Raw genomic sequence first — 68,809 nt, forward strand, 5'->3', positions numbered from 1 at the left:
AATTCAGGAAACATAAGAGACATAGCTTTGATCCCTAGGTAAGGGAGATCCCCTGGAGAAGGAAATGGCAACCCACTCCATTATTCTTCCCTGGAGAATCCCATGGACAGAGGAGCCTGGTAGGCTACAGTCCATAGGGTAACAAATCACAGATACTCACGCATGTGATGTTATATGGTTTCAAATTTGCTATTTTTCAACAACCCCAGAGGTGAACAAGTCTGACTCATCTGCATAAGAAACACTGCAATCAATTTCTGCCTGGTTATATTGAGAGAAACTTCTTTGATCAGAGTCTATGAGATGGAGTCAGTCAATGCTGAAGAATGAGAGTAGTCAATACACAGGAACAGAGCTCAGTGCAAATCACATTCTACCTGATTATCTGAGTACTGCCTCTGAATAGTAAATATGTTATCTGAATAAATAAAATCTCTTATACTGAGAGAACTTATTGTGTTCAGAGTCAAGTCTGAGCTAATAGTCCATCTCAATCCCATATCAACTCCATTAATTTAAGGAAGTAGCAGAATTTTCAGAGCTTTTGTGAAATCATCCCTAAAACAGTGTCTCCTGATAATTATGAGGGCAATACATTAGAATACAAATGCACTTCTTGCCTTCTTAAAAAAGATGACCATCGATTTTTACATTACATTCTACTATTAATAGCACTAGGATCCATGCTGTGCTGTGCTCAGTCATGTCCAATTCTTTGTGACCCCATGGATGGTAACCTGCCAGACTCCGCTGTCCATGAAAGTTCCCAGGCAAGAATACTGGAGGTGCTGCCATTTCCTTCTCCAGGGGATCTTCCTAACCCAGGATTTGAACTCGTGTCTTTTGTGTCTCCTGTATTGCAGATGGGTTCTTTACCACTAAGCCACCTGGGAAGCCCAAATAGTGTATGTTAAGTGACTTTCATTCAAAGTTAATCACGTATAAAGAGGACAACAATTATTAATAAATGTGAAAAAAATTAGGTATATGCCATGCATAATGAAAAGGCCATTAAGAATCTGTATGTTCTCCATACAGTTCCATCTGATCCTTTGAATGAAGGGGTGGAGGAGACTAATTTCTTCCTAATTTCTGAGGCCCCATCCTTCCTACACTATGGCTGCTCCTTTCAGAATGGCTGACAGTCTGTCAAGTCTCTCTATTGCCTGACCCCCTCCTTCCTTCTTCTTTCTGCTTTATAAATCTCTTCTAGATTCAAACAAAAAGGCCCAGTTATCTCAATTTTTAGCATAGACAAGCCTTGCTCATTGGAAAGTCCATTCCTAGTCTAACATGTAATAGTCTGTGATCAAAATCCAAATAAACAGTAGAGTTTTCAAGTCCTTGCTGTTTTCTGCTAAATATGATTTAACCCATATTCTTGTTCAATTCCCAGAGCAATCACACTGAAGCCAACAACTCTAGTAACAGTAGAGGGCAGTTAACACCAGACTCAAACATACTGACAGGGATGAAGCAATGCACACAAATTTTTCACAACTGACACATTAAAAAAAAAATCACCACAGTATACAGCCATAACAAAACTCTCCTCAAATTATGAGTGACATATTCTGTGGACCAAACTGTGTCTCCTCATAAGTCATATACAGAAGCCCTACCTCCCAATATGATGGTCGTTGAAGATGGGACCTTTGATAATTAATTAGGTTTACTTGATGCCATAAGGGTGATGTCTGTATGACAGAATTAGTGACCTCATGAGAAGAGAACTCAGAAAGGTTAAAGTAAAAATTTAATAATTGCTACTACATTTTAGTCAAAAATTCACAGTAGAATACATGATTAGAAACAAAAAGACTATAGAATTGGAAGAGGTAAAAGATGGAAACCATACAGGCTAATGAAAATAAGATGCTATCACAGAAAATAGTATTATTTTACCAAAGAGACATTTTATACAAATCTCATGGTTTAAACAAATTACAAATCTAGAAAAAAGACACAAAATTGAAAAGAAAGGAAGAAAAGAAGCAGAGAAACATTAAAGAAAATCATCTGAATCTGAAGTGGTAGAGAGAAAAACAAGGGGAAAAAAATGTAGATCTAGAGCAACCAGAAAACAAAAATGATAAAATGACCGTACTAAGTCCTGATTTGTCAATTTTCACTGTAAATAAAAGTGGATTGAATTCAATCAAGAGACACAGCCTGGCTGGATGGACTAAAGGACAGAATTATATATTACTGACAGGAGACTTAGCTCTAAAGACAGAAGTTGGCTAACATGAAGGGCTGGAAGATGATACTCCAAAGAAATGGCAGTCTAAAGAAACCAGCTTTTATTACACACACATCAGACAAAATAGACAAAACTAAAAAAGGTAACAAGAGCAAAAGATAGACATTATATATAGGGGAAAATTCATCATTGTAACTTGAGTTATTAATACCTAATGTGGGAGCACCAAAATATATAAAGGAATTATTAAAAGACCTAAAGAGAAAAATAATATCACCACATAATAATAGGGGTCTTTATTACTTATAGCAATGGATATGTCACATAGAGAATCACAAAGACAGGAAACAATGGCTTTAAATAAAACTTTTGACCAGATGGATTTACTAGGTGTGAGCAAATTATGTTCTCCAAAAGTAGCAGAACACACTCTCAAGTGTGTTCTGCTCAAGTGCATGAGCAATTTTCTCAAGAATAGAACATAATTTGAGATGCAAAATAAGGCTCCATAATTTTATGAAGACTTAAAACAATCATATCAAGCATCCTTTCTCACCATAATCATATGAAATCAGAAATAAAAATAACCTACAAGAAAACTGGAAAAAATACTTGGAGACCAAACTACATGCTATTGAACAGCTAATCTATTAATGAAGAAGTCAAAAGAAAAATTTCAAAGATATCTGAAGATAAGTGATGCTGAAAATATAAATTATAAAAGTCTATGTGATGCAGCAGAAATAGTACTAAAACGGAAGTTTACCACAACACAGGTCCACTTCAGGAACAAGAAAGTATAAAAGATCAACAAAAAGACAATATAAAAGGTCAAAAAAACTGAGAATAGATACTTTTAAAAGATAAACAAAATTAACAAACCATTACTTAGACTCACTAAGAAAGAAAGAAGGCTTAGATAAATGAAATCAGAAAGAAAAGAGATGAAATTATAGTTGACACCACAGAAATACTATAAAAAGCTATATGCCAACAAATTGAACAGCCTAGAAGAAATGAATCCATTTTTAGAATCATTCGATGTTTTAAGACTGAATCATGAAGAAATAGAAAATCTGATTAGACTGATCACTAGAAGAGATAGAAATGTTAAAAATCCACCCTCCCCAGCAGAAGTTCAGGACCAGAGAACTTCACAGCTGAATTCTATCAAAACATTCAGTCAATTTAATAGCTATCTTTCTCAAGTTCTTCGAAAATATTGAAGAGGAGAAAATGGTTTCTAAATTATTTTATTATTGCCAATATTTCCCTGAAATCAAACTATTAATAGAAAAGAGCACTAAAATAAAGAAAAATTAAAAGCCAAACACTCTGATGAATTTGAATGGAAAATCCTCAAAACAAAATACTATCAAACTAAACGATATGTTGAAAATGTCATATATCATGATCAAAAGGAGCCTCCTGCCTGCCTTCCCACCATATCCTTCTAGATTATCACAGAGCATGGATCTGAGCCCCCTGGGTTATATAGCAGCTTCCCTCTCACTATCTAATTTACTCACGGTAGTGTATATGTCAGTGGCGGTGGTGGTTTAGTTGCTAACTCATGTCTGGCTCTTGCATCCTTATGGACTGTAGCCCATCAGTCGCCTCTGTCCATAGAATTCTCCAAGCAAGAATACTGGATGGGAAGCCATTCCCTTCTCCAGGGGATCCCCCTGACCCAGGGATCAAACCTGGGTTTCCTGCCTTGTCGGTGTCTCTATTCCTACCCCTCAAATAGGTTCATCAGTACCATTTCTCCAGATTCAGAAAATAACACAACACTGTAAAGCAATGATTTTTTAATTGAAAATGAAATAATTAAAAATAAATAAGAGAGGAACACAAAAAATTTAAAAAGAAGAGAATAGAAGAGAGAGAAACCAGGAAATGCTGGTCAACAGTGGCAACGTCTAACACAGGCGTAGAGACAATCTGCTCTCTTTCCACCAGAGTACATCCTGAGAAGAATGAATCTTCTAAACATGATGTGACACTCTGCTCTACCACCCATTCAGTCAGTATTCTTCTTCCTATGAAACTGAATGTGTGACGATTTAATAGTCTCTATCTCTTACTTACTGATTAACCTATGTGTGTGTGCATGTTCAGTCAATTCAGTTGCGTCCAACTCTTTGTGACCCTATGGACTGTAGCCCACCAGATTCCTTTCTCCATGAGGTTCTCCAGGCAAGAATACTGGAGTGAGTTGCCATTCCCTCCTTCAGGGGATCATCCCAACCGAGGGATTGTACCCTTGTCTCCTGTGTCTCCTGCATCTCTGGTGGATTCTTGACTCACTGAGCCACCTGGGAAGCCTCCTTCAGTTTCTAACAGGAAAAGAGGAAATACTATGTCAAAAGTTTATTAAGCTTGATTTAAACGTGAGATGCTATACCTGGCACAGAGAGAACATGATGCCAAAATTATGCTTTTCATCCAAATCTGAAATAATTAAAATACTTATTAGGGTAGAAATATTATAGAAACAAAAGAGACTAAATATGGAACAGTAGAGACCAGTGAAGACTGAGCAATGGAAGAGAGTTTCTCCTGTACAAAATAGGCAGAAATGTTGCTGTTCCAGCCAATTCTTATGTTAATGTGTTTTTAAACAAAACTACATATGTAAAATTTTAGGCTATTAAGAATAATAATGATATGATTATTTGAGTAAATTTCTAGCATATGCTAACATTCCTATTCTTGCAGAAATACTAGGAATGGGAATGCTGGGGTATTTGCTATGTGTAAGGTTAACTTTTAAAACAAATTTCAAACAGCCCTCACTAATGGCCATACAATTTTTTTTTCATTTATTTTTATTAGTTGGAGGCTAATTACTTTACAATATTGTAGTGGTTTTTGTCATACATTGACATGAATCAGCCATGGATTTACATGTATTCCCCATCCCGATCCCCCCTCCCACCTCCCTCTCTACCCGATCCCTCAGGGTCTTCCCAGTGTACCAGATGGCCTTACAATTTTACACCCTCATCAGCAGTGTATGAGAGTTTTGGATGTTCCTCATTATCACCAGTGATTGACAATGTCAATCTTTAAATCTGCATTTATAGTAGTTGATGAGTAATTATATCTGATCATAATTTTAATTTGTATCCTAAAAGATGCTGTGATTCTTTACGTGTGCTTTATGTGCTATATGTATCTTTTTGTGTGTTTAGGTGAAGTAACATAAAAATCTCTGTAACATATTTTTAGAAATATTGCCAAATATTTCTTAATGTATTAATATTTCTGAGTCTGTATGTATTTTACCTAGTTTTCTATCTGATAATGATTATAACTTTACACACTACTGTCTTCTGTGCTGCTGCTATCATCTCATGAAGGGCAAAAATTTTAAGAGTTACTAAAAAGACTTATTTTTAATGAGTTTTCTAATTGTTGTGAATGTTTTTGCATTTCCTAATAAAAAAATTGACTGGCTACTATTTTGCAAATATTTCCTCCAAGTAGTTGGTTTTAACTTAATCTAATAGTTTGTTAACAGATATTTTTTTATTTTCATGAAGCCTAATTTATCTCTTTATACTCTTAGATTATGCTTTTTGGTCCTTTCTAGGAAATATTTGGCTAATATGATAACAAAAGTGTTCTTATGTTTAGCTTTATGATCCATTTTCAGTTATTTCATTATCATTTGTTAAAAACAAAGCTATTTTTTTTAAAAAATGGCTATCCTGTTGTTTAAATATTATTTGTATAAAAGACTATTCTCCATTGTATTATCTCAACATTGCTTTTGAGAATCAATTTATTTTTTATGTAGCAATTAATACTGACCTCATATTCTGTATGCTTCTTGGCAGTTTAGCAGATTTTGGAGATAGAAGTCATTCAGTAACTTATATTATTAAAATAAGAGATGGACAGAAAAGAGTTCTTAGGTCTTACTCTGCTAATGACCTAGTTTGCAAGACTGATGTTTGCTTCATAATGAATACATATCTGTAATTGTGGTAAACAAATTAAAAATGATGACATTAACATTAAACAATATTTAATAACCTTTCTAAAATAGATGAACAAGGAAAAGAGAAGGGAAAAGGAAAGAAAGAAAGAGAAAAAAAAAAAACCAACAAGCATAAGGATTAATTTAGGTATGAAGGTATTTCTAAATGTTAAAATAAAGAAAAAGTAAATTCATCCTTCCGGGAGCAAAATTAACTGGGGACAGTTTTTCAAATATATTAACATGAACTGAAATCTGAATAAGATATGCTAGCCTTCTATAACGGAGAAGGCAATGGCACCCCACTCCAGTGCTCTTGCCTGGAAAATACCATGGATGGAGGAGTCTGGTGGGCTGCAGTCCATGGGGTCACAAAGAGTCAGACATGACTGAGCGACATCACTTTCACTTTTCACTTTCAGTTTTCACTTTCATGCATTGAAGAAGGAAATGGCAACCCACTCCAGTGTTCTTGCCTGGAGAATCCCAGGGACAGGGGAGCCTGGTGGGCTGCCCTCTATGGGGTCACATAGAGTCGGACACGACTGAAGGGACTTAGCAGTAGCAGCAGTAGCAGCCTTTTATAATGGGAACAGAGTGAAGAAAATGAAAAAAAAAAAAAAAAAATTTGTGTTGGAGTATTGTTCTAGTAGATGATATATTGAAGGTAACTGATTTATTTTAAGTAGGTGAAATTGCCATCATATTTGTATAATTTGAGTGTGAAGACTCAGGTAAGAACTTGGGGGAACATCAAAATTTATACTCAATTAATAGGGAACAGGTGAAAAACGAAATGATAAATCAGAAAATAAAAGGTAGGCTGAAGAGATGTATAGATGTCAGTTGGACCTCTGAATCAATTCTATTCAACATGAATCAATATAATGCTTTCATTCTCCACAGGAGAATTTCTGAAAGGAAAATTTAGGATCATTTCCTTTTCATCATATCTCTTAGTCACCCTGAAATCCATTGGAAATAACCTCCTTCAGCCCACAGAAAAGGTTTGTCCTAAATCTGCCAACATGTCTAAGCTACATTAAGTATATCTAAAATGTAGTTACATATAAGAAAATCTAAAAACTGGGTAAAATGTCAAAGAGAAAGGTATCATGTGCCTAAAACTTTCTTGGAATTTATTTGAGCTCATGATGAAAGACATCCTAATTTGTCTCCTTATTTCCCCAAATTTGAAAATATATTTTCTTAATTAAAAGCACATGGAATGATAACTTCATATATCTGTCACACGTAATACCTTCTTTATGAAGGAAGAGAGGAGGAAAAGAGGGAAAATTGTAAAGTGAGGGATGGAAAAAAATTATTCATGTGTACAATTTAGTCAGAACTCTCTCTAGTAGGATTTAGAAATGTCAACCACTATTGGTCACACTAAGAAATAAACAAACAAACAAAAAACAAATATTGAATATACAAAAATAGTCTCAATAAAATACAAATCAAAGGAGTGAGACTGCAGGAAATGAGAAGTGCATAATAAAATAGCATATGGATACAGATTTTTCCTCTCAAAATGCCTCATTGCAAGAAAGTGTCACAAGTTATTTATTCAAGGAGAAATCATTGGCAAAGAAATGTCTATATTTAAGTAGAGCTTGGAATTTTTTTTTTTTTTTTTTTGCAAATTAGGAGATCAGAAAAACAACTGAGATATAAAAAGAACACAGGTATATATAAATATCTCTTATTCATTTTATGCAAGAGAAAAATAGAAGAGCAGGGATGTGTCTGTAAATTGTAATAATAATTTCAGGGATACTAGGTGTGGATGAACCCAAGAGGACATAACTATAATTTGCTGGGTCCCTTGTGGTTTAACTGATGGTTAATAAACCCCTCATTTTATGTTTATAAATCCTCCTCCACACATTCATTAATGATGGGCAGCAGCTTTTTTATTCAATTCAAGCTAAATAAATTGATGTTATGCCTCCAAATAATACAGATTTTGCCCTTGCTTTTATTAGAAAATGAACACAGATATATGATCTAAGACAGACTTACAAAAGATGGAGAATGTCTGTTATAGAGACCAGAGGAAAGCAGGAAAGGCTGTCCCAGAGATGTTTCCCCATTGCAGATGACCCCATACAAAATGGATTTGTGCTCCTGACATTGAATGAGTGTTGTTACAGAGAGTCCAAATAGAATGAAGAGGAACTGAAAACACGTAACACAAACAAGAAGAGGCAGTATGTTATAAGAGTTGAGTGATGTTAATATAAAGATCTGACAATGCCTTTCTGATAATCTAGTAACAGCAGAACCAGCATGCAACAATTAGCAAGTAAGTCTCACTATTCCCAAGTTTACTTCCATAGTGTTTCATTGCCAGATTTTTTCAATAATAATCACTCAAGTCCATCAAACCTGTACTCAATTATGTATTTTCCACCTGACATTCCACTGTCTGTACTTATCAGATCAAGCTCAAATATTGCTCCTACCTCTTAAAACCTCAGAAAGTGTGGTTGTTTTTAAAGGATTTCTATTTTAATTCTTATTATGTTTTAGAAAGAAAAACGCTTATTACTAGAGTCAGTAGGTGGATTGATCATAAAATTAGTCATTGAGGAGCAAACCAGTGGATATCCAACTGCCTCTTTTAGTGATTAGTCTCTCATAGCTAACTGTCAACTGATACAGGCTACAGAATGAAAATGACCTATTGATTCTTTCCTTTGTGGTTTAGCAACAGGAACCACAGCTGCTTCCTCTGTTACTGCCCTGTTTGTTGACATTCAGTGCAGGGTTAGTTGATCATGAGTTTACTCATATGAAGCAATATTATCGGAGAGTCTAAAAAATAAAAATAAAAAAACCTAACCTTATTTTCACAGAATTGCAAATATCTCTCTCATGTATGGTTTGAGGATTTCTTGCTTCAAAATATGCAATGTATGCAATGCAAAATATGCAATAGGAAATGCTTTTGATCAGATAACAGCTTTCATAGAATGGATAAGCTCCAAAGTTTTCACAAAAAATCAATGAATTGAGTAATGATTACTCTTTTTTTAACTTGCTGTAAATTTGTCTTCCTAAATATTTCTGAAATTCCAAGGTCAGCTCTCTCTCTTCTCTGTATAGTTCTATATTTGAATTCTTTTAAGGAATACATCTTTCCACCAGTTCATTTTCTAATAATTTCTTAAGCCTCAGCTCAGAAAAAAATGACTCAAGTGTTTCAGACTTTCTGTTTTTCACGAAAAATTAATGAGCCTAAATTACTCAAATCTCATGCTAATGATAGCTCTGAGAAGTTTAAAGCCAAGAATCAGTCAGTTCAGTCGCTCAGTCATGTCCGACTCTTTGTGACCCCATGGACAGCAGCAGGCCAGGCTTCCCTATCCATTACAAACTCCCGGAGTTTACTCAAATGCATGTCCATTGAGTCGGTGATAACATCTTTCTAAGAAAATTTAGGTTAGTTCAAATTAGCAACATCAATATGCTAAAAGCTAGGTCTTTTACACATTTCTTTTTTTTTTTTTTTTTTTTTACACATTTCTACATCTGAAAAAATGTTTTAAATCTCAGATACTCATAATGGAAGGAGACAGTTAATGAATCATCCAATACTTAAGAACTTTGGTTTACTACTCGAAGAAAGTCTTATATTGTGATTTCCGATTGTTTCCATTATTGTTTTTGCCCTGTCCCTTACAACCTAGAGCTTTCTCTCGAGTAATACTAAGACCTGCACAGATAAGTAAATTGTAGAAAGCAGCAGCTGATCCCAGATAACTTCTAAGGATCATGTCAAACAGTCGTATCTTCAAACTGTTAATCCAACTTTTAGCTGTAATTCTGGCCATGAGTCATTTTCTGATATTTCCTTGTGAATCTATATTTTGAAAATTTTAATCACATCTATTTTTGTCTACTTTTTTCTGAAATACTGGTATAAAAATAATGTAAAATCAATAATACCAATGACAACAACACAAAACCTATATGATGCAAACTAAATTTTGTAAACATGGAATTAGTGGTATAAGAAAGATAGCACAAAAGAGATTTATAAAAATAAATTAGGTCTATTCACAGAGAAATTTTTTTTAGGAAGCAAAATTATCATAGGACTTAAATAGAGCACATCCTTCAAAAGGCATTTTAGTACATTAACCCAAATTTGAGTTTTACCCAAATTTGAAGGTTTAAGTTGTAGAATTAAAAACATAGACAAATAAATTCCAATGTTTAAAAAACATCTACAGCAAGTATTATAGGACAGTAAATTTGTCTTATTTACACTTGTATGATAATACCTGAGACTTCTTAAAACGTCAATAAAAATGGCATTGTACAATGAACAATTTAAATATTTCCCTATTTTTTATCAATTGTATTCAAGATCAATTAATCAGATCGATTAATCTGAAGGCTTTAAGATAACATATAATGTTATCTTACAGAAAATCAGCATTATAGAGAGTTTAATCCAATATTATCAATGTAAACAAAGATGATGCCTTGAATGAATGGATATATCATCTTAAACTATGAGCTAAAATCAAACCTGTCACGGGAGAAACTGGCTTCCAAGAATATACTTCAGATCTTTCTTTACTCTTTGCTATTCCTCTGCCCATATACCTTCATGTTCTCCCAGGATGCTGCACTGGTAGAGATCATGTTTAAATTGTCTTCAGTCAAGACTTTAACACTGAGGACTCAGAAGAGTTTTTGAGAAGAACCAAGTAGACAGGGAGGGACATCTCGTCTCTAATTTTGGACAGATGCACAGTTCAAGAAAGAAATAAACCAAGGAATTCTTTTACTATGATAAAGCAAACAGAGCACGCTATTAAAGATATGGAGGTAGAAGAAATTGTGGAAGGACATCTTGTTGAATAATGCGGAAATAAATTTTTTCTCAGAAATAAATTTGACCCATAAAATATTTGTCTTTCAAAAGCTCTGTAAATATAAATTATGAACCAAAACATAACAAAAATACAGTGAGAGAAGGAATACAAAACTTGTTAATGGATAATCAGAGATATGTTAAAGATATATGACTAAATAAAAACTAAATCAAACTATATACTGTCTACAAGAGAGTCAATGGATTTAAGAATTATGAACACATAGAGGCTGAAAGTAAATGCACAAAGGAAATTTCATGACAGTGGCAAACAAAAGGCAGGAGTGGGGATGCTTTTATCAGACAAAATAAGCTTTTAGCTAAAATTGTCAGCAGAAGTTCTCTGTCTGTCCAGTGGATAGGACTTGGCACTTTCACTGCCTTTGGCCAGGGATTTCGTCCCAGGGATTAGTTCCCAACTAAGCACTTCCCAGGTGGCTCAGTGGTAAAGAATCTCCAGCCAATGCAGAAGACACAGGAGATGTGGGTTTGATCTCTGGGTTGGGAAGATCTGCACAGGAGGAAATGGCAACCCGGCTCCAGTATTCTTGCTTGGAAAATTCCAAGGACAGAAGAGCCTGCAGTCTAAAGTCCATGGGGTTAGTCTATAGTCCACAGACTATATTCCACCGGGTAGCAAAGAGTCAGACAAGACTGAGCAACTAAGCATGCATGCGGAGAATTAAGATCTTGTAAGCTGCACAGCATGGCAAAAAAAAAAAGAAAGAAAGTCACTTAAAAGCAAAGACATCATGTAATATTAAAAGGGAGAATTCACTATGAAAATACATTATAAATACTAGAAACCCCAAATATGTGAAGCAAGCATTGATATAACTAACGGGAGATATACACAGCCACACACAAATAGTAGGAGAGTTCAATATGCCACTTTCAATAGTGAATGGAGCATAAAAGTTATATTTGAATTGCCTCATTAAAAGGAAGGGTCACATAGAAAGAATTCTATTTAAATAGAATTCATTAGCATAGAACATTTGCATTTAAATAGACTCTACTTATTTGTCAATGAGAACAACAGAAAAGAAATTCAGCCTATGGTGCTCTGGGAGGGACAGGGTGAGGAGGGAGGTGGGAGGGGGGTTCAGGACAGTGGGACACATGTATATACCCATGGCTGATTCATGTTGATGTATGGCAAAAACCACCATATTGTAAAGTAATTAGCCTCCAATTAAAATAAATGAATTAATTTAAAAAATTAGCCTATTAAAAAATAAATCTCTGTACTTAGCCTGTGTGTGGTGTAGGGGTAGAGAATGGTAAGGAGTTATCTGCAAGGTGTAGCAATGCTTTTAGGGATATTAGGTGCAGATAACCCAAGGAGGCGTGATTAAAACCCCTGTGTCATTAGCTAGTGGGTAGCAAATGCCTCGTTTTGTGTTTATAACTCCTCCTTCTTCACAATTCCATTAGAAAACATTAAAATCAGAACCTAGCTGCTTTTTGTTTCAATTCAAGCTGAATAAATTGATGCTATACCCCAGAATAACACAGATCTTGTTGTGAGTTTTACTGGAGAATAAATGCAAAAGCATTATCTCAGACAGACCTACAAAAGATGAGGGATGTCAGTATTGCAGATAAAGGAGAAAAGCATAAAAGGTTATCTCAGAGATGGGCACCCATGGCAGATGGCCCAGCACCACATAATTAAAGTTCCTGATGTAGACTCTGTGCAGTTACAAAGGTGCAGGTAAAAGGAAGAGGTATTTAGGACACATTATGCCAAGGAATAAGACAAGCTGAGGAGTTCCAAGCCATGGGTGATATGGTATGAAGATGACAGTACTCTTCATGCATCTAGTTAGAGCAGAACCAACTCCCAACAGTTGGAAAGTAAGTCTCACTACTCCCAAATTTATCTTCATAGTTTTTCATTGCCAGTTTTTTCAATAATAACCACCCCATCCCATCATCCTTATATTCACTATATATATATACATACTTCCCACCTGCTATTCCTCTCTCCGTACTTGTCAGATCATGTTCAAATCCTACATTAAAATTACCTCTTCATTCTTTTCCTTGAATTTTAACAGCACGAACCACAATTGCTTCCTGCATTACTGCCTGATTCATTGCCTATAACTGTAGGATTAGCTTCTCATGATATACTGACATAAAACAACTTTATTGGAGAGTCTATGAAAGAAAGAAATAGACTAACGTTATTGTCTCAGAACTATAGACAATTCTCCAATGTATAGTTTTGAGGATTATTTGTTTGAAATTGTATAACATTTAACAAGTAATGCTTTTGATCAGGAAAAAAAAATCAATACAATTCATGATCCATGTTTTCATAAAAATTAGTTCTCAGTGAATTGAAAAATGATCAAAAATTCCTCAATTTCTTGGTAGTCTCTGCTCAATTATCTCTAATGTCCCAATGTCAACCCTCAGTCTTCTACTTCTATTCTATGTTTAACTCCTTTTAAGGAACAAATCCTTGCATTTCTTCATGTTCTATTAATTCCTTATGTGTGGGTTCACAAGAATGACGCAAGTATTTCAGATTATTTATTTCATTAAGAACTGATGAGCTTAAATTATCCAGATCTTATGGTATTGGTAACTTTGAACAGTTTAAAGCCACAAAACAAGGCTCTATTCCAGTCAAGATACACATTTACGCATGTTCCTATATCCTTGAGTCATTAAGAATGAGTCTTCTTACTGCTATGCATGACTCCTGATGCTTCTCTTGCTTCCTTGGAGATTGTTCCCTCTAGGTATCCATAATATACATTACAGTTATTAAAGAATATCTTAATCTAATGTAAGGGCAAAAACGTTAAGGATTTAAGCTTTTAGAATTATAGGCAAAAGTATAGGTTTACTAGAAATGTAAACTGTAGCAATGAACTTTAGCCCAAATTCACTAAATCTTTATGGATTTCAATGACCTTTTCTTAAACCCTTCCTTCACATTCTCCTGAAGAATATTCTGTCTTACATAGGGACAGAGAGTAGATAGATTGATGGAGATATATATATATATATATATATATATATATATATATAAAATCTTAAGCTTTGGTTCACAAGTACTTCTCTATCTTCTCTTTCATAGGAAACTTTTCACTCTCACATATTGGTCAGAGTCTGAGGATTTGCTGGTCCAAACCAACTCTTCCTGATTCAGAGACAACTGACAAAAAACAGTAGCAAAGCAATTAAGTAGAATGTGGAGAAATTCATCAAACTTTGATTAAAATAAAATTTTCAAGAAAAATTGATGTCTATTTTTTGGTCCTAAGGTATGAAATTAAAACAGTCAAGTCAGCAGTTTATTTCCCACCCTAGTTATTTTGCTGGTTTTAAAGTATTGCATAGAAGATTTTACTGTGGTACAGGAACTGTGGATTTCTACTTATGGGATATCTTTCTTAAAAACTGTGATGTATATCTTTGGGTCTTTCTTTCATACTTTAGATATGTAAATGAGATGGATGATATGATCTCAGATTTCCATAAAATCAGAAAGACTTAATAAGTTGACTTAGGGTGAAAAGTAAAGGTCGAAAAGGAAGTAGTAGCTTAAACTGAGAAACGTTTGTTTGCAGCAGAAGACCCAAGGAGATTATGTCCATTCCCAGCACCACAGTCTTCATGCCTTCTGTGTTGGCCCTAAAAGGGATCCCAGGCCTAGAGTCTGTGCAGTGTCGGATTGGGACTCCATTCTGTGTCATGTATCTCATTCCTATGATTAGAAATTTCCTGCTGTTTATCATTATCAAATCAGAACAGTTTCCATGAGGCCATGTATATTTTCCTAGGCATGCTAAGAGTCACAGATATTGCCCTTCAGACCAGCATTGTGCTCAAGATGCTTGGAATCTTCTGGTTTCACGTAACAGATTTATTTTGATTCCTGATTGCCTCAAAAGTGGCTTATTCACACATTACAGTGAATAGAGGTGGGCGTCTGCTTGCCGTGGCCCTGGACCACTAAGTCGCCATCCACTGAGACACAGTGCCATCTTCACCCACCACTTAGTTACCCAAAACCAAGGCTGTGGTACTACTCAGGGCCACCATTCCTGTGTCTGCATGTGCTCTAAGCCGCTTCAGTTGTGTCCATCTCTGAGACGCTAAGGACTGCAGGCTGCTAGGCTCCTCTGTCCATGGGATTCTCCAGGCAAGAATACTGAAGTGGGTTGCCATTTCCTCCTCCAGGGGATCTTGCCAACCCAGGGACTGAACCCGCTTCTCTTACATCTCCTGCATGGGCAGGCAGGATCTTTACCACTAGTGTCACCTGGAAAGACTCTGGCACCTAATACTGATAAAGTTCTAGTTATAATTTTATCATCCAAGACTCATATCCCACTCCTAAAATGAGCACATGGCCATTGTGAAACTGATTGCAGGAAATGTCTGGGTCAACAGAATCTATGGTTTGTTTGTGGCTTTCACTGTTGCAAGAGAGTTTCAGGAAAACATCTATTTCTGATTTATTGACCATGCCAAGGTTTTTGACTGTGTGGATCACAATAAACTGTGGAAAATTCTGAAAGAGATAGGAACACCAGACCACCTGACCTGCCTCTTGAGAAATCTGTGTGCAGGTGAGGAAGCAATAGTTAGAACTGGACATGGAAGAAAAGACTGGTTCCAAATAAAGAAAGGAATACGTCAAGGCTGTATGTTGTCACCCTGCTTATTTAACTTATATGCAGAGTACTTCATGAGAAACACTGGGCTGGAGGAAGCACAAGCTGGAATCAAGATTGCCAGGAGAAATATCAATAACCTCAGATATGCAGATGAAACCACCCTTATGGCAGAAAGCGAAGAACTAAAAAGCCTCTTGATGAAAATGAAAGAGGAGAGTGAAAAAGTTGGCTTAAAGCTCAACATTCAGAAAACTAAGACCATGGCACCTGGTCCCATCACTTCATGGGAAATAGATGGGGAAACAGTGGAAACAGTGGCTAACTTTATTTTTCTGGACTCCAAAATCACTGCAGATGGTGATTGCAGCCATGAAATTAAAAGACGCTTACTCCTTGAAAGGAAAGTTATGACCAACATAGACAGCATATTAAAAAACAGAGACATTACTTTACCAACAAAGGTCCATCTAGTCGAGGCTCTGGTTTTTCCAGTGGTCATGTATGGATGTGAGAGTTGGACTATAAAGAAAGCTGAGCACCGAAGAATTGAGGCTTTTGAACTGTGGTGTTGGAGAAGACTCTTGAGAGTCCCCTGGACTGCAAGGAGATCCAACCAGTCCATCCTGAAAGAAATCAGTCCTGGGTGTTCACTGGAAGGACTGATGTTGAAGCTGAAACTCCAATAGTTTGGCCACATGATGTGAAGAGCTGACTCCTTGGAAAAGACCCTGATGTTGGGAAAGATTGAAGGCAGGAGTAGGAGACGACACAGGATGAGACGGTTGGATGGCATCACCGACTCAATGGACATGAGTTTCGGTAAACTCCGGGAGTTGGTGATGGACAGGGAGGCCTGGCGTGCTGCGGTTCCTGGGGTCGCAAAGAGTCGGACACAACTGAGCAACTGGACTGAACTGCACTGCTGCAGGGTTTGGCCTCACATACATTACATCGTCCTATGGATAGTTATTTATCACAGCTTTTTCTTTTGACCCAGAAGGAGGCAAGGTTGAAAGCATTCAATACTTGTATCACTCATATTGGTGTCTTCCTCCAACTCTACCTCCCTGCCTTCTTCTCCTTCTTTGACATAGGTTTGGTTCTCACATCTCACCTTACATTACATCCTCATTTCTAGCATTTACTTGGTGTTCCCTCCATTTCTCCATCTACTTGTCTATGGTGCAAAGACTAAGCACATACTTATGCATATGGTAAAAAATATTCTGCTCATAAAATTTACTATGGGTAGTGAATCGTGCATTTTTCTTTGTGCATAGTAACAAAATTTCAAAACAAAATAAAACTACAAAAATCCATGTTTTTAAAATTCTTTAGTTTTCTATTTAATTTTTATTTTTGTTGTTTTTAATTTTCAGTCAAAAACCGGTTTTCATAATCTGGCATGACAGCTATGTGATGTAGATTCATGTACTGTATCTGGGTAAAGAAATTAAGAAACATAAAAGAGTAAACTAGTGAACATAGGTTCTTTCCTTTTCTTTCAGAAATGGTGATGTAATGACCAATTCAGGAAGGAGCTTCTTGGTGCGAATAATGTTATAAACCTCAGTTGTGTTGTTACACATTTATGTCTCCTTTGCAAAAAATCACTTAAGCTGTACAAAGTATCATTTCTGTACTTATATTAGACTTTAATATAAAGTTTAAAATATTAAGTAAGTGAATCGTCAAAAATGAAACAAAACAAAGGACAAAGGCAAAAAGTCTGAGGAGTTGGTATAGGTTGAAGGAGTCTAAAGAGATATGAATATAAAGTGCATTGTATAATCCTGAATTGAATTTTAGGCAAGAAAAATATACACATAGGTCTTTGCACTATGTTTAACCTCGGATATGGACCAACGCTTAGGTTATAATATCACTTCAGTGCTAAATGTCCTGATACTGGCTATAATACTACAGTTAGACAGGAGACTATCCTTTTCCTAGGGAAGCATATTTAAATGTTTAGGCACAAAGGAACACTATGTCTTGAATTTACTCATAAACACTTCATAACAATTATATATTGTGTATCTATCCATGCATCTATGGAATTGTTCAGAGGTAAAGCAAAAGTGAGCATAATGTAAAAAAATATGTAAATCTGGGTAAATTGTATAAGGAAGCTTCTTATAATAATTTTGACAAATTCTATACATCAATGTAAGATGTGTTTGTATCAAGCACTGTTCTTTAAATATCTCAGTTTAGACACGGCTGCCATTATTCATTCAGTCAACCAATCCAGAAGCATCATTTGCTTTTGATGTTGGCCACAATTCCACATTGTATATGTAACCAATCATCTGATCTTAGTATTTATCTCTAAAGTATCCTCAAATAATTTATCTTCTCTCCATTAGTCACTAGCTATTCTTTTTTTTAGTCTTACATATGATCTTATAAAAAATAAAATACTATGTTTTTCGTCTTTCATTTGCTGGCAGTTTTCATTGAAACATAAAGTACTTGATTCATCTGTATCTTATTCCTAATATTTTGTATGCAAGCATGTATTTTTTGCCTGGCTGACCTCTATCCGATATTTAGAATTTAGTTAAATGTTTCCTCTAAGAAATTTAGCCATTTTCCTTATTTTTTTTCTCTACGTCTCCTAATAGCACTCATAGCATGCATCACAGCACCTCTTCCTTTTTTCTGTGTGTAACTTCTTTTTTCATATAGGTCACATGTGTCATCTATTTGTATTCTCCTGACCTACACATACATGTTACATTTTAAATATGAATAAATGTATATTGCATGAAGGATTTAGACAATAAACGCACAAAAATTCTACCAAACTTTTCATAATGAGCATTTATTCTCACAATAGAATAATTTAAATGGTTTCCTAATGAAGACATATGGAGGAAGAGTTGTTCCAAACTGAAATAACTTAAATCATTTAATCTTTTCCTATTTGTGGAATAAAAATTTGTTTCTACTATTAAATTAGTTTCAACTAATATCCTTTTCTTTTTAGAGAGTTTAGGGTTGACAGAAAATTGAATAAAAAGTCAGAATTCCCATATAAACTTTCTCTGCAGAATGAATATTTAACAATTACACCTGAGTTAAGCTGCATTGTCAGTCACAAAATTGCGTTACCACATTTATTTGATATATCCTAAATTTAAAAGCATATATCTAATATTTCTTCCTGTATGGTCTGTGTATACCATACTAAGTAAGTTTTTTTGTTTACTGAGATATAATTTGCATACCATATAGCACACTCTTTAGAGAGTATTAATCTCTGGTTTTTGACATATCCAAAAACCCATGCAATCATCACTACTATCAAATTCCAGTACGTTTTCATCATCCGAATAAAGATACTCCATCCCCCTTAGCAGCCACTCCCCATTCTTCAACCCCATTTCATGGCACACATTAATTGAATTTCTGTGTCTGTGATTTCTCATCTCTGGACATCTTATGTAAGTGAAATGAAACAATATTTGTCCTTTGAGTCTGGTTTCTTTGACTTAGAATAATTTCCTCAAAATTCATTTGGGTTGCAGCATAAATAAGAACTTCATTTACTTTCATACTTGAATGATATTTTATTGCATGAGGTAACTGAGTCTACTCTTGTACCAGGAAGCAGATCTCTGGCCATAAATCTTATCCATAGTCCCCTTCTCTCTCTGCATGGTAAGGATGTCCATCTTTATTCAAAAAATTCCATAGAAAGTATAAGCATGTCTAGACCCTTTACATTTATATTTCTCAGATTTCAATTAAATTTATTTCTTTTTATTTGATGATGTGCACTGGTTTTGTTTTATTTTTTTTGTGTGTGTTTTATTTTTTCTGGAACAAATCCTCAGCTATGGCTGATTTCAATCTGCTGATATGAATCACTGAGTGCCCAGATGCAAAGATGTGCACACACCCTGATCCTGGCTGAGCTGCATTCCTTCATATAACTGCCCTCAATCCTATACCATTGCTTTCTCTAGGAGGAAGATAAATTTATGGCAGTTTGATATGAGGATGTGGTCAGAAAGTCTTAATTCAAAAGGAACAGGACTACTGAATGGGGCCTGACCCAATGACACAGGACAAAACCAGTGTGACTTCAAGTAAGGTCATCAGGTAATCCAGGGTTGTTAGCCTCTTTCTTGTACTCATCAGTGAATCAAAGTTTATTCCTTTCATAATATTAAAGCCTAAAATCCTATTGGAAGGCACAAAGTCTTCTTTCAACCTAGGAAATACCTGTCCTAAATAACAGTTTCAGGTTGGGAAGTTGATATCAATTTGTGAAAATATATACAATCCTCTCATAATAATTCTGAATATGACTGGAACAACTTGGAGAGAGATAATTTGGATACTGGAAAGATTTGTGTAATCAGCTCTTACAAGGGAGAAGCTCAGAAATTGACTGTAGCTGAGGCTCTGAGGTGAATGTTCCAAAGTCAGCACCTATTAGGACCCTAAACAAAAAGGCAGTGACCTTAAATAAGAAATATAGAATTAGATTAAAAACATATTATTTTATTTCTCTGTCAGTATGTCTATTCTGACTAGTCTGAATATCTCAAGTTGTTTTTATTTACCTTTATTGTCCCATTATTTTTGTAACTAAGTGTCATTGATTTTTTTTTTCTGGTCTTTGGCACTGTCTTCTCTTAGAAATTTTTAAAAAGAGGCTCATTTTGGTTCCGAGTCCTAAAATGAAACCAAAGTTTGAGAATTATTTTTAGATGCTAAACCATCTATTAGAGAAAAAATTTTGTATGTTCTGAATGATAGTGTGCTTCCTTTTCCATCCTTGTCCCCAGTGAAATTTAACATGCACCAGAGATTTGTGAAAACCAGTCCCCAGGTGCATCCTATAGTATAAAACATTCACCCTTCACTATCTGAAATGTCAGAGCATTTTCTCCTTCATGGCTTCTCTGCGTATTATCACAGATGAGCCCTGGTAAGTCTTTGGGGATAGAGATTCTGCACTGATTATGGGAAACCGGAGGGTTGGTTTCAAAAAGAATGTATATGGCAGGTGATCCAATATAATTCCAGGATGAAAAAGAAAAACAAAACAGTACAAGCTAATAGTAGTTGAGTGTCCAGTCACTAGGGAGATGTGTCCCATGCTTTTCAAAGCATTTTGAATCAGTTTACGCTACCCTTGGTGACAAGCTGTAAAACAAGTTTGAAAAAAGAAAGATTTTTGGAGAATGTCTGTGTTGATAGATGAATGGAAAACCTGTTTGTTCAAAGGTCAGGAAATTACACATGCTCAGACTGGAAAAGATGCAGGAAAAAAGATACCCATCAAGTAATTCTGTAGAAATGCTCTTTCACATAAAGGACTCATCAAATATCTCAAGATATTTGTGAGAAAAAGAGAAATGTGCATTGATTAACAGCTGGCATTTATTGACAAATCAGTGCACCTTATGATTCCTTCCAAATACTTATATGGACTACATCATGTAATACCATCACATCATAATTTGTTTCTATCCATGATACTTCTTTATAATAAAGAAACTGAGACAATGTAAAATTTCATAACTGAGTGCAGGGCAGGCAAAGCTAAGTAGGACCACCCAGAATTCAAATTCTGTTGAGTGGCTTCAGATCCTGGACAATTAACAGCCATGACCCATGGTTAATTTGTATCATTGGAGCATATATTTGAGACTTCAAAATTTTTAAAAAGAGGCAATTTAAGGTTCATTATAAAGAAGACCTATTTGTCATCTGGAGCTTTCCTAAAACGTGATAAGCTATTTCAGAAAACAAAAAGAGTCCTCTGTATTCACTGGAGGACTTGAGACAGAGATCAGTGCATGAATGAGATCAGTGGAGACTTTCAAGAGGAAATATTCCTGAGATTGTAGAGAGTATGGAATTAGAGCCCTGGATTCCTTGACTCTTTTTAAATCCTGGGATTTGGCTTGATTTAAAGTTGGAGTTGTAAGGAATACTAATAATTCAGATTTTATGCTACAAGATGACCAAGGTATATTTACCAGGGCTTATGAATTTCAAGGCTTTAAGATAACTACTCCTTTTCTAAACACACAGCTTGTGTGTTTAGCTTTTTTTTTTTTCATTCATTGCTGTAAACTCAAACCACACACTTTTAACCTCACCTCCTCTAATTTCTGCTACATAGAGAGTTTCACAATTTCCGTTCTTATTATTCTTTTGCTGTATTGCATTACTTTATGATATACTTATGCACTGTCACAAGTGTGTTTGTGATTAGATCCCTTTACACTTAGCTGCCACGTTTTTCAAGCCATTAATTAACTTCCCAGCAGATGATATTTTTTGACCTTCCACAGAAACCTATTCTTCAACCCCAGAATGAAAAATCAAATGGTTTAAAATATTAACTTCACATGTGATAGTCAATCCTTTATATTAACCATCGTTTTTGCTTATGAACTGATTTATATGTGATAAATGTTTATTGATATACAGCCTCACCATATCTCACAGGCTTCTGTGATTTTTGTACAAACTCTCTTGGAGTGCCCTTCTCCATCTCTTTTATCTGGTTAATTTCTATTGAAAAATGATTCCCTTTTATAAGAAATTTATTCTGCACATTTGGATTAAATCATAAAACTATCAATTCTTATACATTAAAAACTGTGTTTTTTTTTCCCTGCTGTATAAAACTATACAACAATGTTTAGCAACTGAGCTGATGTGCTATTCCTTTCACATCCAGGAGATATTTGGTGATACCTGAACATATTTTTCACTGCCAAAACAAGAGAGAGCTACTGACATCCAATGTTTAGAAAATAGGAATGTTGCTGAACCTTCTACAATGCAGAATATTACCCCAAAACAAAAAATTGATTTGAACTACAAGCCAGCTGCATCAAGGTTAGCAAACCCGGGCCTTCCCTGGAGATTCAGATAGTAAAGGCTCTGCCTGTAATGTAGGAGACCCAGGTTCAATGCTTGGGTCTGAAGATCCCTTGGAAAAGGAAATGGCAACTCAGTACTCCAGTACTCTCCAGTACTCTTGCCTGGAAAATCCCATGACGGAGGAGTCTGGTGGGCTACAGTCCATGTGGTCACAAAGAGTCAGACACGACTGCGAGATTTCACCTTTTTTCTTTTCTTTAGGAAACCCTGCCTTAGAAGAGTATCTTCAGGATGCATAAAGTTGTGTCAATGAAAAAAATAATATAAGAAGTGGAAAATTTTATTTGTGCCCAATTGAACATTGGGGTTCCCTGGTAGCTCAGATGGAGAAGATTCTGCCTGCCATGTAGAAGACCCAGATTTGATCCCTGAGTTGGTAAGACCCCCTAAGGAAGGGAATGGTTACCCACTTCAGTATTCTTGCCTGGAGAATTACTTGGATAGAGAAGCCTGACAGGTTACAGTCCATAGTGTAACAAAGAGTCATATAACAGAGTGACTAACACTTTACCACTCCTGTATAACCTGCCTCTCTTCACTCTCCACCTCTTAAAGTCTTCACTGGTGACTCAGATAGTGAAAAAAAAAAAAAAAAAAAATCCCCTAGGAGATCTAGGTTCAAAGAAAGTAAGGGAAAACAACCAGACCATTCAGGTAGGACCCACATCAAATCCCTTATGATTATACAGTGGAAGTGACAGACATATTCAAGGGATTAAATCTCATACACAGAGTGCCTGAAGAACTATGGACAGAGGTTCACAACATTGTACAGGAGGCATTGACCAAAACCATCCCAAGAAAAATAAATGCAAGAAGCCAAAATGGTTGTCTGAGGAGGCCTTACAAATAGCTGAGAAAAGAAGAGAAGTGAAAGTCAAAGGACAAAAAGAAACATATAACCAACTGAATGCAGAGTTCCAAAGAATAGCAAGGAGAGATAAGAAAGCTTTCTTAAGTGAACAATGAAAAGAAAGAGGAAAACAATAGAATGGGAAAGAGTAAAGATATCATCAAGAGAATTAGAGATACCAAGTGAACACTTCATGCAAAGATGGGCACAATAAAGGATAGAAATGGCAAGGACCTAACAGAAGCAGGAGAGATTAAGAAAACATGGCAAGAATACACAGAAAAACAATATTAAAAAAGGTCTTAATGACCCAAATAACCACAATGGTGAGGTCATTCACCTAGAGCTAGAATCCTGCAGTGTGAAGTTGAGTGGGCCTTAGGAAGCATTACTATAAGCAAAGCTAGTAGAGGTGATGAAATTCCAGATGAGCTATTTAAAATCCTAAAAGATGATGTTACTAAAGTGCTGAACTCAATATGCTCCCAATTTTAGAAAACTTGACAACATTTTTGTTTGTTGAGTTGTCCACGACAGCCACGAGACTGGAAAACGTCAGTTTTCATCCCAATCCGAAAGAAAGGCGATGATAAAGAATGTTCAAATTATTGAGCAACTGGGCTCATTTCACATACTAGCGAGGTAATGCTCAAAATCCTTCAGCTAGGCTTGAACAGTATGTGAGGTGAAAACTTCAAAATGTACAAGCTGGATTTAGAATACACAGAGGAACCAGAGATCAAATTGCCAACATCTGTTGGATCGTAGAAAAAAGCAAGAGAATTCCAGAAAAACATCCACTCTGCTTCATTGATTCCATTAAAGCCTTTGACTGTGTGGATCACAACAAACTGTGGAAAATTCTTCAAGAGATGAGAATACCAGACCACCTTGCCTGCCTGCTGAGAAATCTGTGTGCTGTCCAAGAAGCAACATTTAGAGCCACATATGGGGCAATGCACTGGTTCAAAATTGGAAAACGAGTACATCAACTCTGTGTATTGTCACCTTGTTTCTGTAACTTATATGCATGTACATCATGTGGAATGCCAGGCTGGATGATGCACAAGCTAGAATCAAGATTGCCAGGAGAAATATCAATAACTTCTGATATGCAGATGATACCACCTTAATGGCAGAAAGTGAAGAGGGCCTAAAGAGCCTCCTGATGAAGGTGAAAGAAGAAAGTGAAAAATTTGGCCTAAAACTCAACATTAAAAAAATGAAGATGATGACATCTGGTCCCATCACTTCATGGCAAATAGAGGGGGAAACAATGGAAGCAGTGACAGATCGTATTTTCTTGGGCTCCAAGATCACTGCTGATGGTGACTGCACCCATGAAATTGAATGACAGCTGCCTCCTTGGAAGAAAGCTTACGACAAACCTAGACATCTTACAAAAAGCAGAGACATCACTTTGCCAACAAATGTCCATCTAGTCAAAGATATGGTTTTTCCAGTAGTCATGTATGGATGTGAGAGTTGGGCCATTAAGAAGGCTAAGAGCCAAAGAATTGATAGCTTTTAATTGTGATGTTGGAGACGACTCTTGAGAGTCCCTTGGACTACAAGGAGATCAAATCAGTCAATCCTAAAGGAAATCAACCCTGAATATTCAATGAAAGAACTGATGCTGAAGCTGAAGTTTCAATACTTTGGCCACCTGATGTGAAGAGCTGACTCTTTGGAAAAAACCTTGATGATGGGGAAGACGGAGGGCAGGAGGAGAAGAGGATGACAGAGGGTGAGATGGTTGAATGATATCACCGACTCGATGGACATGAGTTTGAGCAAGCTCTGGGAGATAGTGAAGGACAGGGAAGCCTGGTGTGTTCCAGTTCATGGCATTGTAAAGAGTCAGGGATGACTTAGTGACTGAACAACAAATTGAAGATTATAAATCAGGAACATCATCTGAGGAAGCTCTGAGAACTGTACCCCCTATTAGAAGTCAAGCAGAGTTATATACATTTTTTGAAACAGATGTATTTTATTGATGTGTTATTCATAGTCTACAATATTCACATCTGCAAGTACTGTTTGGTTGGTCGTTGTGACCCCTTACAAGACCATGAATCCCATTTTCATGCTCCCATTACATGGCGACCACTAAGTATTCCAGATTACCTATTTCATGAAGAATTCATGAGCCTCAATTAGACAATTCTCATATTAATGGCAGCTAGGTGAAAGTCACTCAGTCATGTCAGACTCTTTATGAACTCATGGACTACACAGTTTATGAAATTCTCAGGCCAGGATACTGGAGTGGGTAGCCTTTCACTTCTCCAGGGACTCTTCCCAACCCAGGGATCGAATCCAGGTCTCCTCCTTTGCATGCAGATTTTTTACCAACTGAGCTACCAGGGAAGCCCAAGTATTCCAGATTATCTATTTCATGCAGAATACATGAACCTCAATTAGACGATTCTCAAATGAATGGCCATTATGTACGTTTTAAACCCAAGAAACAGCCTGTATTTCAGTCAAGGTACACTTTTGCCCATGCCCTATACCCCTGAGACATTAAGAATGAGTCCTCTTGCAACTCTACATTGATGATGCTGTTTCCCTATGTCCTAGAGATTCCTTCTCCTCTAGGTGTCTTATACTACATATAAAAGAAATTTTTTAATCTTTGATTCAAAATCTTTAATTTTTAAGCACGCGATAAATTTTATGTAACTCAGCTGTTAGAAATATGGGCAAAAATAGTACAGTTTTGTTAGAAATGTAAAATGTAACAAAGAACGTTTCCCCAAATTTGCTAAATGCACATGGATTTGAACGATCTTCCCTTCAACTCTTCCTTCACATTCTCATAAAGGACTACCAATCATACATAAAGACAGATTGCATTGATTGGTAGATAAACATAATATGCTTTTGAATGACAAGAGTTTCTACCTCTATCTTCTTTAATAGGGGATTTTTCATTCTAATATACTGATCAGAGATTGTGCATTTGCTGGTCCAAGCCAACTGTGCCTGATTTAGAGACAGCTAAGAAAAAGAGATGCTTCCCAAGTGGTCTTAGTGGGAAAGAACCCGCCTGCCACTGCAGAGGACTTAAGAGATGCAGGTTCTATTCCTGAGTCAGGAAGATCCCCTGGGGGAGGTCATGGCAAGCCACTCAAGTATTCTTGCCTGGAGATTCCCGTGAACAGAGGACCCTGGTAGTCACAGTCCTTGCAGTCGCAAAGAGTTGGAAACGACTGAAGTGACTTAGCAAGCAGCCAATAGAGGAAAAGAGACTAGTAAAGCTGTTAACTGAAATACGTAATGTGGAGAAATTCATTAAACTCTGATTAAAATGCAACTTTCACACAATATAAACAAATCTATTTTCTTTCCCCACAGGTCTGGAATGAAATAATAGTCAATTCAGCAGTTTATTTCCCAATTCAGTTATTTTTCAGATTTAAAAGCATTGCCCATCTCTGCACATCACATTTTATTGTGGTACAAGAACTATGGTACTGTGTGTGTGGATGTCTTTCCTAAAAACAGTGATGTCTCTCTGTTGGCCTTTGTTTTACCCTTTACATGTAAATAAGACTGATTGTATTATCCAAGATTTCTGCATAAATCAGAGAGACTCAATATGATGACTTTGGGCAAAAACAGGAAGATGGAAAGAAAGTAGGATTGAATGAGAAACTTGGGTTTCCATCAGGAGACTCAAGGTTATGTCCATTTCCAACGTTACAATCTTCATGCCTTCTGTGTTGACCCTCATAGGGATCCCAGGCCTAGAATCTGTGCAGTGCTGGATTGGGATTACATTTTGTGCTATGTATCTAATCGCTATGATTGGAAATTTCTTGCTTTTGATTATCATCATATCAGAACGCAGCCTCCATCAGCCCATATATATTTTTCTAGGCATGCTAGGAGTCACAGACATTGCTCTCAGCACAAGCATTGTGCCCAAGATGCTTGGAATCTTCTGGTTTCATTTAACAGAGATATATTTTGATTCTTGCTTGCTTCAGATGTGGCTCATCCACACACTTCAGTGCACAGAATCAGGCATCCTCCTGGCCATGGCCCTGGACCGCTATGTAGCCATCTGTTATCCACTCAGACATGCTGCCATCTTCTCTCACCACTTAGTCACTCAAATAGCAGCTATGGTAACACTCAGGGCAGCCATTCTTGCAACACCATGCCTAGTACTGATAAAGCTTCGATTACAATTTTATCATACAACGCTCATCTCTCATTCCTACTGTGAACATATGGCTGTTGTGAAACTGGCTGCAGAAAATATCAGGGTCAACAAAATCTATGGTTTGTTTGTGGCCTTCACTGTTGCCGGGCTTGACATTGTATTAATCACATTGTCCTACATACAGATATTCATCACAGTTTTTCGTTTGCCTCAGAAGGAGGCAAGGTTGAAAGCATTCAACACTTGTGTCGCTCACATCTGTGTTTTCCTCCAGTTCTACTTCCTTGGTTTCTTCTCCTTCTTTGCACATAGATTTGGTTCTCACGTTCCTCCTTATCTTCACATCCTCTTTTCTAGCACTTATATGCTGGTCCCTCCATTTCTCAATCCACTTGTCTATGGTGCAAAGACCAAGCAGATCCGTGTGCATATAGTAAAAATATTTTGTTCAAAAACTTTACTGTGAGAAAAGCTTTTCTGTTTATCTTTCTGTGAATAGCAACACTATTTCACAACATGATAAAACAACAAAAAGTACTTGTTATTGGAAGTGCTCAAGTTTTCTGTTTAATTTTTTTTAACTTGCCAGCATATTAGCTATTAGGGCATGACAGTAGTCAATAGGATTGTGGATCTTAGCTGGAAAATGAGAATGGGAAACAGAAGGGAGGAAAATAGTGAATGTTTCTCTTTTGCATTTCTCTTTCATTTCTTTTACTACCTGCTTGAGTGTCCTCTTGTAAATATCCAATTCTGGAAAGATTCACAAATTATGGATCTCTCAATGAATTTAGATACACCCAAAGCTTAATCTTCTGAAGTGTCCAGGTACTCTATAAATCTAGTTCTGATTTTGTTTCTTGGTCATCTATGTCTTCTGTCAAAACAAAACAAAAAAAATGGAGGAAGTGTATGCTACTGTTCTTATCAAAAACAAAGCAAAACAGAAATTCTGTCTTTATGTTAGTAATGATAAAATAAAGTCTAAAAATTTTAGTATATCTTCAGGGTCATTCAGGAAGTTATAGGCACACAAAGCTTGAGCAGCAATGTGCTTGATTTTCCACAACAGTACTTTTTCTGCCATTTTCATCATTTACTTTTTATTAATTCATCTAGTGTTATTAAAATCTTAGGCCATTATAAATACTATGCTACAGAATAGCAGCATAATGGCAAATTTGACACAGCGATTAATTGTATTGAGTTTGTAAACTGTGTAGCTGAATGAGAGGAAAAGAGACACATGACAATGAGAGAGAAATGGTTGTAGAATGCACAAATTAATCTCCAGATATTTTAGGAAATTAAATACTTAGAGGCCCAGAGTGTCAGTCTCTCACATGGTGAGAAACGTCCAGTCTTCATGGGAATTTTATTGTTCTGACTCCCTTGGGTCCAGGTGTGGAAAGGCACACTGTCTACTCTCCCAAGATCAGGGAATAAGGAAGCTACAGGACAAATCGTGAATACCCTCACTCTCTCAAGTGCCAAAATTTGAGCAGGAAACGGGAAAATCGTGGGCAGGAGTGATGATCGTCAGTAGTAGCAGTAGAGATAAACACAACTTAGTAAGCCATGGCAACTATGAATAACTTGCTTAGTGAATTTTTCTTCAGCTTTATGTTTTAACTATAAGTCTGAGAAAACAGAAAAAAAATCTAATTCTATATTATTTTCTCTATGAAAAGGATACTGAAATCAAACTTTAATTTATGGCCTAAAGTTTTTATCATATCATAGCAAAGGAGATTTTAGCAATTTGGGAAATTATTCCAGAACAATTTTCAGTTAACAGTAAGTAAAGGTGTACATTAGGGCAGGTAATTTGACAATGCTAATTAAAATTTAAAATGTGTACAATCTTCGTTGCCAGGAAACCTCAGTTCAGTTCAGTTCAGTCTCTCAGTCCTGTCAGACTCTTTGTGACCCCATGGACTTCAGCACACTAGGCTTCCCTGTAGATCACCAACTCCTGGGGATTGCTCAAACTCATGTCCATTGAGTGGATGATGCAATCCAACCATCTCATCCTCTGTCATTCCCTTCTCCTGCCCCAAGTCTTTCCCAGAATCAGGGTCTTTTCCAATGAGTCAGTACTTAGGATCAGGTGGCCAAAGTATTGGAGTTTCAGCTTCAGTATCAGTCCTTCCAATGAACACTCAGGACTGATCTCTTTTAGGATGGACTGGTTGGACCTCCTTGCAGTCCAAGGGACTCTCAAGTGTCTTCTCCAACACCACAGTCCAAAAGCATCAAGTCTTCTGTGCTCAACTTTCTCTATGATACAACTCTCACACCCATACATGGCTCTTGGAAAAACTACAGCTTTGACTAGACAGACCTTTGTTGGCAAACTAATATCTCTGCTTTTTAATATGCTGTCTAGGTTTGTCTTAGCTTTTCTTCCAAGGAGCAAGTGTCTTTTAATTTCAGGGCTGCAGTAAACATCTGCAGTGATTTGGAGGCCAAGAAAATAAAGTCTTTCATTGCTTCCATTGTTTCCCCATCTACATGTCATGAAGTGATGGGACCGGATATCATGATCTTTGTTTTTTGAATGTTGAGTTTTAAGCCAGCTTTTTCACTCTCCTGTTTTACTTCATCAAGAATCTCTTTAGTTCCCTCTTGCTTTTTGTCATATGAGTGGTGTCATCTACATTTCTGCTGTTATTGATATTTCTCCTGGCAATCTTGATTTCAGCTTGTGCTTCATCCAGCATGGCATTTCCCATGATGTACTCTGCATATAAGTTAAATAAACAGGGTGATAATGTACAGCCTTGATGTACTCCTTTCCCAGTTTGGAAACAAACAACGCTTGTTCCATGTCCAGTTTTAACTGCTGCTTTTTGACCTGCATACAGATTTTTCAGGAGGCAGGTAGGGTGGTCTGGCATTCCCATCTCTTGAAGAATGTTCCACAGCTTGTTTTGAGCCACACAGTCAATGGCTTTGGTGTAATCAATGAAGCCAAAGTAGGTGTTTTTCTGGAACTCACTTGCTTTTTCTATGATCCAACGGATGTTGGCCATTTGATCTCTGGTTCCTCTGACGTTTCTAAATCCAGGTTGAACATCTGGAAGTTTTTGATTGACATACTGTTGAAACCTAGCTTGGAGAATTTTGAGCAGTATGTTGCTAGTGTGTGAGATGGGTACAATTGTGAGGTAGTTTGAATATTCTTTGGCATTGCCTTTTTTTGGGATTGGAATGAAAACAGACCTTTCCCAGTCCTGTGGCCACTGCTGAGTTTCCAAATTTGCTGACATATTGAGTTCACTACTTTAACAGCATCATCTTTAAGATTTAAAATAGCTCACCTGAAATTCCATCACCTCCACTAGCTTTATTCGAAGTGATGCTTCCTAAGGTCCACTTAACTTCACACTCTAGGATGTCTGACTCTAGGTGAGTGATCACACTATCGTGGTTATCCTGGTCATGAAGGTCTTTTTTTGTGTAGCTCTTCTGTGGATTCTTGACACTTTTTAATATCTTCTGCTTCTATTAGGTCCATACCATTTCTGTCCTGTATTGTGCCCATCTTTGCATGAAATATTGCCTTGCTGTCTCTAAATTTTTGAAGAGATCTCTATCATTCCCATTCTATATTTTTTCCTGTATTTCCTTGCATTGATCACTTCGGAAAGCTTTCTTATCTCTCCTTGCTATTCTTTGGAACTCTGCATTCAGATGGGTATATCTTTGCTTTTCTTCCTTGCCTTTAGCTTCTCTTCTTTTCTCAGCTATTTGTAAGACCTTCTCAGACAATCATTTTGCCTTTTTTTCTGCATTCAGATGGGTATATCTTTGCTTTTCTTCCTTGCCTTTAGCTTCTCTTCTTTTCTCAGCTATTTGTAAGACCTTCTCAGACAACCATTTTGCCTTTTTGCACTTTTTTTCCCCCATGGGAATGGTCTTGATCACTGCCTCCCGCACAATGTCACAAAACTCTGTCTGTAGTTCTTCATGGACTCTTTCTATCAAATCGAATCCCTTGAATCTACTTGTCACTTCCACTGCCTCTGAATAATAAATATTTTACCTGAATAAATAAAATCTTATATATTGAGAGAATTTATTGTGTTTAGAGTCAAAGTCTGAGCTAATAGTCCATCTCAATCCCATATCAACACTGTGATTTCAAGGAAGTAGCAGAACTTTCAGAGCCTTTGGGAAATCATCCATAAAACAGTGTCTCCTGATAATTATGAGGGCAATATATTACAATACAAATGCAAATCTTGCCTTTTTAAAGAAGATGACGATCGATTTTTACTTTACATTCTACTATTAATAGCACTAGGATCCATGCTGTGCTGAGCTCAGTCATGTCCAATTCTTTGTGACCCCATGGATGGGAACCTGCCAGACTCCTCTGTCCATGAAAGTTCCCAGGCAAGAATACTGGAGGTGCTGTCATTTCCTTCTCCAGGGGATCTTCCTAACCCAGGATTTGAACCCGTGTCTTTTGTGTCTCCTGTATTGCAGATGGGTTCTTTACCACTAAGCCATCTGGGAAGCCCAAATAGTGTATGTTAAGTGACTTTCATTCAAATTTAATCACGTGTAAAGAGGACAGCAATTATCAATAAATGTGAAAAAATTAGGTATATGCCATGCATAATGAAAAGGCCATTAAGAATTTGGATGTTCTCAGCACAGTTCCACCTGATCCTTTGAATGAAGGGGTGGAGGAGACTAATTTCTTCCTAATTTCTGAGGCCCCATCCTTCCTACACTATGGCTGCTCCTTTCAGAATGGCTGACAGTCTGTCAAGTCTCTCTATTGCCTGACCCCCGCCTTCCTTCTTCTTCCTGCTTTATAAACCTCTTCTAGATTCAAACAAAAAGGCCCAGTTATCTCAATTTTTAGCATAGACTAGCCTTGCTCATTGGAAAGTCCATTCCTAGTCTAACATGTAATAGTCTGTGATCAAAACCCAAATAAGCAGTAGAGTTTTCAAGTCCTTGCTGTTTTCTGCTAAATATGATTTAACCCATATTCTTGTTCAATTCCCAGAGCAATCACACTGAAGCCAACAACTCTAGTAACAGTAGAGGGCAGTAACACCAGACTCAGACATACTGACAGGGATGAAGCTATATACACAAATTTTTCACAACTGACACATTAAAAAAAAATCACCACAGTATACAGCCATAACAAAACTCTCCTCAAACTATGAGTGACACATTCTGTGGACCAAACTGTTTCTCCTCATAAGTCATATATAGAAGCCCTACCTCCCAATATGATGGTCATTGGAGATGGGACCTTTGATAATTAATTAGGTTTACTTGATATCATAAAGGTGATGTCTGTATGACAGAATTAGTGACCTCATGAGAAGAGAAACCAGAAAGGTTAAAGTAAAAATTTAAAAGCTGCTACTACATTTTAGTCAAAAATTCACAGTAGAATACATGATTAGAAACAAATAAAAAACACATAGACTTGGAAGAGGAAAAAGATGGAAACCATACAGGCTAATGAAAATAAGATGCTATCACAGAAAATAGTATTATTTTACCAAAGAGACATTTTATACAAATCTCATGGTTTAAACAAATTACAAATCTAGAAAAGAGACCAAAATTGAAAAGAAAGAAAGAAAAGAAACAGAGAAACATTAAGGAAAACCATCTGAACCTGAAGTGGTTGAGAGAAAAACAAGGAAAAAAAAAATTGCAGATCTAGAGCAACTAGAAAACAAAAATGATAACATGGCAGTACTAAGTTCTCATTTGTCAATTTTCACCATAAATAAAAGTGGACTGAATTCAATCAAGAGACGCAGCCTGGCTGGATGGACTAAAGGAAAGAATTATATATTACTGACAGGAGACTTAGCTCTAAAGACAGAAGTTGGCTAACGTGAAGGGATGGGAGATGATACTCCAAAGAAATGGCAGTCTAAAGAAACCAGCTTTTATTACATTCACATCAGACAGCATAGACTTCAAACCAAAAAAGGTAACCAGAGCAAAAGACAGACATTATATATAGGGGAAAATTCATCATAATAACTTGAGTTATTAATACCTAATGTGGGAGCACCAAAATATAGAAAGGAATTATTAAAAGACCTAAAGAGTAAAAACAACATCACCACATAATAGTAGAGGTTTTTATCACTTATAGCAATGGATATGTCACATAGACAGAGAATCACAAAGACAGGAAACAATGGCTTTAAATAAAACTTTAGACCAGATGGATTTACTAGGTGTGAGCAAATTATGTTCTCCAAAAGTAGCAGAACACACTCTCCTCAAGTGCATGAGCAATTTTCTCAAGAATAGAACATAATTTGAGATGCAAAATAAGGCTCCATAATTTTATGAAGATTTAAACCAACCATATCAAGCATCCTTTCTCACCATAATCATATAAAACCAGAAATAAAAATAACCTACAAGAAAACTAGAAAAAATACTTGGAGACCAAACAGTATGTTATTGAACAGCTAATTTATTAATGAAGAAGTCAAAAGAAAAATTTCAAAGATATCTGAAGATAAGTAAAGCTAAAAATATAGACTAAAACTCTATGGATTGCAGCAGAAATAGTACTAAAACAGAAGTTTACAGCAACATAGGTCCACTTCAGGAACAAGAAAGTATAAAAGATCAACAAAAAGACAATATAAACAGTCAACAAAACTGAAAATAGATACTTTAAAAAGATAAACAAAATTAACAAACCATTAGACTCACTAAGAAAGAAAGAAGGCTTAGATAAATGAAATCAGAAAGAAAAGAGATGAAATTATAGTTGACACCACAGAAATACTATAAATAGCTATATGCCAACAAACTGAACAGCCTAGAAGAAATGAATCCATGTTCAGAATCATTTGATGTTTTAAGACTGAATCATGAAGAAATAGAAAATCTGAAGATCACTAGTAGAGTTAGAACTGTTAAAAATCCACCCTCCCCAGCAGAAGTTCAGGACCAGAGAACTTCACAGCTGAATTCTATCAAAACATTCAGTCAATTTAATAGCTATCTTTCTCACGTTCTTCGAAAATATTGAAGAGGAGAAAATGGTTTCTAAATTATTTTATTATTGCCAATATTTCCCTGAAACCAAACTATTAATAGAAAAGGGCACTAAAATAAAGAAAAATTAAAAGCCAAACACTCTGATGAATTTGAATGGAAAATCCTCAAAACAAAATATTATCAAACTAAATGATATGTTGAAAATGTCATGTATCATGATCAAAAGGAGCCTCCTGCCTACCTTCCCACCATATCCTTCTAGATTATCGCAGAGCATGGATCTGAGCTCCTTGGGTTATATAGCAGCTTCCCTCTCGCTATCTAATTTACTACGGTAGTGTATATGTCAGTGGCGGTGGTGGTTTAGTTGCTAACTCATGTCTGGCTCTTGCATCCTTATGGACTGTAGCCCATCAGTCGCCTCTGTCCATAGAATTCTCCAAGCAAGAATACTGGAGTGGGAAGCCATTCCCTTCTCCAGGGGATCCTCCTGACCCAGGGATCAAACCTGGGTTTCCTGCCTTGTCGGTGTCTCTATTCCTACCCCTCAAATAGGTTCATCAGTACCATTTCTCCAGATTCAGAAAATAACACAACACTGTAAAGCAATGATTTTTTAATCAAAAATGAAATAATTAAAAATAAATAAGAGAGAGGAACACAAAAAATTTAAAAAGAAGAGAATAGAAGAGAGAGAAACTAGGAAATACTGGTCAACAGTGGTAACATCTAACACAGGTGTAGAGACAATCTGCTGTATTTTCACCAGAGTACATCCTGAGAAGAATGAATCTTCTAAACATGATGTGACTCTGCTCTACCACCCATTCAGTCAGTATTCTCCTTCCTATGAAACTGAATGTGTGACAATTTAATAGTCTCTATCTCTTACTTACTGATTAACCTGTGTGTGTGTGCGTGTTCAGTCAATTCAGTTGCGTCCAACTCTTTGTGACCCTATGGACTGTAGCCCACCAGATTCCTTTCTCCATGAGGTTCTCCAGGCAAGAATACTCTAGTGAGTTGCCCTTCCTTCCTTCAGGGGGTCATCTCAACCGAGGGATTTTACCCTTGTCTCCTGTGTCTCCTGCATCTCTGGTGGATTCTTGACTCACTGAGCCACCTGGGAAGCCTCCTTCAGTTTCTAACAGGAAAAGAGGAAATACTATGTCAAAAGTTTATTAAGCTTGATTTAAACGTGAGATGCTATACCTGGCACAGAGAGAACATGATGCCAAAATTATGCTTTTCATCCAAATCTGAAATAATTAAAATACTTATTAGGGTAGAAATATTACAGAAACAAAAGAGACTAAATATGGAACAGTAGAGACCAGTGAAGACTGAGCAATGGAAGAGAGTTTCTCCTGTACTAAATAGGCAGAAATGTTGCTGTTCCAGCCAATTCTTATGTTAATGTGTTTTCAAACAAAACTACATATGTAAAAGTTTAGGCTATTAAGAATAATAATGATATGATTATTTGAATAAAACTCTAGCATATGCTAACTTTCCTATTCTTGCAGAAATACTAGGAATGGGAATGCTGGGGTATTTGCTATGTGTAAGGCTAACTTTTAAAACAAACTTCAAACAGCCTTCACTAATGGTCATACAATTTTTTTTTTCATTTATTTTTATTAGTTGGAGGCTAATTACTTTACAATATTGTAGTGGTTTTTGTCATACATTGACATGAATCAGCCATGGATTTACATGTATTCCCCATCCCGATCCCCCCTCCCACCTCCCTCTCTACCTGATCCCTCAGGGTCTTCCCAGTGTACCAGATGGCCTTACAATTTTACACCCCCATCAGCAGTGTATGAGAGTTTTGGATGTTCCTCATTATCACCAGTGATTGACAATGTCAATCTTTAAATCTGCATTTATTGTAGTTGATGAGTAATTATATCTGATCATAATTTTAATTTGTATCCTAAAAGATGCTGTGATTCTTTACGTGTGCTTTATGTGCTATATGTATCTTTTTGTGTGTTTAGGTGAAGTAACATAAAAATCTCTGTAACATATTTTTAGAAATATTGCCAAATATTTCTTAATGTATTAATATTTCTGAGTCTATATGTATTTTAGCTTGTTTTCTATCTGATAATGATTATAACTTTACACACTACTGTTTTCTGTGCTGCTGCTATCATCATGAAGGGCAAAAATTTTAAGAGTTACTAAAAAAGACTTATTTTTAATGAGTTTTTTAATTGTTGTGAATGTTTTTGCATTTCCTAATAAAAAAATTGACTGGCTATATATTTTTCAAATATTTCCTCCAAGTTGTTGGTTTTAATTTAATCTAATAGTTTGTTAACAGATATTTATTTATTTTCATGAAGCCTAATTTATCTGTTTATACTCTTGGATTATGCTTTTTGGTCCTTTCTAGGAAATATTTGGCTAATATGATAACAAAAGTGTTCTTATGTTTAGCTTTATGATCCATTTTCAGTTATTTCATTATCATTTGTTAAAAACAAAGCTATTTTTTTAAAAAAAATGGCTATCCTGTTGTTTAAATATCATTTGTATAAAAGACTATTCTCCATTGAATTGTCTCAACATTGTTTTTGAGAATCAATTTATTTTTTATGTAGCAATTAATACTGACCTCATATTCTGTATGCTTTTTGGCAGTTTAGCAGATTTTAGAGATAGAAGTCATTCAGTGACTCATATTATTAAAATAAGAGATGGACAGAAAAGAGTTCTTAAGTCTTACTCTGCTAATGACCTAGTTTGCAGACTGATGTTTGCTTCATAATGAATACATATCTGTAATTGTGGTAAACAAATTAAAAATGATGACATTAACATTAAACAATATTTAATAACATTTCTAAAATAGATGAACAAGGAAAAGAGAAGGGAAAAGGAAAGAAAGAAAGAAAAAAAAAAAAACCCAACAAGCATAAGGATTGATTTAGGTATGAAGGTATTTCTAGATGTTAAAATAAAGAAAAAGTAAATTCATCCTTCCGGGAGCAAAATTAACTGGGGACAGTTTTTCAAATATATTAACATGAACTGAAATCTGAATAAGATATGCTAACCTTCTATAATGGAGAAGGCAATGGCACCCCACTCCAGTGCTCTTGCCTGGAAAATCCCATGGATGGAGGAGTCTGGTGGGCTGCAGTCCATGGGGTCACAAAGAGTCAGACATGACTGAGCGACATCACTTTCACTTTTCACTTTCAGTTTTCACTTTCATGCATTGAAGAAGGAAATGGCAACCCACTCCAGTGTTCTTGCCTGGAGAATCCCAGGGACGGGGGAGCCTGGTGGGCTGCCCTCTATGGGGTCACATAGAGTCGGACATGACTGAAGGGACTTAGCAGTAGCAGCAGCAGCAGCCTTTTATAATGGGAACTGAGTGAAGAAAATGAAAAAAAAAATTTTTTTGTGTTGGAGTATTGTTCTAGTAGATGATATGTTGAAGGTAACTGATTTATTTTAAGTAGGTGAAATTGCCATCATATTTGTATAATTTGAGTGTGAGGACTCAGGTTAGAACTTGGGGAAAAATCAAAATTTATACTCAATTAGTAGAAGGGAACAGGTGAAAAATGAAATGGTAAATCAGAAAATAAAAGATAGGCTGAAGAGATGTATAGATGTCATTTGGACCTCTGAATCAATTCTATTCAGCATGAATCAATATAATGCTTTCATTCTCCACAGGAGAATTTCTGGAAGGAAAATTTAGGATCTTTTCCTTTTCATCATATCTCTTAGTCACCCTGAAATCCATTGAAAATAACCTCCTTCAGCCCACAGAAAAGATTTGTCCTAAATCTGCCAACATGTCTAAGCTACATTAAGTATATCTAAAATGTAGTTACATATAAGAAAATCTAAAAACTGGGTAAAATGTCAAAGAGAAAGGTATCATGTGCCTAAAACTTTCTTAGAATTTATTTGAGCTCATGATGAAAGATATCCTAATTTGTCTCCTTATTTCCCCAAATTTGAAAATATATTTTCTTAATTAAAAGCACATGGAATGATACCTTCGTATATCTGTCACATATAATACCTTCTTTATGAAGGAAGAGAGGAGGAAAAGAGGGAAAATTGTAAAGCGAGGGATGGAAAAATTTTATTCATGTGTAGCGTTTAGTCAGAACTCTCTCTAGTAGGATTTAGAAATGTCAACCACTATTGGTCACACTAAGAAATAAACAAACAAACAAAAAACAAATATTGAATATACAAAAATAGTCTCAATAAAATACAAATCAAAGGAGTGAGACTGCAGGAAATGAGAAGTGCATAATAAAATAGCATATGGATACAGATTTTTCCTCTCAAAATGCCTCGTTGCAAGAAAGTGTCACAGGTTCTTTATTCAAGGAGAAATCATTGGCAAAGAAATGTCTATATTTAAGTAGAGCTTAGATTTTGTTTTTTTGGCAAATTAGGAGATCAGAAAAACAACTGAGATATAAAAAGAACACAGGTATATATAAATATCTCTTATTCATTTTATGCAAGAGAAAAATAGAAGAGCAGGGATGTGTCTGTAAATTGTAATAATAATTTCAGGGATACTAGGTGTGGATGAACCCAAGAGGACATAACTATAATTTGCTGGGTCCCTTGTGGTTTAACTGATGGTTAATAAACCCCTCATTTTATGTTTATAAATCCTCCTCCACACATTCATTATAGAACATAAACTGATGGGCAGCAGCTTTCTTATTCAATTCATGCTAAATAAATTGATGTTATGCCTCCAAGTAATACAGATTTTGCCCTTGTTTTTATTGGAAAGTGACCACAGATATATGATCTAAGACAGACTTACAAAAGATGGAGAATGTCTGTTATAGAGACCAGAGGAAAGCAGGAAAGGCTATCCCAGAGTTGTTTCCCCATTGCAGATGACCCCGTACAAAATGGATTTGTGTTCCTGACGCTGAATGAGTGTTGTTACAGAGGGTCCAAATAGAATGAAGAGGAACTGAAAACATGTAACACAAACAACAAGAAGAGGCAGTATGTTATAAGAGTTGAGTGATGTTAATATAAAGATCTGACAATGCCTTTCTGATAATCTAGTAACAGCAGAACCAGCATGCAACAATTAGCAAGTAAGTCTCACTATTCCCAAGTTTACCTCCATAGTGTTTCATTGCCAGATTTTTCAATAATAATCACTCAAGTCCATCAAACCTGTACTCAATTATGTATTTTCCACCTGACATTCCACTGTCTGTACTTATCAGATCAAGCTCAAATATTGCTCCTACCTCTTAAAAAGCTCAGAAAGTGTGGTTGTTTTTAAAGGATTTCTATTTTAATTCTTATTATGTTTTAGAAAGAAAAACGATTATTACTAGAGTCAGTAGGTGGATTGATCATAAAATTGGTCATTGAGGAGCAAACCAATGGATATCCAACTGCTTCTTTTAGTGATTAGTCTATTATAGATAACTGTCAACTGATACAGGCGACAGAATGAAAATGACCTATTGATTCTTTCCTTTGTGGTTTAGCAACAGGAACCACAGCTGCTTCCTCTGTTACTGCCCTGTTTGTTGACATTCAGTGCAGAGTTAGTTGATCATGAGTTTACTCATATGAAGCAACATTATCAGAGAGCCTATAAAAATAAAAATAAAAAAAACCTAACCTTATTTTCACAGAATTGCAAATATCTCTCTCATGTATGGTTTGAGGATTTCTTGCTTCAAAATATGCAATGTATGCAATGCAAAATATGCAATAGGAAATGCTTTTGTCAGATAACAGCTTTCATATAGTGGATAAGCTCCAACGTTTTCACAAAAAGTCAATGAATTGAGTAATGATTACTTTTTTTAACTTGCTGTAAATTTATCTTCCTAAACATTTTTTAAATTCCAAGGTCAGCTCTCTCTCTTCTCTGTATAGTTCTATATTTGAATTCTTTTAGGGAATACATCCTTCCACCAGTTCATTTTCTAATAATTTCTTATGCCTCAGCTCAGAAAAAAATGACTCAAGTGTTTCAGACTTTCTGTTTTTCACGAAAAATTAATGAGCCTAAATTAGTCTAATCTCATTCTAATGATAGCTCTGAGAAGTTTAAAGACAAAAATCAGTCAGTTCAGTCACTCAGTCATGTCCAACTCTTTGTGACCCATGAACAGCAGCAGGCCAGGCTTCCCTGTCCATTACCAACTCCCAGAGTTTACTCAAATGCATGTCCATTGAGTCAGTGATACCATCCAACCGTCTCATCCTCTGTCATCCACTTCTCCTCCTGCCTTCAATCTTTCCCGCCATCATGAGTCAGTTCTTCACACCAGGTGGCTAAAGTGTTGGAGTTTCAGCTTCAACATCAGTCCTTCCAATGAATATTCAGGACTGATTTGCTTTAGGATGACTGGTGGGATCTCCTTTCTGGCCAAGGGACTCTCAAGAGTCTTCTCCAACACCACAGTTCAAAAGCATCAGTTCTTCAGTGCTCAGCTTTCTTTATAGCCCACTCTCACATCAATACATGACTACTGGAAAAGCCATAACTTTGACTCGATGGACCTTTGTTGGCAAAATAATGTCTCTGCTTTTTAATATAATGTCTAGGTTGGTCATAGCTTTTCTTCCAAGGACCAAGTGTCTTAATTGCATGGCTGCAGTCACTATCTGCAGTGATTTTGGAGCCCAGAAAATAAAGCCTGTCACTGTTTCCCCATCTATTTTCCATGAAGTGATGGATGCCACGATCTTAGTTTTCTGAATGCTGAGTTTTAAGCCAACCTTTTCACTCTCCTTTTTCACTTTCAACACAAGGCTCTTTAGTTCTTCACTTTCTGCCATAAGGGTGGTATCATCTGCATAGCTATGGCTATTGATATTTTTCCCAGCAAACTTGATTCCAGCTTGTGCTTCATCCATCCCAGAATTTCCCATGATGTACCCTGCATATAAGTTAAAACAAGCAGGGTGACCATATACAGCTTTGACGTATTCCTTTCCCAATTTGGAACCAGTCTGTTGTTCCATGTGCAGTTCTAACTGTTGCTTCTTGGCCTGCATACAGATTTCTCAAAGGGCAGGTCAGGTGGTCTGGTATTCCTGTCTCTTGAAGAATTTTCCATAGTTTCATGTGACCCACACAGTCAAAGGTTTTCCCATAGTCAATGAAACAGAAATAGATGATGTTTTTCCGGAACTTTCTTGCTTTTTTGATGATCCAGCGGATGTTGGCAATTTGATCTCTGATTCCTCTGCTTTTTCTAAAAACCAGCTTGAACATCTGGAAATTCACTGTTCATGTACTCCTGAAGCCTGGCTTGGAGAATGTTGAGCATTACTTTACTAGCGTGTGAGATTAGTGCAATTGTGCAGTCATTTTAACATTCTTTGGTATTACCTCTCTTTGGGATTGGAATGAAAATTGGCCTTTTCCAGTCCTGTGGCCACTGCTGAGTTTTCCAAATTTGCTGGCATGCTGAGTACAGCACTTTCACAGCATCTTCTTTTAGGATTTGAAATAGCTCAACTGGAATTCCATCATCTCCACTAGCTTTGTTTATGGCGATGCTTCCTAAGGCCCACTTGACTTCACATTCCAGGATGGCTGGCTTTAGGTGAGTGGTCAAATCATCGTGATTATCTGGGTCATGAAGATGTTTTTTGTATAGTTATTCTCTGTATTCTTGTCACCTCTTCTTAATATCTGCTGCTTCTGTTAGGCCCATACTATTTCTGTCCTTTATTGTACCCTTCTTTGCATGAATTTTTCCCATGTTATCTCTAATTTTCTTGAAGAGATCTCTAGTCTTTTCCATCCTATTGTTTTCCTCTATTTCTTTGCATTGTTCAGTTAGGAAGGCTTTTTTTTTTTTTTTTTTTTTTTTAAATCTCTCCTTGCTATTCTTTGGAACTCTGCATTCAAATGGGTATATCTTTCCTTTCCTTCTTTGCTTTTCACTTCTCTTCTTTTCACAGCTACGAAGACGGATGGGTCATGGTGGAGACCTGACAAGCTGTGGTCCACTGGAGAAGGGAGGAGCAAACCACTTCAGTATTCTGGCCTTGAGAACCCCACGAACTATATGAAAAGGCAAAAAGATAGGACACTGAAAGATGAACTCTCTGCTACTGGAGATCAGTGGAGAAATAACTCCAGAAAGAAAGAAGGGATGGAGCCAAAGCAAAAACAACACCCAATTTTGGATGTAACTGGTGATGGAAGTAAAGTCTGATGCTGTAAAGAGCAATATTGTGTAGCAACCTGTAATATTATTTCCATGAATCAAGGCAAATTAGAAATGGTCAAAGAGGAGATGGCAAGAGTGAACATTGACATTTTAGGAATCAGCAAACTAAGACGGACTAGAATGGGTGAATTTAACTCAGATGACCATTATATCTACTACTGTGGGAACGAATCCCTTAGAAGAAATGGAGTAACCATCATAGTCAACAATAGACCCAAAATGCAGTACTTGGATGGCACCCAAAAATGACAGAATGATCTCTGTTCATTTCCAAGGCAAACAATTCAAAATCACAGAATCAAAGTTTTGTCCCGACCAGAATGCTGAAGAAGCTGAAGTTGACTGATTTAATGAAGACTTACAAGACCTTCTAGAACTAACACCCAAAAAAGATGTCCTTTTCATTATATGGGACTGGAAGGAAAAAGTAGGAAGTCAAGAGACACCAAGAGTAACAGGCAAATTTGGCCTTGGAGTACAGAATGAAGCAGGGCAAAGGCTAACAGAGTTTTGCCAAGAGAACCCACTGGTCATGACAAACACCCACTTCCAACAACACAAGAGAAGACTCTACACATAGACATCACCAGATGGCCAATACCAGATTGATTATATTCTTTGCAGCCAAAGATGGAGAAGTTTTATACAGTCAGCAAAAACAAGACCAGGAGCTGGCTGTGGCTCAGATCATGAACTCCTTATTGCCAAATTCAGACTTAAATTGAAGATGGTAGGGAAAAACCACTAGACCATTCAGGTATGATCTGAATCAAATCCATTACAATTATACAGAGGAAGTGACAAATCAGTTCAAGGAATTAGATCTGATAGACAGAGTGCCTGAAGAACTATGGACAGATGTTCATGATATTGTACAGGAGGCAGTGATCAAGACCATCCCCAAGAAAAAAAAAATTCAAAAAGACAAGACAAAATGGTTGTCTGAGGAGGCCTTACAAATAGCTTTGTTAAGAAGAGAAACAAAAGGCAAAACCCAAGAGTAAAGACACTATTCCAGTCAATTACCCATGTTCCTATATCCATCAGTCATTAAGAATGAGTCCTCAGACCTACATATTTTGCTACTGTTGCCAATATTGCTTTCTTGAGTTCTCTTGACTCTAAACATTTTGTAATGTGTATTACAGAATATATTTTAATTTCAGCAGAAAAATGAAGCATTTCAGCTGTTGGAAATGTAGGCAAAACAATTCAGTTTTACTAGAAACATAAAAAAGTACCCAGACTTTTGTCCAGACTTACCAAATGTACACAAATTTGAATGATCTTTTCTAAAACTCTTCCTTCAAGTTCTTCTGAAAAGACATCTAGTCTTACAAAGAGATAGATAATACATATCCTCAATATCTAGACAAATATATTTTGCTTTTAGGTGACAAGTGTTTCTATGTTTATTCTCTTTCTTAGAGAGAAACCTGCACTAATATATTGCCAGACTCTCAATGTCCAAACCGAATGGCTTTGACTGAGAGACAACTGAGAATAACATGAATGCTGAAGCAGTAAATGGAAATTGGAATATGAAGAGCATCATTAACTTCTGATTAAAATATAATTACCAACCAAAATAAACAACTTTTTTGTTTTCACAGCTTTGAAGTGAAATGACAGACACATCAGCAGTTGAGTAAGAAGTCCTTGTGTGTTCTTGTGAGTATGTACTAAGCCACTTCAGTCGTGTCAGACTTTTTGCAACCCCACGGACTGTAGCCCACCAGACTCCTCTGTCTGTGGAATTTTCCAAGCAAGAATACTGGAGTGAGTTGCTCTGTCCCCCTCCAGGGGACTGTCCGACCCAGGGATTGAACCTGTGTCTATTATGTCTCCTGCATTGGCAGGTGGGTTCTTTACCACTAGTGCCATCTGGGAACTCAGGTATTTGGTTGGTTCTAACGCAATCGTACTGTCATGCTAATACAATATTTATGATGGTACAGGGCTTATGCATGCCATTACTAAAAACATGTTTCATTGTGGATCTTTCATTTACCTTTTATATGATATAGATGATATGATATGATATTTTATATGATATTATATGAGGTGGATGATAGGATCTGAGAGATCTAACAAAATCATACACACTCAATATGATGACTTTGGATGAAAATAAGGAGTAGAAAAGGAAGTAGCATGGACTGAGATATGTCTTTTGTTTGCATCATGAGGCTCAAGGACACTATGTCCACTTCCAACACCACAGTCTTCATGCCTTCTGAGTTCACACTAATAGGGATCCCAGGCCTAGAGTCTGTGCAGTGCTGGATTGGGATTCCATACTGTGCCATGTATCTCATGGCTATGATTGGAAACTCCTTGCTTCTGATCATCATCAAATCAGAACACAGTCTCCATCAGCCCATGTACATTTTTCTAGGCATGCTAGGAGTCACAGATATTGCTCTCAGCACAAGCATTGTGCCCAGGATGCTTGGAATCTTCTGGTTTCATGTACCAGAAATACATTTTGATTGTTGCCTGCTTCAAATGTGGCTCATCCACACATTTCAGGGCATAGAGTCAGGCATGTTGCTGGCCATGGCCCTGGACCGCTATGTAGCCATCTGTTATCCACTCAGACATGCTGCCATCTTCTCTCACCACTTAGTCACTCAAATAGCAGCTATGGTAACACTCAGGGCTGCCATTCTTGTAGCACCATGCCTAGTACTGATAAAGCTCCGATTACAGTTTTATCATACAATGCTCATCTCTCATTCCTACTGTGAACATATGGCTGTTGTGAAACTGGCTGCAGGAAACATCAGGGTCAACAAAATCTATGGTTTGTTTGTGGCCTTCACTGTTGCCGGGCTTGACATTGTATTAATCACATTGTCCTACATACAGATATTCATCACAGTTTTTCGTTTGCCTCAGAAGGAGGCAAGGTTGAAAGCATTCAACACTTGTGTCGCTCACATCTGTGTCTTCCTCCAGTTCTACTTCCTTGGTTTCTTCTCCTTCTTTGCACATAGATTTGGTTCTCACATCCCTCCTTATATTCACATCCTCTTTTCTAGCACTTATATGCTGGTCCCTCCATTTCTCAATCCACTTATTTATGGTGCAAAGACCAAGCAGATCCGTGTCCATATGGTAAAAATATTTTGTTCAAAAAGTTTACTGTGAGAAAAACTTTTATGTTTACCTTTTTATGAATGGTAACACTATTTCCCAACATGATAAAACAGCAGAGTCTTTGTTATTGGAAATGGTTTTTCTAAAAATAAGTTTTGCTCAAGTTTTCTATTTAATTTTTTTTTTTCAATTTGCAATCATGTTAGCTGTTGGTTATTAGCCCATGACAGCAGTCAATAGGATTGTGGATCCTAGACGGGTAATGAGAATGAGAGACATAGAGGGGGAAAATACTGAATGTTTCTCCTTTACATTTCTCTTTAATTTTTTTAGTACCTGCTTGAGTTTAGTCTTGTAAACATCTAGCTCTGAAAAGATTCACAAATTGTGCATTTCTCAATGAATTTAGATATGCTCAAGGCTTAAAGTTCTGCAGTATCCAGGTACACAATAAATCTAGTTCTTGATTTTGTTTCTTGGTTATCTGGGTCTTCTTTAAAAAAAAGAAAATTGAAGAAGTATATGTTAACTGTTCTTATCAAAAGCAAAACAAACAGATATTATATCTTTATGTTTGTAATGAGTAAATAAAGTCTAAAAATTTCAGTATATTTGCAGGGTCATTCATAAAGTTATAGGCACAAAACTCATAAGCAGTAAACTCATAAGCAGTAAAATTATTCATTTTATTTAATTCATCAAGTGTTAACAAATTCCTAAGCCGTTATAAATACTATGCCACAGAAGAGTAGCATAGAGGTAAATTTGACACAGTGATCAGTTTTCATGAGTTTGTAAACTTTGTATCCTTTTTACTTCTTAGTGAACAAGAGGGAAACATACATGGCAATGAGAGAGAAGTGGTAATAGCGTGCACAAATTAATCTCCAGATTTTGTAGGAAATTAAATATTTAGAGGACAAGAGTGTCAGTCTCTCACTTTTTTGAGAAAAGTCCAATTTTCATGGTAAGTTTTTGAATCTGACTCCCTTGGGTCCAGGTGTGGAAAATCACAACTATCTTCTCTCCCAAGAGCAGGGAATAAGGTAGCTCCAGGACAAATAACAAATGCCCTCTCACTCTCTCAAGTGCTGAGATTTGAGCAGGAAATGGGAGAATGGTGAGTGGTAGAGATAGTAATCAGTAGCAGCAATAGAGACAGATATCATTTATAAACCACGTCAACTATTCATAACTTAGGAATACTTAGTGACTTTTTTCTTCAACTTTAGGTTTTAATACAACTCTGGGACAACAGGAAAAAAAAAATCGAAGTTTACATTCTCTTCTCTGTGAAATAGATGCTAAAATCAACCTTAAATTTATGGCCTAAAGTTTTTATCCTACCATAGCAAAGGAGGTTTTAGCAATTTGGGAGAGTATTCCAGAACATTTTTCAGTTAACAATAAGGGAAAATTTACATTTGGGTAGGTAATTTTATAATGTCAATTAAAATTTAAAATGGGTAGAACCTTTAGTGCCAGGCAACCTGGAAGACTATAAATCAAATGTTGAAAATTGTTGCTACTAAATGAATGAGATTTGGGGAAAAAATTATTGTTTTTAAGTTAATATTTCTGTAATCTGTGAAGTTTTTAGAATAAGGTACAAGAATAAAATGTTGCATACTGAAGGTGAGTATCATGATGGCTAAATACAAAATGAGGTGAATTTTTCTGGGATAGTAAGAGGAAATTTAAGCAAAAAATGACTAGAAAAAATGGCATGTGATATTGTTTTCAACCCTAAATTGTACAACTTTGAGAATTAAGAAATGATTCTTAGATGCCTTACAATATACTTCTTTAGCATTCATAATTTCCTTTATACCATCTAAAATAAGTAATTATAAACCTCTTGAATATACACTTCCCAATAATAAAATTACCTACCAAAATATACATTCTTACAAACTATTTACTCATGACTTCACAACTGCTGGACTTTATCGGATTTTAAATCTTTAGCAGTCTGAGGAATAAAAGATGAAATTGCAGTGTTGATTAAATTTTTATTCTCCTATTAATAAGTTTGGGCATGTTTGCTGTTTGCTGAATGGGCAGCATAATGGGGGAAATTAAGAATGGGGGTTGTACCATGCACCTATGTACACCTTATCTTTGACAATGGAGGCAAGAATATACAATGGGGAAAAGACAACTTCTTTAACAAGTAGTGCTGGGAAAACTGGTCAACCACTTGTAAAATAATGAAACTAGAACACTTTCTAACATCATACACAAAAATAAACTCAAAATGGATTAAAGATCTAAATGCAAGACCAGAAACTATAAAACTCCTAGAGGAAAACATAGGCAAAACACTCTGACATAAATCACAGCAGGATCCTCTATGACCCACCTCCTGAGTAATGGAAATAAAAGCAAAAATAAACAAATGGGACCTAATTAAACTTAAAAGCTTTTGCACAATGAAGGAAACTATAAGCAAGGTGAAAAGACAGCCTTTAGAATGGGAGAAAATAATAGCAAATGAAGCAACTGACAAAGAATTAATCTCAAAAATATACAAGCAGCTCATGCAGCTCAATACCAGAAAGATAAACTACACAATCAAAAAATGGGTCAAAGAACTAAACAGACATTTCTCCAAGAAAGATATATGGATGGCTAACAAACACATGAAAAGATGCTCAACATCACTCATTATCAGAGAAATGCAAATCAAAGCCACAATGAGGTACCATCTCCTGCCAGTCAGAATGGCTGCCATCAAAAAGTCTACAAACAAAAATTGCTGGAGGGGGTGTGGAGAAAAGAGAACTCTCTTAAACTGTTGGTGGGAATGCAAACTAGTACAGCCACTATGGGAAAACAGTGTGGAGATTCCTTAAAAATGGAAATAGAATTGCCATACGACCCAGCAATCCCACTGCTGGGCATACACACCGAGGAAACCAGAATTGAAAGCATCCCATGTACCCCAATGTTCATCTCAGCACTGTTTACAATAGCTAGGACGTGGAAGCAACCTACATGTCTATCGGCAGATGAATGGATAAGAAAGCTGTGGTACGTATACACCATGGAATATTACTCAGCTACTAAAAAGAACACATTTGAATCAGTTCTAATGAGGTGGATGAAACTGGAGCCTATTATACAGAGTGAAGTAAATCAGAGACAAAAACACCAATAGAGTGTATTAATGCATATATATGGAATTTAGAAAGAAGTAACAATGACCCTATATGTGAGACAGCAAAAGAGACACAGATATAAAGAACAGACTTTTGTACTCTGTGGGAGAAGGCGAGGGTGGGATGGTTTGAGAGAATACCACTGAAACGTTCTATGTGAAATAGATCACCAGTCCAGGTTCGATGCATGAGGCAGGGTGCTCAGGACCGGGGCACCGGGACGACCCTGAGGGATGGTGTGGGGAGGGACGTGGGAGGGGTTTCAAGATGGGGGACACATGTGCAGTCAAGGCTGATTCATGTCAATGTATGGCAAAAACCACTACAATATTGTAAAGAATTAGCCTCCAATTAAAGTAACAATTAATTTTAAAAAATGCTAAGATTGTGGCATCCAGTCCCATCAGTTCATGGCAAATAGAAAGGAAAAAGGTGGAAGCAGTGACAGATTTCCTTTTCTTGAGCTCTAAAATCACTGTGAATGGTGACTGCAGCCATGAAATTAGAAGACCATTGCTTCTTGGCAGGAAAGCTATGACAAACCTAGACAGTATATTAAAAACCAAAGACAGCACTTTGCCAACAAAGGTCCATACAGTCAAGGCTATGGTTTTCCAGGAGTCATGTATGGATGTGAGAGCCCGACAACGAGGCAGAGAGTCAAAGAATTGATGCTTTCAAACTGTAGTGCTGGAGAAGACTCTTGAGAGTGCCCTGGAAAGCAAGAAATTCAAACCAGTCAATTTTGAAGGAAATCAACACTGAATATTCTTTAGAAGGACTGAAACTGAAGCTGAAATTCCAATACTTGGGCCACCTTATGTGAACAGCTGACTCATTGGAAAAGACCCTGATGGTGGGAAAGATAGAAGGCAGAAGGAGAAGAGGGCAAGAGAGAATGCAGATGGTGGGATGGCTTCACCAATTCAATGGATATGAACTTGGGCAAACTCTGGGAGATGGTGAGGGACCAGGAGGCCTGGCATGCTGCAGTCCATGGGCTTGCAAAGAGTCGGACACAACTTGGTCACTGAACAACAAAACAACTTTTATTCAAACAAATACACATTGATGCATCTTCCTTATTAAAAATTATATTCTGTGGCCTATTCATGTTGATGTATGGCAAAAATCATCACACTATTGTAAAGTAATCATTCTACAATTAAAATAAATAAACTAACTAAAGAAAAAAAAAAGAGTGTGGATTCTAGAGGAGCAGTCTTCAACCATTTTCACTCTAATACTCCCTAAATTTTTAAAACCAATCATGTATCAATGATTATATTTTAATGTTGACATCTAATATTTTTCACCTTAACTCTTAATAGATTTTAAATATATTATTTTACAATATTTTATTGCATATGTGATTTAAATATATTTCTGGTAAATCTTTGGATCTGCAATATATCTTTTCTTTGTAAAAATGCTAAATGTGTACCAACTTTACAAAAATCAGTACTCATTATTGAAATCAGATTGACATTGTTAGAAAAAGTCCAAATTTACTTGTCAAACATGTTACTATGCCCTCCACATTTATGTTTACCTTTAATTCTTAGAAAGAAGCAAAGAAGAGAATAAGAATGAGGAGAAGAGGGAAAAGAGGGTGAGGTGTGAGGGAAACAAAGAAAGAAGGCAAGAAGGAGGTTAGTTCAAGAGCAGAGCTCTGCTGAAAGTCTGACACTCTCTACCTGCACTTTCCTAACCCTGCCATCAAAGAAGAGAGACATATTCTTGAAATAGTCTCTTGGCACAGAGAGAACATTATGTCAAAATTATGCTTTTCATCTAAATCTGAAATAATTAAAATACTTACTGGGTCAGAAATATTACAGAAACAAAAGAGACTAAATATGAAACAGTAGAGACTAGTGAAGACAGCAATGGAAGAGACTTTTCTCTGTGCAAAAACGGCAGAAGTTCTGCAGTTCCAGCCAGTTCTTAGCATTCAGGAATAAAAGTCTTATGTTAATGTATTTTCAAGCAACACTACATATTTAAAATTTTAGACCATTAAGAACAATACTGATATGATTATTTGAGTAAATCTCTCACATATATTAACATTTTTATTCTTCTTGTGTAAATACTAAGCATGGAAATGCTGGGGCACTTGTTATATACAAGATTAACTTTTAAAACAAATTTCAAACTGCTCTTACTAATGGCCATACAATTTTACGCTCTTATCAACTGTGTATGAGAGTTCTGGATGTTCCTCATTGTCACCAATGATTGGCAGTATCAATCTTTAAATTTTCATCTATTGTAGTTTATGAGTAATTACATCTGATCATAATTTTAATTTGCATCCTCTAAAAGATAAAGATTCTTTTCAAGTGCTTAAATGCCATATGTGTATTTTTGTGTGTCTATGTTAAGTAATTTAAAAATCTCTGATGTACTTTTAGAAATACTCCTAAATATTTCTTAATATATTAATATGTCTGGGCTTCCCTGGTGGCCCAGTGATAAAGAATCCACCTGCCAATGCAGGAGAACTGGTTTGATCCCCACCCAGGGAAATGGCAACCCACTCCAGTATTCTTGTTTGGAAAATACCATGGACAGAGGAGCCTGGTGAGCCATAGTCCATGGAGTCACAAAGAGTTGGGCATGACTGAGCGCAGCACAGCTATCTAGTAAGGATGGATTTCTGGGTTTATATGTATTTTAGTTAGTTTTCTATCTCTAGCTTCTTCAGTTGTGATAATAATTGTAACTTTACACTATGCTCTCTTCTGTATTACAATACCATCTCATGAGGGGCAAAATTTTGAAGAGTTATTAAACAAAGCCATTTTTAATGAATTTATCTTTTTAATTGTGAATGTTTAAGCATATCCTGGATTAAAAAAAAAATGACTATCTATGTATTTTGCTTCCCTGGTAGCTTGTATGGTAAAGAATCTGCCTGTAATGCAGGAGATGCAGCTGCAATCCCTGGGTTGGGAAGACCCCCTGGAGAAGGGAATGGCAACCTCCAGTATTCTTGCCTGGAGAATTCCATGGACCGAGGAGCCTGGGGCTACAGTCCATGGGGTCACAAAGAGTCGGACACAACTGAGTGACTAATACATTCACATTCATGTATTTTGCAAATATTCAAATATTGCCTCCCAGTCTCTGGTTTTATCTTTCTATAGCATGCTAACCAACATTTTTTATTTTCATGAAGTCTAATATTAATCAGTTTATACTCTTGTTTTATGTTTTTTGGACCTTTCTAAGAAATCTTTGTCTAGCATGATCAGAAAAATGTTGCTTCCTCCTAGCAATTGTATAATTTTAGATCTTACATTTAGGTTTATAATCAATTTCAAGTTATTACTATTTGTTAAGAAGAAAATTAATTTTTAAAAATGACCCCCCTGTTGTTTAAACATTATTTTTGTAAAAGATTATTCTCCATTGAATTATCTCATCATTGTTTTTGAGACTCAATTGATTTTTTAATATAGGTATTAATAATGACTTCATATTTTATGGATTTTGGCACTTTAGCAGATTTTGGAGATACAAGTCGCTCAATGACTAGCTTTTTTAAAATAAGAGATGGACAGAAAATAGGTCTTAAGTCTTACTCTGCTGAAGTCCTAGTTTGCAAGATTGATGCGTGCTACATAATTAATACATGCCTACAATTTTGGTTAAAAAAAATTAAAATTGATGGCACTCTATATTCAAAAATATTGAATTACTTTTAAAAAGTAAACAAGAAAAAAGAGAAGAAAGAAAGAAAGACAGTGAAAGCCAACAAACATAAGAATTGACACTCATGAATGTATTTCCAAATGTTAAAATAAAGAAAAAATTTGTTATCCTTCTGGGAGTAAAATTAACTGGGAACAGTTTTTCAAAGAATATTCAGCATGAAGTGAAATCTGGATAAGATAGATAAGATATGCAAGCCTTCTACAATGGGAACAGAATGAAGAAAATGAAAAAAATTGTGTGGAATATTGTTCTAGTAGATGACATATTGGAGATCATGGAATTCTTTTGAGTAGATAAAATAACTGTTGTATTTGTATAGCTTGAGTGCCAGGACTCAGGAATGGACATTGGGAGTCACCAAAATTTAAACACAATTATTAGAAGAGAACAGATGGGACACAAAATGGTAAGTTAGGAAATAAAAAAATAGGCTGAAAAGAAGTAAAGATGTCAGTAAAATCTCTGAATCAGTTTCATTCAACATCAGTCAGTATAATGTTTCTGGAAAGAGAATTTAGATGTTTCACTTTTCATCACCATCTCTCATTCACCCTGAAATCCACTGTCAGTACTTTCTTCCAGCCCACAGAAAAGATTTATCCTAAATTTGCCAACATATCCAATTTATATCAAGTATGTCTAAAGGTTAGTTACATATAATAAAGTCTAGAAACTGGGTAAAATACGTCAAAGATAAAGGTATCATATGCATAAGACTTTCTTAGAATTTATTATTCACACCCATGATAAAAGTTATACTAATTCATCTCTCTGCATTTCCAAAAATTTGAAGAAATACTTTTCTTTATTAACAGAATGTAGAATGATTCCTTCATATATCTGACATACATAACAACTGCTTTTGAAGGAAGAGATGAGCAACAGAAGGGAAGTTATAAATGGAAGGGTGGAAAAAATATAGTCATGTGTGCAACCATTTACTCAGAACTCCAACTAGTCAGATTTAGAAATGTCCCCCACAATTGATCACTCTGAGAAATTCACCAAAACAAAATTACTGAATGTACAAAAATAGTCTCGATAAAATACCAATCAAAAGAGTGAGACTGCAGGAAGTAAGTGCATAATAAAAGAACATTATGGATACAGATTTTTTCTTCCCAAAATGTCTGACTGAAAGGAGGTATTCCAGGTTATTGACTTGAGTAGAATTCATTGTCAAAGCAACATGTCTATAGTAGTAGTAGACTTTATGTTTGCTTTTTCCTTTGAGAAATGAGGAAGGCAGAAAAAGAACTCAGCTTATTAAATGAACACTGGTGTATATAAATATCTAATTTTATGCAAGAGAAAGAAAGAGCAAGGAGATATCTGTAAGTTGTAGTAATAATTTCAGGCATATTAAGTGTGGATGAACCCAAGAGGACATAACTAAAATGTGGTGGGTCCCTTGTGGCTTAACTGGTGGCTAATAAACCCCTCAATTTAAGTTTATAAATCCTCTTTCTCCACACATTTATTAGAGAATGTTAAACTGGTGTTTAGCACTTTCTTCTTCAATTCAAGCTGAATAAATTGATGTTACGCCTCCAAGTAATACAGATATTGCCTTTGGTTTTATTAGAGAATGAATGCAAAAACATGATTTCAGGCAAACTTATGGAAGATGGAGTATGTCAATTAGAGAGACAAGACAAAAAACATGAAAGGCTGTCCCAGAAATATCTACTCATCGCAGATGGCCCCAGCACCAAGTGGATATGTATGCCTAACATTGACTGTGTGCTGTTCCAGGGAGTCCAAATAGAATGAAGAGGGACTGAGAACAGAACACTCAGGAGTAAGCAGAGTCAGTGTGTTATAAATGTTGAGAGATGTCAATATGAAGAGCTGACAACACTTTTCAGATATCTGGTAGAAGCAGAACGGGCACTCAACAATCAACCAGTAAGTCTCACTGTTCCCAAGGTTACCTCTGTAATGTTTCATTGTCAACTTCTTCAATAGTAATCACTTCATCCAGTCAACTCTGCACTCAATTATGTACTTCCCACCTACCATTCCACTATCTGTAATTATCAGATCATGCTCAGATATTTCTCCTACCTCTTTAAAAAGTTAAATACTGTGGATTTCCATTCTAATTCTGACTATGTTTTAGAAAGAAAAACTTGACTATTGTTAGAGTATGCATGGATTGATATAAAATTAGTCATTGGGGAGCAAACCTATGGATATCCAATTGTTTCTTTTAATGACTAGTCTATCATAAATATATGTCAACTGATACAAGTTATAGCATTAAAGTGACCTCCTGAGTCTTCCAGTTGTGGTTTGGCAGCAGGAACCACAGCTGCTTCCTGCATTACTGCCCATTTGTTGACATTCAGTGGAGGGTTAACTGATCATGAGTTTACTCACATGAAACAACTTTATTGGAGAGTCTATGAAAGAATGAAAAAAAAACTAACCATATTTTCATAAACTTACAAACATTTCTCTAATGTTCAGTTTGATAAATTCTTGATTTAAAATATGCAGTGCTTAACAGGAAATAATTTTGATCAGATGAGCAACTTTGATATAATGGGTAAGATCTGAAGTTTAAAAAAAAAATCATTTGTCAGTGAATTGAATAATGATTACATTTTTTCACTTGCTTTAAATTTCTCTTCTTAAACATTTCTGAAATACTGAGGTGAGCTTTCTGTCTCCTGTGTGTAGTTCTGTATTTGACATCTTTTTTTTTTTTTTTTCATCTTTAAAGGAGCATATCCTTCCATCCCTTCATTTTCTATTGAATTTTATGCCTGGAAAAAATGGCTCAGAAAAAATAACTCAAGTGTTTCAGACTGTTTTGCATTATGAGCTTAAATTAATCAAATCTCATGATAACAACAGCTCTGAAAGGTTTAAACCCAAAAGAGAAGAGTCTGTTAAACTTACACTTACCCATGTTCTTATATCCTTAGACCATTAAGAATGAGTCCTCTTAACTCTCTATTCAGTTGCTACTGTGTCTCTTGTTTCCTAAAGGTCCCTCCACTCTGTTTATTTTGTGGGTGTATTCGGTAATGTATTTTATTCATTTTAAAGACAAAAACTTAGTTATTTCAGCTGTTGGAAATATAGGCAAATCTAATACAGTTATACCAGAAATGTAAAAAGATGGCAAGAAACTTTGGATTTGAGTGATCTTTTCTAAAACTCTTCCTTCACATTCCTCTGAAAGATATCTAGTCTTCAATAGAGATATGTAATATAGATCACTACATAAACAAACATATTTTTATTTCAGGTGACAAGCTTACCGAGGCCTAGTCTCCTTTTTGGATAGCATTCTGCACTAGTGACGGTCAAGTCTGAGTTCTGGCCAGCCCAAACTGACTGTCTTAGACTGAGAAACAACAGAATGACAGAGCACTACAGCAGAAACTGGAATGTGGAATATGGAGCGAACTGTCACCTCTGCGTAAATGTAACTGCCAACCAAATCAACAAGCGTGCTATTTGTGTCCACAGGCCTGAAGTGAAATAACAGACGAGTCAGTAGTTGATCCCCTTACTCAGGAACTTGACTGGTTCTATCTAATGCAGTGGCAAATCACATTTTTAGGGCTTGGGGGTGTCTGTCTTTAAAAAATGATGTGTCATTCTGAATCTTCCTTTTACCTCCTATATTTGAATGAGGTGGGTGACATGATCTTAGTGTTCTAGCAAAAACCATGCATTCAATATTGTGGCTTTGGATGCAAATGGGAATTAAAAGAGGAAGTAGCACTGACTGAGGAATCCGTTTGTTTGCATCAGGAGACCCTAGGACACTATGTCCATTTCCAACATCACAATCTTCATGCCTTCTGTGTTCACGCTAATAGGGATCCCAGGGCTAGAGTCTGTGCAATGTTGGATTGGGATTCCATTCTGTATTATGTATCTCATTGCTATGATCGGAAATTCTTTGCTTCTGATCATCATCAAGTTGGAGCCCAGCCTCCATGAGCCCATGTACATTTTCCTAGGCATGCTAGGGGTAACTGATATTGCACTTCTTACCAGTGTTGTGCCCAAGATGCTTGGAGTCTTCTGGTTTCATATACCAGAGATATATTTTGATTCCTGCTTGCTTCAAATGTGGCTCATTCACACGTTTCAGGGCATAGAATCAGGCATCTTGCTGGCTATGGCCCTGGACCGCTATGTAGCCATCTGTTATCCACTCAGACATGCTGCCATCTTCACTCCCCACCTCATTTCTCAAATAGCAAGTGCAGTAACACTCAGGGCTGCCATTCTCGTAGCCCCTTGCCTAGTACTGATAAAATTCCGATTGCAATTTTACCACAAAACAGTCATCTCCCACTCCTACTGTGAGCATATGGCCATTGTGAAACTGGCTGCAGGAAATATCCAGGTGAACAAAATCTATGGTTTATTCGTGGCTTTCAACATTGCAGTGTTTGATCTCTCTTTCATTACATTGTCCTATGTACAGATATTTATCACAGTTTTTCGTTTGCCCCAGAAGGAGGCTAGGTTGAAAGCATTCAACACTTGTTTCGCTCATATCTGTGTCTTCCTCCAGTTCTACTTCCTTGCCTTCTTCTCCTTCTTCGCACATAGGTTTGGGTCTCACATTCCCACTTTTATCCATATTCTCATTTCTAGCATTTACTTGTTGGTCCCTCCATTTCTCAATCCACTTGTCTATGGTGCGAAGACCAAGCAGATCCGTATGCAAATGGTAAAAATGTTCAGTTCGTAAAATTCACCATAAATAATACTTTGCTGTTTAACTTTTTGTGAATGGTAACAATATTTCACAACATAATCAAACAACAGGCTATCTGAGATTCTTGAATTTTCTGTTTGTTATATTTGTTGTTGTTTTTAATCTGCCAGCATGTTAGCTGGTTTTAGGATCCTATTGAGTGAGTAAGTGAGTGAGTGAAGTCGCTCAGTCGTGTCCGACTCTTCGCGACCCCGTGGCCTGTAGCCTACCAGGCTCCTCCATCCATGGGATTCTCCAGGCAAGAATACTGGAGTGGGTTACCATTTCCTTCTCCAGGGGATCTTCCCAACCCAGGGATCGAACCCAGGTCTCCCACACTGGAGGCAGACGCTTTTAACCTCTGAGCCACCAGGGAATCCTATTAGCAAATGTCAATTCTCTGCTAATAGGATTGTGGACTCTACCTGGGTAATGAGAGTAAGAATCATAAAAGAGGGAATTTGTGAGCATATATCTTTCCCTTTACTTGCAGAAATGGTGATATAATGAACAATTCAGAAAGGGGCTTCTAGGTGCAAGTAATGTATTCTTCAACTGGGTTGTTACATATTTATGCCTACTTTGTGAAAAATTATTTAAGCTGTACAACATATTTCTGTGCATATACCAGACAAACTTTTAAAATATTAAATCAATGAAATTTCAGAAATGAAACAAAACAAAGGAGAAAATGTATCAAGTCAAAGAAATTGCTATAGGTTAAAGACGTCTAAAAGGACATGAATATTAAATGCACTGTGTATCTGAATTGAATTTGGGGCAAGAAAATAAAGGTATAGAAGTCTTTGAACTATTTTCAAACTTGGAATATGGACTAATATTTAGGTTGTAGTATGTCTTTAGTGCTAAATGTCCTGATATTGGCTATAACTAACTATAGTTATACAATAGATTATCCTTTTCCTAGGGAAATATATAACAAAATAGTTAGCTGTAAAGGAATATTATGTCTCTTGTTGACTCAAAAACACTTCAGAAAATAACCTATCCAATTATCTACCTATCAATCCATCTATCTAGGAATTTGTTGAGTGATAAAGCAAAACGGGGCAGAGGGAAAAATCATTTGTGACCCTGGGTAAATTGTATAAGGGAGATTATTGTACTATTCTTGAAAAATATTGCACATCAAGATAAATTGCATTTTTATCAAGTACTTTTGAAAAATATTCTCAATTTAGAAATGGTTACCATTATTTACTTACTCAACCAAGCCAGAAATGTCATTTGCTTTTGCTGTTGTCCTCAGTTCTATAAAACGTACAGGTCTCTGCTGGGAGCCGTTATGGGAGGTACCGCCCGTGACGAGGTCATGAAGAAAGGCCGTCTGGGACCCCATCCATGATGAGGTCATGAGGAAAAAACCTGACAGGCAAGGCCGTCTAGGACAAGGGACCCTCCAGGTTGGCCCCGGCCTCTACCCCACTCTGTATCCCCCCCCCCCTTTTCTGCTGTTCTTGTTTGCCCTGCTGCGGATTCTTGTGTTGCCTGCTGAGAGCTCTCCTGCTCCTCCTTCACTGAATAAAGACCAACTTAAAACCCTAACTAATAAATCTCCGGGACGCTGGTACCCTATGAAGGGGCCAGGGATGAAGGAAATGCTTCAGTTCAAACCCTTTTGCTGGCATTCTGGCTTGTTTGATAAATGTGTGCTCTCTTTGCAAAAAATGCTCATGATTTTTCTAAACATCCTAAGCACAGTACACTAACAAAAGAAACTATTAAGCATAGGCCCCTTCGTGGGGTGAGAAAAGCTCCACAAATATAGTAGCCACAAATGTGCCTAATAGAAAATACTTTAGATAGAGATTAGCTGGTGACTTCTTGCAGGTAGTTAACTTTTAGACTAAGAGCCTGTTTTGTGCCATATCTGCTGTTTCTGCAGTCCTTCACATTTCTGTTCTGTAAAAATGTAATCCTATCTAGTTCCCATAGAGATGATGCCTATTAAAAAAAAAAAAAAAGATTAATTATAAGAAAAACAGGGTTGGCTACTGAAGTTGCTTAAGTCACACCAGGTGCAAGCCATAAAATGTTAGCAGGCCTGAAGGCCAAATGACAAGAAAGACTCCTGTGAACAAAAAGTATGTGGGTTACATCCTGTTTCTGTTAAAGGTCAAGTTGCTGTAATGTTTTGAGATGACCTGTGTGTAAGTAATATGCACTTCCCCCAAAAAAATGTTGTTGAGGGTATAAAGGGGCCGTGCAAAAATAAACTTCAGACTCAGCCCCAAGCTTTGTCTGTCTCTCTCTCTCATTTGCAGACGCCGCTCATCCTGAGGGTTCCCCTGGATCCTGCTGGGGCTAGACCCCGGCAGGTCTCTGTGATTATTTCGAAAATAAATTCTCAAATAAATTACCTTCTCTTTATTGTGTGAGCGTGTTCACTTGTGTCCAACTATTTGCAACCCCCTAGATTGTGGTCTACTAGTTCCCTCTTTCCGTGAAAGTCTCCAGGCGAGCATATGAGTGGGTAGCCATTTCTTCCTCCAGGGGATCTTATTCCATTTTCCAACCTTACATAAGAGCCTACAAAGAATAAAGTAATATATTTTACACCTTTTATTTGCTGGCATTTTTCATACACATGCTGTGGAGTTTTCAACAGAAAGTACTTGATGAATCTGTATCTCTTTCCTGACCTTATGTATATCAACATGTGTAGTTTTTACCTGCTGAATGCTCTCCTGCTTTTAGAACTTAGGCATTTTCTTTAAGGAATTTAGACCATTTTCTTTTCTGTCTCTATCCCTTCTAATAGCTCTAATAGCGTGTATCACAACATTTTCTCTGTATGTAACTTTTTTTTCATACAGATCTCATGTGTAATGTATATGTATACTCCTGACCTACACATACATAACACATTTTAAATATAAATAAATACATATTGCTGAGCATTTAGAAAATGAATGCACAAAAATTCTACCACAAATTTCATAATGAGAATGTATTTTCACAGTGAGATAGTCTGCATGGTTTCCTAAAGAGGACAAAGCCTTCTCAGGTGGCACAGTGGTAAAGAATGTTCCTGCCAGTGCAGCAGATACAAGAGATGCAGGTTCAGTCCCTGGGTCAGGCAGATTCCCTGGAGTAGGAAATATCGCCCCACGCCAGTATTATTTCCTGGAAAATTCCATGGTAAGAGGAGCTAGGCAGTCTACAGTCCAATGGGTTGCAAAGAGTAGGATGTGACTGAATGAACAGGCATGCACTGAAAAACATGTGGAAGAAGAGGTGTTCCAAACCCAAATAATTTAATCATATAATAGTTTCATAGTTATAGAATAATTATTCCTACTCTTAAATTATCTTTAATTGCTACACTTTAGAACAGTTTAAGGTTTACCAAAAAAATAGGTAAAAAGTCAGAGTTCCCATATAACCTTTCTCCGGAATAAATATTTAACAATTACATTTGAGCTTAGCTGCCTTTTTGATCATCAGTTCATGTCACCACACTTATTTGATGCATCCTAAATTTAAAAGCATGCATCTAGTAATTTTTCTAGTATGTTCTTTCTATAACATACTGACTGAAAAAAATTTTTTTAATTCATTGAGATACAATTTACATACCATGTAACTCACCCTTTAAAGAGTACAAATCTATGGTTTTTGATATGTTCAAAAAATTGCACAACCAACACTACTATCAAATTCCAGAACATTTTCACCATCTTAATAAAGATATTCCACTCCCCTTAGCAGCTACTTCTCATTCTCCTGCCCCATTACAGGGCAACCACTCATTGACTTTCTGTGTCTGTGATTTTACTACCCTGGACATCTCGTATAAGTGGAATGACACAATATTTGGCCTTCTATGTCTGGCTTTCTTCTTAGAAAGAAAGAATAATGAATAAGAAAAGATAAGAAATAAAGATAAGAAAGATATGTACCTATCAATTAATGTTCAGTTCTATCAAGATAATTAAAGATAAGAAACAAAGAATAATACTAAGAAAACATTTAGAATAATGTTCTCAAGGTTCCTTTGTGTTGTACATAAATAAGCATGTCATTTACCTTTTTGCTTGAATGATATTCTATTGTATGATGTACCTGAATATGCTCTTGCACCAAGTAAGCAGATGTCTGGCCAGATAAGCTTTTCCATGATCCTTCTCTCTCTGAATGGTAAGGATTGCCATCTTTGTTCAGACAATTCCACAAAAATTATATGCATGTTCAGACCCTTCTCATTTTTAGGTTTCATATTTCATTTAATCATATTTCTTATTTGATGAGTTTTACTAGCCATCTGTAGTAAAGCTATTTGACTTCACTTTCTAACTGGTTATGTCTTTAAGTTGTTTTCACTGTTTGTTTTTTTTAAACATTGGGAGATAAGTGCCTTTTCTGAAAATCTGCTCTGTTTCCTATTTTATTTCACAAAGGTATGCATTTCTATTAAAAATGCTTTGGAAAAGTTCTTATTGATATTCAGGGTGCAAAGGAACTACAATACATGTGTCACAAAACAAAAAAACAATCACATCATTTAGAAAACATATTTTCCCCCACTGTACTAACAGATTTTAGCTAAGTAATATATAAGAATATATATGCCTCTAACATTCTACAGCATTATGATGGCTTCAGGTTCAAACATTTTCTGCATATTTTCAAAAAGTATATAGTGAGTCATACAATAGGCCTATATTGGCCATTGCAATATATATAAAGAGTAGTGCATAGACTTCAGAATCTGTGGTCCTCACCTCCACCTGCTTCATGTACTATCTGAAAAGTAGTAATCTTGATTTTCCTGAAAATATTTCATTTAATCATGGGTTCACCTGTTACTTCAGTGGGCTGTTGGCACTCTGATAAGTACGGGTTCTGTGTTTTATTCTTCTGGTGCAGATGCTCAGCTAAAGCTGATTTCAATCTGCTCATGTGAATCACTGAGTGCCCAGCGGCGAAGGCATGCACACACTCTGATCCAGGCTGAGCTGGTTTACTTGTTATCTGCTCACAATCCTATACCATTGCTTTTTCTGAAAGTGGAAGTTGCTCAGTTGTGTCCGACTCTGCGATCCCAAGAACTGTAAGCCCGCCAGTCTCCTCTGTGCATGGACTTCTCCAGGCCAGAATACTGGAGTGGGTTGCCATTCCCTTCTCCAGGGGATCTTTCAGACCCGGGGATCGAAATCAGGTCTCCTGCTTTGCAGGCAGATTCTTTACAGTCTGAGCCACCAGAGAAGCCCACTGCTTTTTCTAGGATGATGAGAATTTTATGGCAGTTTAGTAAGAGGGTGAAGTCAGAAAGTCTTTTCATTCAAAAGGGACAGGACTAATGAATAGTGCCTAACTCAACGATACAGGACAAAACCAGTGTGACTTCAAGTATGATCATCTGGTAATCCAGGGTTATTATAAGCCACTCTCTTTTGTTCTTTTCAGTGAATCAAAGTTTATTTCTTTCTCTTCTTGATACTGAAGCTTAAAAACACAATTGTGAGGTACAAACCTTTCTTTCAGCAAAGTCAATAACTCTCATGTGGAAATTGATATAAATTTTAGACACTAAAATTTTTTAAAATACACACCATCCTTTCATTACAATTCTGAACATAACTGGGCTAATTTGGTGAGATCTGGTTTGGATATGGGATAGATTTGTGTCCCAAAGTTTACATAGAAGAAGCTCAGAAAATGACTGGTAACTGAGGCTCTGAGGTGAATGTTCCCAGGTCAGCCCCAACCATGGGACTAAACAAGAAGTCAGTGCTTCTCTGACTGAAATTAGACTACAAAAATATATTTTTTTACTTCTCTGTCAGCATGTCTTGGCTGATTATTTTGAACATATCAAGATGTTTGTTTTACCTTTATTGTCTTCATTATTTTTGTAAATAAGTATCACTGACTAGCTTTGTGCTGTCTTGAAGCACTGTCCTGTTAGGAATTTTTAGCAGGAGGTTCATTTTGGTTCCCAGTCCTAAAGTGAAACCAAAGTTTGAGAATTTTTTTTAGATGCAGAAGCAGCTATTAGATATAAATCTTATATGCTCTGAATGATAGTGTGATTTCTTTTTCATTCCTGTCTCCAGCGAACCTGAAAGCTCACCAGGGATTGGTGAAAACCAATCCCCAGGTGCATCCTATAGTATAAAGCATTCACTCTTCACTATCTGAAATGTCAGAAGATTTTCTGCTTTATAGTTTCTATTTGTATTACCACAGATGATCCCTGGTAAGTCTTTGGGTTTGGGATTCTGCACTGAGTGTGGGAAATTGGAGGACTGGTTTCAAAAAGAATGTAAATGTCATACAATCCAATATAATTCTAGGATTTAAAAGAAAAAAAAAAAACAACACGTAATACGATCTTACAGTAACTATGTATAGTCACCAGAGAGATGTGTCTTATGCTTTTCATGACATTTCTGAATCACTTAAGCCACACTTGGTAACAAATTTTAAGATGAGGTTGAGAGAAGAAGGATATTTAGAGATTAGTATCTGTGATGATAGATTAATGGGAAACATTTGTTAAAAGGTCAGGAAATTATACATATTTACTTCCCTGATAGCTCAGTTGGTAAAGAATCCGCCTGCAATGCAGGAGATTCCGGTTCAATTCTTGGGTTGGGAAGATCCGCTGGAGAAGGGATAGGTTACCCACTCCAGTATTCTTGGGCTTCCCTTGTGGCTTAACTGGTAAAGAATCCACCTGCAATACGGGAGACCTGGGTTCGATCCCTTGGTTGCAATGATCCCCTAGAGAAGGGAAAGGCTACCCACTCCAGCATTCTGGCATGGAGAATTACATGAACTGTATAGTCCATGGGGTCACAAAGAATCGGACAAGACTGAGCGACTTTCACTTTCACATTCACACCGGAAAAAATGGAGGAAAAACCTGCCCTTCAAATAATTCAGTAGAAACACTTATTCAGATAAAGTGTTCATTAAATATTACAAGTTATTTGTGAGAAGATAAATGTCCATTGATTAATAACTGGCATTTATTGACAGATCAATACATTTTATGTTTCCTTCCAACTATTTAGATGGATTTTGTCAATAATAATCAAAGTCACATGGTAATTAGTTTCTATCTATGAACATTGTTTTAGAAGTAAAGAAACTGATACAATTCAAAGTTTTATAACTGGGTGCAGAGAAGGCAAACCTAAGTAGTAGCATCCAGATTTTAAACTCTCTTGGCTGACTGCAGATCCTGGGCAATTAACTGCCATGACCCATGGCTAGTATATATCATTGGATTGCAGATTTAGGACTTTAACAAGAAATTAAGAAGGAAGCCATTTAAGCCTCATTATAAAGAATATCTATTTGACGTTTGGAGCTGTCCTGAAATGTGGCATGCTATCTCAGAAACAAACAGTCCTCTGCATTCATGAGGACTTAAGGCAGAGATCGATGGGTGAATGTCAGAGAGTTCATAGAGGAAAGATTCCTGAGATTGTAGAAAGTGTGGAGATAGAACCCTGAATTCCTTAAATCTTCTAGATCTTTAAATTCAGCTGATTAAAATTGGCGTTGTAGCAGTAATAATTCATGGTTTATGCTGTAAAGATGATCCATGTATATTTACCCTGGCTTAGAATTTCAAGAGCTTAAGATACCTTTCCTCAGTCTTCTAAAGCTACTTACATTTGTATACACAGAGTTCCTTTCAGCTTTTCTTTTGTCATTCATAGCTGAAATTCTCAAGGGAAAAGCTCCTTCAGCTTCATCTCTCCTTAATTTCTACTACATAAAGTCAATGAGTCTCACAGATTTTTTATTCCTTGTTATTCTTTTGCTAACCATAATACTTCATAATGCAATGTGTGGGCTATCACAAGATTCATTCTGACTGGCTCTCTTTACACTTAGCTGCCACGTCTGACAAGCCATTCATCAAAGTGCCGACAGAGTGAATTCTTTACCTTCAAAAGAAAGTGTCCTTTCACCAAAAACATAAAAACATTTGGTTTCAAACATTTGATATTATTTCCTTTTATTAGCCATCATTTCTGCTTATGAAATGTTTTGTATGTGAAAAATATTTATATGGAGAAAATGTCACCATATCTCACATGCTCTTGTGATTTTTGTACAAACTATTTTCTCTTACTCTGACTGTCTCAGTCTCTTTTATCTGGTAATTTCTACTGAAAAATTATTCCCCTTCATAGGCAATTTATTCTGCCCATTTTGATTAAAAGTACATAATCATTCATTCTTATTAATTGAAAAGTGCTTTTTCTGTATAACTGTATAACAATGTTTAGCAACCAGGGTGATGTGTTTTTCCCTACACATCTGTGGGCTATTTGGTGATATCCGAATACCTTTTTAGTGCCAAGATGAGAGAGAGCTACTGACATCTAATGTGTAAGAAACAGGGATGTTGTAAACCTCTACAATGCAGAGAATTACCCCAAAACAAAAATTTATCTGACCTATACCGTGGTGGGCTCCCCTGGAGGCTCAGTAGTAAAGACTCTGCCTGTAGTGTGGGAGACCTAGGCTCAACCCCTGGGTCGGGAAGATCCGACCCACTGGAGAAGGCAATGGCAACCCACTCCAGTATTCTTCCCTGGGAAATCCCGTAGACAGAGGAGCCTAGGGGGCCATAGTCTATGAGGTCACAAGGATTCAGACACTACTTAGCAACTAAACAACGTACCATGCTCAGGAAACACTGCCCAAAGAAAACTGTCATTAGGACTCATAGAGTTAGAGTCAATGAAAAAGTTAATCTAAGAAACAAATCTACAATTTTATTTGGGCCAAATGGAAGATTATAATCCAGGAACAACATCTCAGCAAAATCTGTGGACTGTTCCCCATATTAGATATGAAAGCACAGTTATATAAATTTTAGGGCGTAGAAAGTTGTACTTTGAATGATATATTATTGACAGTTTATAAAATCCGGATCTCCAAGAGCAACGTGGTGGGTCATCGCTACCCCTTATAAGGTGAAGAGGGAATGTTACCTTTTAAGGAGCTGTGGTGTCAGGAGAATATTGTTCTTTCTAATGAAGCAGGTATTTCTGCCCATGGGCTAGTTTGGTCTGATGCTTAAGACAGATAAGCATTGCAATCTAGGGGGAGAGAAGAGGTCAAAGGGCAGAGAAAATGATCTCATGTTTAAATTATTTGTCTTCTCCATAAAACAAGAATTTTCTTTCTCAATAGGAATATAAAACTATCATCTGGAAAGATAACTGCATTTTTCATAAGAGATATTGTCTTTTACATTGAAGGCACACTTTTCTATTTTGGTATATGCCCATTTGTTTACTGGTCTCTTCTCTTTTGCTCACCTTTCTGCAATTAGTCACAGTATTAACTTATCTAGAGCTATGGCTTCCATGTTTTATGGATTCTCTAGGTCAAATATTCCTTATACAGCCATGTTAAATCTCTCAAATATTCTGGATAAAGCGAGTAGCATATATTTTTGAGTCAAATCACAGAGATTGTTAGCAAGTATGTGGATAGCATGATGTTCCAAGTGGAGTCCTATGCCAGACAAGTAGCGTCTGACAAACATGTACTATAATGTATATAGTAAAACTATTTAGTAAATTAAGAAGCTAACCTAAGAGTTGTCTTCTTTTAGATCCTGAGAGGAACAATCTCATTGAAATCTTTAGTGTATTTTAATACAATCCATCCTGATTTAGCTGTACTCTGAATGTATCTCCTCATATTTACTGAATTATAGCTGTAAAATCTCAGAAGACACAAATTACTTTTTGTGTTTTACCTAGATCAATATCCCATATAATTTAGAACAAAGTACATTTACTTATGGGCTTCCCTCGTGGTTCACTGGCAAAGAATCTGTCTCTCAGTGCAGGAGATGAGGGTTGGATTCCTGGGATGGAAGATTTCCTGAAGGAGGAAATGGCAACCCATTCCAATGCAACTTCCCTGGGAAATCCCATGGACAGAGGAGGACTACAGTTCATGGGGTAGCAAAAGAGTCAGACATGACTTAGCGACTGAACAACAATAAATATTTATTTATAAATTAACAAGTCTTAGCTTTTCATTAACAAAATAAGGTAAGGCTAATATAATTGTCAGAGGAAAATTAAAAATTTACAAACTTAGATAAATAATATAATACATATTTTACAATGGTTGACACTACTTTTTGAGTTTCAAGCACTCAGCACAATGTAAGTACTTCATAGTTATATGATAAATACATTGATATTTGTTCTACAGTTGGTGCAAATAGTACTTTGATTACAGTGGATGTTTAATTAATATATATCTAATAAAATCATTAGGAAATAAACTTCTCAAATGTCAGTTTCTGATTTGAAATATATCTGTTTGGTATGTTGTGTATTTGCTCCAAGAAGAGTTTCTAAACATGCGTGTCCAAAAGGAAAACCTTGTTCATAGGGGAATACATTTTGAGAAAAATAAGCAACAAATGCTCTTGCAATTGACCTCAGGTAGGATAGATATATCTTTTTGTCTGTGAGAGAATCTTAGCTTATCAGGAGAGACAACTTGAGGATGATGGAGAGAATATGAACAGAGATTTTCCTTATTCTGAATCTGTTGTTTTAGGACTTTCTCATAATCTTTGTTTTATATTTGCTTTAATGGTTCCAAAAAGGAGCTTTATAATTAGTCAAAAATATTTACTAATTAGTAAATTAATATTTTGCTTTTCCTGGGGTTAAGCACACCACACATCAGTATACATGTATTCACAGAAGAAATAGTAGGGAATTGGCAGCCTGAGAAAAACCCCAAAGAGTTTGGAAAATAATAAGACAAAGTCACTGATAGGAGGTCCTGAAAGCAAATAGTGGTATGAATGAACTAACTACTGAAGGGCAGAGACAAAGAGGAGATGAATCTGCTTCTATGAAATACAATTGTGTAAAGGAAAAATGTCAACTGTAGAAATTGTATTTTGAGTGACCATTAGATGCATAAGGCTATAAGTAAAGGAAACATTACATTTAATACAAGTTCTTATGTTATTGCAAATAATTAAAAAAAAAAAAAACAAAAAACAAAAAAAAAAACAACTGTTCGCCCTAATGGTTATTGGTAAAGAGGGGGAGGAACAGAAGACTTAGGTTGACACTTGAAATTGAATACAAGTGATGTGCACATAACAGGGCATAGTGAGAACAAATCTTAAAGGAAC

At 36.3% G+C, this 68,809-nt stretch overlaps 3 protein-coding genes and 1 pseudogene across 3 annotated transcripts; all 4 read left to right on the forward strand.

Moving 5' to 3' along the window:
- The first annotated feature begins 14,694 nt into the window (after positions 1-14,694).
- Positions 14,695-17,137, forward strand: LOC133056263 (olfactory receptor 52A1-like; annotated as a pseudogene).
- Positions 17,138-27,191: 10,054 nt separating this feature from the next.
- On the forward strand, positions 27,192-28,142 carry LOC133054131 (olfactory receptor 52A1-like). The gene has a single exon (XM_061138833.1). The coding sequence runs from the start codon at positions 27,192-27,194 to the stop codon at positions 28,140-28,142; it is 951 nt and encodes a 316-aa protein (XP_060994816.1).
- Positions 28,143-45,120: 16,978 nt separating this feature from the next.
- Positions 45,121-46,071, forward strand: LOC133054138 (olfactory receptor 52A1-like). The gene has a single exon (XM_061138845.1). The coding sequence runs from the start codon at positions 45,121-45,123 to the stop codon at positions 46,069-46,071; it is 951 nt and encodes a 316-aa protein (XP_060994828.1).
- A 10,620-nt stretch (positions 46,072-56,691) lies between these two features.
- Positions 56,692-57,630, forward strand: LOC133054144 (olfactory receptor 52A1-like). Its single transcript, XM_061138856.1, has one exon. It carries the CDS (start codon positions 56,692-56,694, stop codon positions 57,628-57,630), a length of 939 nt encoding a protein of 312 aa, XP_060994839.1.
- The last annotated feature ends 11,179 nt before the right edge of the window (positions 57,631-68,809 follow it).

This window comes from Dama dama, chromosome 1, assembly GCF_033118175.1.
Source record: "Dama dama isolate Ldn47 chromosome 1, ASM3311817v1, whole genome shotgun sequence".
NCBI lineage: Eukaryota > Metazoa > Chordata > Mammalia > Artiodactyla > Cervidae > Dama > Dama dama.

What these genes read in the sequence shown, in the direction of transcription:
- LOC133054131 (XM_061138833.1), top strand. Translation starts at nt 27,192, where the DNA reads ATGTCCATTTCCAACGTTACAATCTTCATGCCTTCTGTGTTGACCCTC.
- LOC133054138 (XM_061138845.1), top strand. Translation starts at nt 45,121, where the DNA reads ATGTCCACTTCCAACACCACAGTCTTCATGCCTTCTGAGTTCACACTA.
- LOC133054144 (XM_061138856.1), top strand. Translation starts at nt 56,692, where the DNA reads ATGTCCATTTCCAACATCACAATCTTCATGCCTTCTGTGTTCACGCTA.